This window comes from Garra rufa, chromosome 6 (assembly GCF_049309525.1).
Source record: "Garra rufa chromosome 6, GarRuf1.0, whole genome shotgun sequence".
Classification (NCBI taxonomy): Eukaryota; Metazoa; Chordata; class Actinopteri; order Cypriniformes; family Cyprinidae; genus Garra; species Garra rufa.
The window spans coordinates 19343699-19413993 of NC_133366.1; the positions used below are offsets into that span (position 1 = coordinate 19343699).

Here is a 70295-nt window from a genome sequence, read left to right on the forward strand (position 1 = left end):
CTACTGCACCTCAAACCTACTGTATTCCGCCAGAGAGGACTGTGGCTGCAGACACATCGTTATTTGGATTACTTTTTTGTACAGCTGTTGATTTTTGCAATAAATAAATGATTATGATTGCACTTTACTGTCTTTTATATTTTTATTACTGTACAGTCATAGTTAACGTTAGGTTTAGTGGTAGGAGTGAGATTAGCAACTTTAAAAAATACGTTTAGATATATTTGAGATATATTTTCAGATTGTGCGTATATGTATTGTAACTACTCTGTAACTTCTTTGAACAAGGGGGTAACAATCTCCACTTTAATTTACAGCCCGCAGATGTCTACTTACTCTGTAACTTCTTTGAACAAGAGCGGAACAATCGCCACTTTAATTTACAGCTCGCAGATGTCGCACTTACCCTGTAATTACATGCAACAAGAGTGTATTTTACCAGTAATTTAAAAAAGCTTACGTGTAGATACACCAAACGTACGATTTATGCCTGGCACAGTAATAAAGATACCTGTTAACACCGTAACTTAGGTTTGCTTACAGTTTTTTGCAGGTCGAATATCTGGTTGTTATTCCAATTATCAAAATGTAATATGTTCTCCCTACACGTACGTGCTTTAATAGGTACGCTATAATTACAGAAACATACACAGTAAGTTCAGTATACTTATGTAGTTCTTTGCAGGTTGCATATCTGGGTTGTTACCCCCTTATTTTTCCCAAAATTTATTACATTCTCCCCTTATGCAAGCCCCCAGTTATCAGCTAAAAAATGGCGGGCCCCACAACCACCAAAGCCTGTGGGTCCAGCTCGCCCTCCTCCTCCTCCTGTGAGAGCTCTCCGGCCACTGCCACAACGTCAGGGCCCAAACCCTCCTGCATCTGCTGTGAGTGAACCAAAAACAACTGATAACAGTTCTCAGTGATATGTGTCGGGTCCCCGCTATGATAACAGCAACACTCAGCAATGTTTACAGAACAAGCGGGAACCCAATGTGCATGTAGTTTTCCCTATTTCTGTTTTAATATGTGATAGAAAGTCTAAGGCCATCTCAAGCCGTACGGTTGACCCATCTAATCTGAGGCCCATTCTGCATCAAACTAAGATTGCTCTAGAGACAAAAAGTAATGCCATCAAGCTAGCATTTTTAAACATTCGCTCACTAAAAAATAAATCACTTCTGATCAATGATTTTATAACCACAAACAACCTGGATTTTATGTTTCTAAATGAAACATGGCTAGAAGACAGCGGTAGTGCAACAATCCTCAATGAAGCAGCGCCTCCAGACTTTACTTTCATGAGTGTCTGCAGAGCTGTTAGAAGAGGCGGTGGTGTAGCTGGTCTTTTTAAAGATGTTTATCAATGCAAGCAAGTGTCATTTGGTCAGTACATGTCTTTTGAATATCTAGGGATTATGCTGAAAGGGGCTCCACGCATTCTATTTATCATTATTTACAGGCCCCCAAAATACTCTCCAGCCTTTGTTGATGAGTTCACAGAACTGCTATCAATGATTTGTTCAGAGTTTGACTGTTTTGCTATTGCAGGGGATTTTAATGTTCACATAGAAAATGCAGAAAGCAAAACTACAAAAGAAATTATAACGGTTTTGAACACATTTGACCTGATTCAGCATGTGCATGGGCCTACACACAATCGTGGACACACTCTTGATTTACTCATCAGTAAGGGTCTAAACATTTCATCCACTGTTATCAAGGATGTAGCACTGTCTGATCACTTCTGTATTTTCTTTGATATATTGATCTCTGCTACCACTGAATCTAGATCAGTCTCTGTCAGAAAGAGATGCATTAATGATAACACTAGTGTGCTATTTATGAAGGCTATATCTTCAATGCCAAGCATTTCTGCAGACTCTGTTGATCTTCTCCTGGAGTCCTTTAACTCAAAAGTTAAGAATGTCATTGATGACATCGCACCTGTAAAAATCAGAATTTCTGGCAAACAGAAATCACCGTGGAGAAAATCAACAGCAGTACAGAGTATGAAAAGACAATGCAGAAAAGCTGAGCGGATGTGGCGGAAGACGAAACTCGAAATTCACTATAGCATCTATAAAGACAGCCTTCATGCTTTCAATGTTGAACTAGGTAAAGCTAGACAAATGTTCTTTTCAAACCTTATAAACAGGAACTTAAACAACACTCGCACTCTTTTTGCTACCGTTGAGAGACTAACAAACCCCCCTAGTCAGATCCCTAGTGAACTGCTCTCCGACAGCAAGTGCGATGAGTTTGCTTCCTTCTTTTCTGAGAAGATCAATAATATCAGAAAGACAATTAGCACACCCTCAAGTTATGCAGAGGTCAGACAGATTCGACCGCAATTTCAAAAAGAAGTCACTATGTCTACTTTTGAAGCAATCGATAGCAACAGTTTGGAAGAAACAGTACAGCACCTCAAATCGTCAACTTGCCACTTTGACACACTTCCCACATCTTTTTTCAAAAGTGTGCTAAACTGTTTAGAAGCAGATCTCTTAGAAGTGGTGAACACCTCACTTCTTTCTGGGACTTTTCCAAACTCCCTGAAAACTGCAGTTGTTAAGCCCCTTTTGAAAAAGAGAAATCTTGATAACACCATATTGAGCAACTATAGACCAATATCAAATCTTCCTTTCATAGGTAAGATTATTGAAAAGGTTGTTTTCAATCAGCTGAATCACTACTTAAACTCAAATGGATACCTGGACCATTTCCAATCTGGCTTCAGACAACATCATAGCACAGAGACAGCGCTCATAAAGATAATAAATGATATTCGCCTAAATTCAGATTCTGGCAAAATATCAGTGCTGGTATTACTAGATCTCAGTGCTGCGTTCGACACAGTCGATCATAACATTCTTTTAGATAGACTGGAAAACTGGGTCGGGCTTTCTGGGATGGTTCTCAAATGGTTCAGGTCATACTTAGAAGGGAGAAGCTATTATGTGAGTATAGGAGAACATAAGTCTAAGTGGACGTCCATGACATGCGGAGTCCCACAAGGCTCAATTCTAGCGCCTCTGTTGTTCAGCCTGTATATGCTCCCACTAAGTCAAATAATGAGAAAGAACCAAATAGCATATCACAGCTATGCAGATGATACCCAGATCTACCTAGCCTTATCGCCAAATGACTACAGCCCCATTGACTCTCTCTGCCAATGCATTGATGAAATTAACAGTTGGATGTGCCAAAACTTTTTACAGTTAAACAAGGAGAAAACAGAAGTCATTGCATTTGGAAACAAAGATGAAGTTCATAAGGTAAATGCGTACCTTGACGCTAGGGGTCAAAAAACAAAAAATCAAGTCAAGAATCTGGGTGTGATTCTGGAGTCAGACCTCAGTTTCAGTAGCCATGTCAAAGCAGTAACTAAATCAGCATACTATCATCTTAAAAACATTGCAAGAATTAGATGTTTTGTTTCCCGTCAAGATTTGGAGAAACTTGTTCATGCCTTTATCACCAGCAGGGTGGACTATTGTAATGGTCTCCTCACCGGCCTTCCCAAGAAGACCATTAGACAGCTGCAGCTCATACAGAACGCTGCTGCCAGGATTCTGACTAGAACCAAAAAATCAGAGCATATTACACCAGTCCTTAGGTCCCTACACTGGCTTCCAGTTATGTTTAGGATAGATTTTAAAGTACTTTTACTTGTTTATAAAGCACTCAATGGCCTAGGACCTACATACATTGCAGATATGCTCACTGTATACAAACCTAACAGACAACTCCGATCACTAGGATCGAGTCAGTTAGTAATATCAAGGGTTCACACAAAACAAGGGGAATCTGCTTTTAGCCATTATGCCGCCCGCAGTTGGAATCAGCTTCCAGAAGAGATCAGATGTGCTAATACATTAGTCACATTTAAATGCAGACTCAAAACTCATCTGTTCAGTTGTGCATTTATTGAATGAGCACTGTGCTACGACCGAACAGATTGCATTATTTTATATTTTAATCATTTCTGTATTAATTAATTTGAAATCATTTTCTTTTTTAAATCATCTTAAATGTTCTTAATTTTGTTTTTATTGTTGTGATTATTATTTTAAATTTTTATGATTTTTATGCTATTGTGATTTTAATTCCTTTTTATGTACAGCACTTTGAATTACCATTGTGTATGAAATGTGCTATATAAATAAACTTGCCTTGCCTTGCCTTGCCTTGCCTTATACATGTACGTTCTTTATAGGTACACTATAATTACAGAAACGTACACCGTAATTTCAGTATAGTTATGTAGTTCTTTGCATGTTGCATATCTGGTTTGTTACCCACTAATTACACAAAATTAACATATTCTTCCACTATACCTACATGTTCGTTATATAAAGGTACACTATAATTACAGAAACTTACACCGTAAATTCAGTTTACTTACATAGTTCTTTGCGGGCCGTAATCTAAAGCGTTACCAAAATGTAAAAGGTTATCTTATGTTATCAGACTATAAAGGTTTTGAGTTAAAACCGAAAGCTTTCCTTAATTCCTTAGAAGCAACTATATGCAGTATTGGCGCTTCTTATACTTGGGGTACACCAATGTGCACAGGGCATCAAATTATTAAGGTGAGGCTCTGCATAGAGCATTCATACAGCAGTGCCTATGAAACAATCTTATTTTATAAAAAATATGTAATATTTTAAGCATATAGACATGGCCATTAACTGGGACTAGAATGTATTCTGAAAGTTCCTCTAATGTGCCTCTCCTGCTGTCTGTCTCACTTAAGAACACTTTGTTGAACACTTCAATGTAATAAGACAAACTGCCTGTGATGTCAAATACAAAAGTCAGAAGTGAAGTCAGAGTCAGGTCCATCAACCTAAAGAGAGAGAGACAAACATAATAAACTTTATTGTCATTGAAGATTGTAAGATAAATTATTTACAACTCAACTTATATCTGTTTTTATATAATGGTTTCATATACTTGTAATAAACAAAAATAGCTTACATTAATAACTGTGATGGAACACATGCTTGTGGCCATTTTTTGGTAGGCTAACATTGTACAAATATTTTCTATGGTCAAATCTGGCTTAATATCTTTTCTTAGAGGAAGTGTGAAGTCTTTCCCCAGGGGAGTACGTCACAACACAATTCCGCCATCTTGTGGAGGAAAGCTGTCTCAGTGATTTGTTGATGGGTGAGGGATCCATCAGTAGGGATGATTTTGAATGCTGCAGCCAGAGAGGGCTGAAATAGAGATCCCTGGAGGAGAAATACAGCCACTTCAAACAGTGAAACATTACTGTTCACGATAACTGTCAAAAAATCATTATGGGAATTCATTTATTGTTTTTTTTTTTTAATTATTATTATTAAATATGTGACCCTGGACTACAAAACCAGTCATAAGGTTAAATTTTACAAAACTGAGATGTGTACATCATATGAAAGCTCAATAAATAAGCTTTATATCGATGTATGGTTTGTTAGGATAGGACAATATGCTCGAGCACCCGCCCCTTTTGCTCAGATGCCCAAAGTGCCCTTCTGTCAGAGGGCTCCTGCAGGTCCTAAAAACTCCTCAATTTAGTTGTATCAAATTTAAGGCCATAAAAAGTTTGAAATATGTTAAATAGTATAAGAAAATACTTAATTATAATTTAGGAGGTCGTACATTTGGGGACGGAAAGACGAGAATCGCTATAGGGCTGGATTAAACTTCAAAAGGCAATGATGTCATTGAATAAATTTGCACACTGTAGGTTTCAAAGTCAAAACGCGGCACTGATGTCTTTATATGCATGTATCTGAAGGGAACCGACTGTCCTCAGAAACATGTCGTTGTCATTTTCATTTATTGCCTGATAAACAGCGTTAATGCTGAAATTGTACAGTATACAGCCGTTACTAGGGAAACCGTAATATTTAAGCGCTCTTAAAGCGCCCCCTCGTGACAGAGAATGACTTTTTCTTTTCCACATTTTTTCAGCTCTTTATGGTCAAATTATTGCTATTATCGACCTACATTGTTATGCAGCAAACACAGAGTTGTAAATGTGAAAGAAGTTAATGTGCCTTCTAAGAATCTAAACAAATAAGAACGTAATATTTATGTTTTAAATAAATATAATAAATGATTTATCCCTTTTAATGGTATAAAGGTTGAAATTCCATTGTATAAGAATGTATATTTTGTTTTGTTTTGTGTGAAGCTGTATCTGAATTATAAATCATGCCATTTTATGCTTTAATTTTCTACCGTACATTGTCAAATCCTACTCATACTGTTCATTTTACTTCTGCGGCTCTTAAAAAGGGTCACAATTTGCCTTAAATTGATATTTAAAATATTTAAAATAGTGAAATAAAATTCCTTCCTTAATATGTTTGTTTTATTTCTATACTCTGCAGTAAAGCCTGTTGTCTACAATCTACAATCTTACAATACAATACAAATTGTACAATACAATACAAAACAAAGTGAAAAAATATTACTGATTCTGTTGTTTGAGTCCTGAAATGCAATTTAAACTTCAAATAATGCATAATTTGTCTTATTAATGACATTGTTACTTGTTACATAAGTAACTGGATGCCTACAATGAGGTGATGGACCCTAGGGGCTCTTTAATGCCTTGTTTCAGATTGCCCTTTTTATTCTTTGAGCACCTGCCCCTTTAAAGGTCTCTGCACGGCCCTGCTGCAGAGCAAAAGAGGTATTAAGAAAAACACAATGTAAATTCCACTAGATGTGGTTGTGACTGTATGAAAGGCTTTGCTGTGGTGATAGTTACAGAGGGGCTCTTTATAGAAGTGACACATTACCAGAAAAAATATTCACTCAATTCATTACTTTGACTTTTTCTTATCCATACAGAAAGGAAACTAGTAACCCTACTAGAGTAACACACATTGAGAAGGACACCGAATATGATGCACTGGAGCTAACAGTTGGAGAAGGGCTCTTTATAGAGGTGAAACATGTGCCCACATTTCCCACCCTGTCCACAGCTACCAGCTCTACTTCCTGAGAACAACAGGAAGCATTGTAGGATGCCACAGTCACATTTGTGCCATCTGTATTCATCACATAACTTAAGCTGAGAGAGCCATTGCCACGACTGAGAGACACTCCGGCTATGCCTGTACCATTTCCATCCGTCAAGTTGGCGGAGAGTTCCCATGATGCTCTGCTGCATTCTACAGGACAATTAGCTTTGATGCTGATTACCTGACAGACAGGGCTAGAGAAATCAGGGGCCTTCCAAAAAAAGAAAAAAAAAATGGTTAAACAGAGTCAACAAAGGGATAACATGCTTGCATGCAAAACAGACAGAGTGATATTCTTGTTTTACCTTAGTCAGGAACCGCACTGCCACATAATTTGAGTCACCAGACTCTGGATCTTCTGCTTCAATAGTGAGTGTGACATCTGTCCCTGACTCTTTGTCGGAGGGTGCAGTCAGTGTTACCTTTCCTTGAGCACTTCCCTCTGTCCCCGTGTTCAGAAAGCTAGGAAAAGACACACTGAAGCTGCGGTCTGTTCGGGCTCGGATAGTGTACTTGCCACCTGTAGCATTAGTGACCAATGTAAAGCTGTGAATGAAAGGGATTCCAGGCTCTATAGTGCTGCTTGGTTGGGCCTGAGAAGGGATATTAATATGGTTAGAGATATTGTCAGTTTATTTTGCATGTGTCATATATATATATTATTTTTAGGTTTTGTAAATTCCATACAAGTCATGTCAATGATGATAGAATTTTTTTTTTTATTTATTTATTTATTTTTTTGAGTGAACTGTCCATTCAAGCTCACCATGATGGTAACTCTAGAGCCTTGTTGCTGGGTGGGTGACTGTCTCTGAAATTGACTAGGCAAAGATCGAGTTGATTCATTTAAAAGCCCTTTCAGCTGCACCACAAACGCCCACTCTGGAATTCTGTCTATGTTGACCAGGAAGTCTGTCGCACCCAATGATTTAATGGTTCCATTAACAACAGCAGATCCTGAAGCTTCAACTAGAAGAACGTCAGTCACTGTGACTGAATCTTCTCCAGTAACAGAGACAAATAAAGTAACATTCCGACCTGAGCAATCAAAAAAAAAAAAAAAAAAAAAACATTATATCAGAATCATTAGATCAAAATTTACTGTAAACATATTCATAATAAACATTCTATTCATCAAAGAATCTTGAAACAGTGTTTTGAAAAAAAAAATTAACATAACATTCATAAAAAAAAGCATTTCTTCAGCTCCAACATGAAGATATGGAAGATGTGAAGACTTAAGGCTGATCAAAATTCATCAGAGTAATAAATACAATTTTAAATTAAAAGAGAAAATAGCTTTTTTAAATTGTTTTTATAGTTTATACTATATTATTGGTTAAATAATGCACTTTTTGGGAACATAAGGTGAACATTCTCCCAAAAATATTTACCAGTGAAAGGACGATTGACTATCGGTGTGAAGATACCATTTTCTAAGTGCTCCACAAAGTTAAAGAGAAAGTTCACAGAACTCTGACCTGTAATCAAGTAGTGAAAGTAGAACAACTATTGTGAGATCCAACAGGGATTGGTTAGTACAAAAATAAATTTTTACTGTGTTTTACCTATACACATGTGCAAACATAATAACATCTCATTGGTTTACAAACAAAACAAAGCATATACTGGCAGGCTAAAAACTCTTACCAGTGACTATAAGGCTGTAAAAGCGTGTGGAGCTGATGCTGATCTTCCATTCTCCTGTCTGGTTGTCAGAGTTGAGTTTTACTCTCTTCAGATTCCCTATAATCTGGATGCTGCCCAGAGGACCATCTGCCACTGAACCTGACTGAGACAAACCTGAAAGCCAAAGGAAACGTACTCGGTTACTAACGTAACCTCGGTTCTCTCAGAGAGGGAACGAGTACTGCGTAAGTATCTTACGCTTGGGGAAAATCCTTTCCGCAAGAGATATTGAAGCCAAAAAATTATCCTTAATTTTGTATTCATGTAAAACGCGTTGCCGCAGTGTGCAGACATAGGCGAGGCGGCTCGCGTGCCTATTGGCTGCTCTGCTGCAACTGCAGCACCTATCGAGTGAGGCTTGGCACGGTGCCAGCTCCAATGAGGGCATTTCGCGCCTAATACGTCATCTCCCGCCCAAAGTGGCGTGATCCAAGCCTATAAATATCGCTCGAAGGTAGCTACACACTGGTTTTTTCATCATAAAAGCGCCCAGAGCACGCGCTTGCACGGCAAGATACGCAGTACTCGTTCCCTCTCTGAGAGAACCGAGGTTACGTTAGTAACCGAGTACGTTCTCTTACGAGAGGTCTCTCGTACTGCGTAAGTATCTTACGCTTGGGGACCCCATGTAAAACGCCGTGCATGCCAGGATCTGATACCATAGACCCAAGGGCAATAGCCCGGGGTTCATATAGTGCTTGAACGTGCTTGAACGTATAAAGGGCTTAGGACCCTAGTAACACTGGCTCCTAGTGTATCCGGGCAGGTAAACGACCTGGATAAACTTGGAAAATGGGTCTAGATATCTGTTAATATCTAGACCGATAATAACTTGGCCTGTAGGGCGGGAACCTCCAAGTTGTAGAATCTTATGAATGTAGACAGAGAGGCCCAGCCCGCCGCCGTACAAATGTCTTGTAAGTTGATCCCACTCGACCAAGCCCACGACGAGGCCACGCCCCTCGTGGAATGTGCTCTGACACCCAGCGGGCATCGCATGCCCTTGGACTCGTATGCCAGTGCAATAGCATCCACTATCCATCTGGATAAACTCTGTTTTGACGCAGCCATTCCTTTAGAATGCCCGTAAAACGAGACAAACAGCTGTTCTGTCTGCCTAAAAGCAGACGTGCGAGACACATAGACTCTTAGCGCTCTAACTGGACATAAGAGTCTCGCGTCAGCCTCTTCATTCACAACCGGTAAAGCAGACAGGGCGATGACCTGTGCTCGAAACGGTGTGTTAATAGACTTTGGCACATATCCATGCTTGGGTTTGAGTATAACTTTAGAGTCATTAGGTCCAAAGTCCATACATGTCGCGCCCACAGAGAGTGCGTGCAAATCTCCCACGCGCTTCACTGAAGCGAACGCTAGGAGAAATATAGTCTTAAGAGACAAATATTTTAAATCAGCTGCCTGTAGTGGTTCGAATGGTCCGCTCTTCATAGCGTCCAGCACCACAGAAAGGTCCCACGTTGGGACTGAAGGCGGTCTGGGTGGATTTAATCTCTTAGCTCCTCTAAGGAAGTGGATGATTAAATCATTCCTCCCTATTGACTGACCTAGCGTTGTCCTTGAGAACGCTGCTATAGCCGCCACATAAACTTTGAGCATGGACGGGGACCTGCCCTTGTCCAGCAGCTCTTGTAGGAAGGAAAGTACATCTGTCACTCCACAGTCGGTGGACGAAGATCCGCGGGCTGCGCACCAGTCCGAAAATATCGACCATTTCGAGGAATAGAGCTCTAGCCTGTGTGATCGTTGATATCACTCCTGTGGGGAGTTCATCATATATTCCCTGGTGACCCATACATGAAGGGACCACAGCTCGGGGTGAGGGTGCCAAATCGAGCCGCCCGCCTGCGAGAGGAGGTCTCTCCTCACTGGTATTGGCCACGGTGCGATGCTCGTCATCTGCATCAGCGCTGGGAACCAGGGCTGGTTTTCCCAAAACGGCGCTATTAGCAGTATTGCACACCCCTCCTCCTTCACCCTCTCTATCACCTGAGGTAGGAGAGAGACGGGGGGAAAAGCGTAAAGAGGACGGCGGGGCCACGCATGGGCTAGCGCGTCCTTGGCTTTGGAAAAGAATTCTAGACAATGAGCGTTGTCCTGAGATGCAAATAGATCTATCTCCGCTCTGCCGAATACCCTCCATAATAGCTGCACCGTTTGAGGGTGCAGCGACCATTCGCCCGCCGGAACATTGTTCCTGGACAGTCTGTCTGGTCCCACATTTAGGGTCCCCCGCACGTGCGCTGCCCTCAGCGAGCGCAGGTTGCGATGAGCCCATACCAGAAGGCGTTCTGCAAGTGCATGTAGTTTTCTGGACCTGAGACCGCCCTGGCGATTTATGTAAGCCACTACCGATATGTTGTCGGAGCGGACTAATACATGACTTCCCTTCAATAAGGGAAGAAAATATGTCAGCGCATTCTCCACTGCCATCATTTCGAGGCAGTTGATATGCAGTGATTTCTCGCGTTCTGACCACTGGCCGAACGACGGTCTGCCGTCTAGCAGCGCTCCCCATCCTGAGGTGGACGCGTCCGTGGACACTACTTTCACCTTCGAGGGTCTCTCTAGAGTGACACCTGTTTGGTACCAGCCGGCTGCTCTCCACGGCATCAGGGCTGTAACGCATCTCTGATTGATCGTGAGACGGAGTCGACCGGACGCCCACGCTCGGCGCGGCACTCGCGCTCTCAGCCAGAACTGCAGTGGGCGCATGCAGAGCATCCCTAACTGTAGAACTGATGATGCTGAGGCCATAAGACCTAACACTCTTTGAAAGGTCTTGAGCGGGGCAGACGTGCTGCAGCAGAGCGTGCTCACTGCGCTCTGAATGTTCAGCGCGCGCTCTTGCGATAGCTTCGCTGTCATTGACTGCGAATCCAGTTCTATGCCCAGGAAGGAGATATTCTGGCTGGGGTTCAGCGAGCTTTTCTCACAATTGACTTTTAAACCCAAATTCTCGAGGTGATCGAGTAACATGGTCGTATGCTTCCTGGGCATTGAGCGAGATTGCGCTAAAATCAGCCAATCGTCCAAATAATTCAGTATTCGCACTCCCTTCAGTCTGAGCGGGGCGAGCGCTGCGCCCATGCACTTCGTAAACGTACGGGGTGCTAGGGACAAACCGAATGGCAGGACTGTGTACTGATAAGCTTGGCCCTCGAAGGCGAATCTCAAAAATCGCCTGTGACGCGACGCTATCTGTATTTGAAAATACGCGTCTTTCAGATCCACTGACACAAACCAGTCTCCTCGGCACACTTGCGCGAGGATTTTCTTGGTCGTGAGCATTCTGAACTTTCGCTTCACCAGCGCTTTGTTCAGTTGTCTTAGATCTAGTATGGGCCTGACTCCCCCGTCTTTTTTCGGTATCAGAAAGTATTTGCTGTATAGCCCTCTTTCGCTCTGACCTTGAGACAGGGGTTCTATGACTCCTTTGCTCAATAATGTGGTCACTTCGGCTCGTAGCAGGTGTGCTGCATCTGCCTGTATAGTGGTCTTGACGCGTGCCGTGTAACGGTGAGGGCGCCGTCGAAACTGGAGCGAATAGCCTCTTTTTATGATGTCCAGCACCCATTGTGAAACCCCCGGGAGCTTTTCCCATGCATTTGCATGTAATGCAAGGGGGTGGGTGCGAAGCGCGCTCCGATCTGTTAATAACGGGGCCGCTTCGGTGCGTTTTGACGCACAAGTGTCTGTGACATGCGAGGCTCGGGGTACGCTGACCGCGGGGACTGCTATCTTTGTGTGTATATGTGGTTGCGTGGTAACGGGCACATTTAACACACTCAATGCAGCTTTTAGCCGCGTAGACGGGGCGTCGTCCGGTTTCGTTTTTACAGAAACCGTAAGACCTGCCTCGCCCAGTCCTCGCTGCCTTTCGCTGCCAGCGAGCAAGAGTCCTCCTCCTCCTCCATCCCACTCTCCTCGACAGCGACGTCGGCGGGCGCAGCGGCTGACAGCGGCTGCTCCAAATCCGGCACTGAGAAGGTGAGTGTAGGTGAAGCTAGCAGGCGCACCGGCGAGCTTTGACGGCTGGAGGATGATTCCGGTAGCCTCTGGGCACGGCGCTTTTTACGGCGCGGTGCCGCAGCAGGCATAGGAGCGGGCTGCGAGAAGAAGGCCAAGCGAGTCCTCACAGTCGCCATGGCCAGTGACTCGCAATGAGGGCAACCTCCCTCGGCGAGCGCCATCGCAGCATGCTCCTCCCCCAGGCAGGAAACGCACACGGCGTGGCGGTCCCCGTCACTGAGTGCGACTCCGCACGAGTCGCAGGATGGCATCTTTAAAAAGACGCTAGCTCTTTTAGAGTAAATAGCTTAGTAAAGGATATAGTCGCCGGAAAGCGCAGCAGGAAGGCAGGAAGGCGGCGTAGCCAGCAGCTTCAGACTCGTCCCGCTGATGTACTTCCAGTCGACGGCGGCTTCTTCTCCAGCTACAGCGATGCGAAGGCGTCGCGTGAAGGATGAAAAAATCAGTGTGTAGCTACCTTCGAGCGATATTTATAGGCTTGGATCACGCCACTTTGGGCGGGAGATGACGTATTAGGAGCGAAATGGCCTCATTGGAGCTGGCACCGCGCCAAGCCTCACTCGATAGGTGCTGCAGTTGCAGCAGAGCAGCCAATAGGCACGCGAGCCGCCTCGCCTATGTCTGCACACTGCGGCAACGCGTTTTACATGAATACAAAATTAAGGATAATTTTTTGGCTTCAATATCTCTCGCGGAAAGGATTTTCCCCAAGCGTAAGATACTTACGCAGTACGAGAGACCTCTCGTAAGAGAACAGTTTATTTTTAACAATGATTTTGGAATCTTATTTTTCTATTGGACTAAATAAAACCCTCATAACAATGTTCAAGGTATGTTGGTTCACCGGTCGGGCTGTAGATGGTAAAAACTGGAGAGTCTCCAGTGACATACACAGTCACATTGGACAGAGATGGATCTAAGACAAAGAAAAAATTTTCTGCAATGGCTGGACTTCTCACCACCTGAAGCAGTGTCACCTTCAGGAAATACACAAATGTTTTCAGTATGTTGCAGTGTTTAACAGCAAAATCCCCAATCACCAAATTGTGGAAAAGAAATTGCAAATAATGGGATACATACTTCTCCTTCCTCAATTCTTTCCATATTAAATGTGTTATAGTGAGATTAAATAGAGAGTTGACACACCTTATTACACGGCTCTTTGGAATGCTTGATTCTGATTGGTCAGTTGAGACATTTGCAGGTTCGTTCTTTTCAAATAATCACCGCTCCAAAGTAATAACGCATAGCCGGTACTACTTGTATGTTTAAAATCCCTCCGTGCCAACAAAGATTACCGTTTGGCGCCATCTTGTGACAAACACTGGACAACCACAATTAACAATGGAAAATTTCAACATTAATCTATTTAAATTGTCTTACTAACGTACATAGTTTGAAGGTCAGTCACGTGGTACTATATCGTTTCGCGGAAGGATAAAAATGTTAATTTAAAACAAATATGCCAATAAAAGGTTTCAAATTCATATTCATGTCCAGTTTTTTTCCTTATGTGGCAAGTAGCCGTGTAATAAGCGGGATAATGTACAGGCAGCCGGTAGTTATCGCAGAAATAATCCCCGACAGTGTGATCAGGACCCGACGCGAAGCGGAGACTTACATAAAGTCTTCATGTTTTAGAACATACCTTGTCTGAGGTTAATGCATCTTTAATGACTGCAGTGGCTTGAGACAGTGTATATTTTGTGACCTCTATGGTCTGTCCACCAGAAACATGGGCCAGATCTCTGTACAGTTGTTTTTCTGATTCAAATATTGATCTTGATGTAAAACTTTGAGATTGTGAGACGTCCCTTCTTCTACGGAATGAGAAAGTGTTGGTTAACATAAAAGTGACCTGTATAGTGAGAAGAAACAACAGTCAGAAAAACAAAAAAATGTCATTACAGACAATTCAATAACATTTTAATTTTAGCAGCAGTTATATAACAGGCATTTACTGTTGACTTGGTGTGTTCAATCATGGCCTGAATGGTGCTTTTTAATTCTGAGTCTTTTGCTGCAGCATCAGTGAAAACAAAAATGTCTGAAGATGGAGGAGCTCCTGCTAGCGCCAACTGGAGAGCCATGAGACAAATAAAAACAAAACAACAGGACCTCAATATTATTATAATTTCTTAGTCTGGCTTTATTGTGATAACAAAGGAGGAGGAGATGCCCCATCTGTTGCACTGTTGAAGAGGGCAGGAGCGATTCCACTAGGCGTAACTATCTGCAGTGAGCTCTGCATGTGGCTAGAGTCCCACAACCACCTCTACGGCATCACGAACAACCCCTATGACTCTGAGAGAATTGCGGGCGGCACAGTTACTCTTATTTTAAAATGATACATTTGTTAGCTTGGTTGTTAAATTTTACGCACATTTTAGGAGTTGTGCATATGCTGTTTTGCATTTGTTAAAGGGGTCATCGGATGGTCATTTTCCACAAGTTCATATGAATCTTTAGGATCTTAATAAAATTTCTGTAATATACTTTGGTTAAAAATTCTCAATAGTAGTGTTAAAAACACCCTTTTACCTTGTCAAAATCAGCTCTGCAAAATATCAGCTCATTATATTGCATTGGCCCTTTAAATTCAAATGAGCTGTGCTCGCCCCGCCCCTTTCTGCTGTGGGATTACTAGGTGTAATGTTTACTTCAGCCACATTTAGTCTGCGTTTATTGGCTAAACTTGCCAACAAGCACATTATTAAGAAAGGCCATTTGCAAAGATGCATAAAAAACCCTTATACTCACTTCTGCTGTGGGTGAAGCTGCATCGCGAATGATTCAAACAAACAAACATAGATCGGGATCGACACTTTCCTTTTAAAATCGAAAGTAATGTTAATCCTCTGCGTCTTCAGCGGCTCAGATGTCGGGAGTAAATGACTAGTACACTGTTCATTATTACATGCAACAACAGAACACCTCAATCGCTCAATTAGAGTCTTCTCCTGTACCCGAGTCACACAATGGCGATCGTATTCGGACTGTGGGGCGGGTCTAAGGTAAGACGCTCATGTCAATCAACTGTGTTTCGTCACACCGACAAGAAGCTGAGAATGACCTGATTTTAAAAAGGGTATATTACTTTTAAAGATTAAAAAAATACCACTAGGTGGATTTTTATCATTGTAGGGTGGTTGTGTACACAAACTACCAACACACATTAATGTTCAAACAGCATGTAAAAGTTTTGCATCCAATGACCTCTTTAACCCAGCTGAGATATTCACAATAATTATATCAATAATGTAATCTTATACAGTAGCTCAGTTGGAAGACGAGTGATTTTCTCAGTTTAAAAAAGGTTTACAACACTCTCCAAAATACATGAATATAAAAAACACAGAAACACACACACCAGCAGTCCTGACAGACACATCTCTGGGGCGTCTCCTCCATCAAATGTCGAAAGAGAATTGATTCTTTGTTTGAAAATATCTGCATTGTCAGTCCTTGTCAGTGGTCCAAAATCTGTTTGAGACAAACATATCACAGAACGCAACAGCAGTAATATTGTACATACATTTAAAACTTTTTAAAAAATGTAAAATTGTTTAAAAAAATAATAAGAGTAAATTAAGTAACAATATTAATTTGCATATGACTACCTGGATCATTAAATGGGACTAGAATGTATTCTGAAGGTTCTTCTGGTGTTCCTCTCCTGCTGTCTATGATGCTGAAAGACACTCTCTTTGCCTCTTCAATATCATCAGACATGCTGCCTGTGGTGTCAATCACAAAAGCCAGAACTGAGGTCTGACTGAGTCCCACCAATCTGGAAAAAAAAAAAAAAAATTGGCTAAACCTGGACAACTATGTGAAAACTAATCATTTTAACTTTGTGTCTTCACAGCATCAGCCGAATCTTATTTCTACAAGTTTTTGCAACCAACAAAATTAACAATACTACACCATTTACAATTCAGTGTTAGTGATCGAATTTGAGAAATCACACTGGGCTATGTCATTTTATTTAACTTGACAAAACCTTTCATTACACCTTTCATTATACCTTTCATTACAGAAGAGTCCAAAACTATATGGGGTGTAAAAGGAAGATCTCATACCGAAGAAAGGCTTGGTTGCCTATGGCCAGTCGGATGTCTTGCAGCACTTCCACAGTAGCATTGATGGCCATTTCAGCAGCACGCTGGTGAAAGAAGCCATGATCTGAGCTGATGTCATCCTTATTGATGCCTCCAGTGGGTTCTCTTGAACTGGTCCTGTCAATAGAGCCACCATGGCTACACTTGCCTGAAAGAAAAGAAAATATGTGAGTATAGATTTGTGGTGTCTATTCCAGCTATCTTGTGATCTGTGATGATTCACAGAGGAGATAAACATTACACATGAGGTGCCAAACTACTCTACCTGCAGGTTTTGTGGAGGAGAAAATACTGAAATATCCTGAGGTTAATTTCTTATGCAACAGTATTTCTGGGAGAATGATATCACTGCAGTTTGACCCAGTGCAGTTTTTGCATGTTGGTGTGCTGGGGTCTGGATTTACAGACAAGATAAAGAAAAAAGTGTGAATGTCCATGCCATATTTAAATTGTAGCAAAACTAATTTCTATATAAACAGAGTCTTGTGGGGAAATAACAGAATATGCTGGTTAGGTAGGTTTTGAAGCATAGCTGCTGGTTTGAGCTGGTTTAAGATGGTCCTAAGTTGGTCACAAGCTGGTCCTAAGTGCGCTCAATACTGCACATGCGCACTGGCTGATCTAGCCTGGAAAATACGTGTTTTTTAACACTGTTGGAGCACAAGTAACCATACTGATGAGGCAGTTCTTGTCAGATTCCATTGGTGATTTCAAATTAAAATTACGATTAAATTAAAGTTTAATCGTAAGCTTGGTGAACAGATTTGGAGAATTTGATGTTTCCCCATTCAAAGAGATAGAAGCTGCACTTGCATGCCAGTGAAGTGTTTCAAAGATTGCCGCCGAATGACATGACTTGCCTTAAACTTAAAGAGACTTTGTGTGGGACCAGCTCATAACCATATTACAACCAGATCAATACCACTTTTAACCAGCTCATGACAAACTAAGGACCAGCTTAAACCAGCTGCCATTCTTTAAAGCATACCTATCCAGCACATGCTGTTTTTTTCTCAATACCTGCTATATTGTTGAGAGGAAGCTCAGGTTTGATCAGCGTGCTGAAAGGAGCAGTGTTTTCCAGTTCCACCCAGTTACTGTGGCTATAGAAATCCTGCACAAAAATCAACAACACAGTGTTCATGTAAATTAATGAAAATAATTATTTTACTTAATTTAATTAAATATGTTAGTCACCTTACATTTATTTATGAATGCATTTCTTGGACTAGTTTTATTGTTTTATTTTAATTTGGGATAAATATGATGGGCATATTCAGAAGTCTGTGCACAAAACTTTGTGAGAAATTGGCCACAAGGAGGCCCTGTAATAAGTGAGTTCTTGTTTTTGCTAACTGTATATCTCAGATCTAAAATCTTGCAATGTGCTACATACATAAGCAACACATCTTATGAGAAAAAACTAATTTATTACAAAATAATAATCCAAAATTTGTCTCATCCAAAATGTTAGCAATTCTTTTTGCTCCCTTCTGCCTTGCTCCATGATGGCTTCGTAGCATAACCTGCGTCTATGTTGCGTGATAGGCAGGAAATAACATATCAATGGGGGTTGTGCTTTCTGTATTACATTAGGATGGAAAAGGCATGAAATGAACCAAAGCAATAAGCCTGGTTTAAAAATGTAATAAGTAGAAAGTACAGATATTTTTGCAAAAAATTTAAGGAATTAAACTAAAAAGTATTTTCAGTAACTCTGTAAATAGTGCTAGCAATGGGAATAATACAGTTAAATGCAATATAAGTCCCTTGTAAATGTAATGTAAATGTCATGGCTCATAGCAAATATAAAATACAAACATAAATGCTGGTAAAATGCAAGCCGGAAAAAAAAAATTCTACCTGTAGAGTGTGACATAGATCCCCCAGTTTGATACGGGCAAAGATATAGCTCCCCTGCTGCACGCTGGCCTTTACTGCAGACACACCTTGAGTAATGAGATCCCGGCCCTCTTTGAAAGCCTCATTATCAATGTGATGTGCCTCACTCAGTGCAAAATCTACATCTACAGCTGCATTGCTTAGATAAATTTCTGTTATAGCTAAACAAAACCCGAGGGATGAGAGGCCAGAAGGTAAAGCAGAAGATGCTGAGCAGGCTTTTTGGACAGCAGATGGAGTCAGTCTGTTGTTTATCTGGAGGTTAAGCATTAAAATAGATCATTATTATTTATTTATTAAAAAAAAATCAACTAGAGTTTCTGGTTTTTCAGTTCAGTTTTCAATCCAAAATTATTTGTGTAGCATAACTTCAGGAGACTTAGCAACTAGAACTGTCCTTTCAAAATTAACAATTGTGGTATGATTGTAATTTGTTGTAACAAAATGTTATGAAGTGTCTTCATGAAATGTTAATCACAAATTTTTGTCATAATAACCCATTAATAGTTTGTGATGTCTTTTTCTTACAGGCAGTGTGAAGTTGTAGCCCTGGGCGATGGCTATGTCACGACACACTTCTGCTGTCTTGCGGAGGATGGCCAACTGAGTGATTTCTCGATGGGTGAGGGAGCCGCCCTGAAAGAGAGGTTTGAATCCTGCCACCTCGGGGGGTTGAAACAGGGTCCCACAGAGGAGAAATACCCCCATTGCAACCTGTGAAACCATGACTGTCTACAAGAATAGATCCTGTGGGAAAATTCCCAATTTAAAAATTCAATTACTTAGTCAAGAAAATGAAAACTCAATGAAGCCAAAATAAAGGTTTCAAAATCAAAAGTGCAGAGGGGATTTTGGACATCTCCTTTTATAGACACATCATATAGATACATCAGAAAATAATGTCAATAACCAGAAACAATAAATACCTACATACATGCATTCTCACAATTTTTAGGAATGAAATGTTATATAAAATCAGGTGAATTATTCATCAACAAAACCCCTCTGTAAAACATTTAAAATATAGACAGGAATAAACAAGTAAAGTTTAGCTTGTGTATATGGAAAAACCTCATTTATAGAAAATTGCTTTTAAAATATGTATCACAGCTGAAATCTACAGACAAAAAAGCAATTAAAAGTGTATTTAGTTTTCTTTCCACTGGTCTGAAACTTTCAAAAATTTCAAAACTGACAAATGCATGAAAAAAACTGCATTGCCTGTAGTAAATTGCCTTAAATGAAAAAAAAGAAAGAAATTATAAAACATTATTTTTCATTAGTTAACATTTTTAAACTTAAACTGGAAATCCTCATAAAATACTACATATTATACAATTACTTAGTTATAAACAATAAATGTTCAGTTAGACAATTATTTGATTACCTTTTCGGAGATTTTGTATGTGCATTCTGTAACTTATGCACAGCCTTTGTCAGTATTTATACACCTTTACACATGTGATGTCATGTCAGCATCACACATACTTTTAATTTAAATTAAGGACTGTATAAATGACAATCATTTGTGTGTGGCTGTAACAATGTCTGTAAGGAAATATTTACCTATTAACCACCATTGTTGAGTGTGCCCTTTTTAAAATAAGGTACACCTTGTGCTTGATCCAACCATAGCAAACATGCCTTGGTTTCCTTGACAACTCTTTATTACCCACACCAGTGTGTAACTTACTTTCCCTATAACAAACTTTCCCAGAACTTGATGCAATACACATTTTAATAATATTGGTGGTACATCAAAAAAATCACAATTGAACACATAATAATGTTCATGAATTCCTCCCAAACTGTCTAAAACATTATACCTTATCATCACTCATGTGATAGATGTTCAGTAAAGTCTCTGAGCTTAGTAATTCAATAGCTTCCACTGTCAAACTGAATAATAGTGGAGCTATTGTAAAAAGCAAAGTCAATACATGTGCATACACAATGCTGATACCTCTTATGTGTACTGTCTTTATTAAACATTCAAAAGATTAAGAGTATATACTGCATTATGAAATCACAACAACGTAGCCACATAAATAATCCCAAACACACCTGTTCACATACAAGAGAAAGTGAAAGTTAAATTTCAATAGTAAACCTTAAATCTTTAACATTACAGTTCAAGACAAGTAAAAAATTTAAAAATACACTGATACTTGCTGTGATGTTATTTGGTATCATGCAAAATGGCAAACAAAAAAATAGAACAAAGAAAGACATATGGAAAGTGAGAAACATCCATTGCAAATAGTATTTGATGTTGGAGGGTGCAGTCAGTGTAACACTTCCATGAGCACTTCCACCTGTTCCCAGGGTTATATAGCTGGGGAAAGACATGCTGAAGCCCTGGTCAGTCCGAGCTCGGATAGTGTAGTTGCTGTCTGTAGTATTAGTGGCCACTGTAAAGTTGAGACTCAATGGGACTCCTGGTTGTGTAGTGTTCTGTGATTAGGCATGTGAAAGAACAGATATGGTGAATGCATTTTATTTGTGTTAAACAGTGATGAGCTTTTCAAATTTAGCAATATTTTACTTTGTTTTGGCTAACTGAGAGTCATAATAATTTGTGATAACCAACAACATGACAATTTAAGTCATATTTTGCAGTTGTTGCCCAGAGTGTATCTTCATCTTTTTCACTGGGGAAGAACTCATACCAATGGTAGTCTAGGACTTAAGATGGGATTAAACAGGACACCTGTAGTGGCCTTGAGAGAATTGACATGTCTTTGCTTCCTGGCAGATTAAAGCTCTGGTGCTTTCAGTTCAGTCTCCTACCACATGGCCTTTGACCATCTATGAGATCCCAATCTAAAAAGAGGAAAAATCTGGAAAGGCTGATGAGCTGATTTGTTAAGAAGTGGTTGGGTCTCCCTAGGTGCATGAGCAACATGCTGTATGGAAATGCTGTCCTGGAGCTTCAAGTGTCCAGCCTGGTAGAGAAATACAAGTGCTCAAAAATAAGGCTGGATATGCCCCCACAAGGATAGAAATACCAGTAAATTTTGACCTTGTGGGGACATTTTAGGTTCCCATGAGGGAACAGGCTTATAAATCATGCAGAATGATTTTTTTGAGAAAGTAAAAGTGTGCACAGTCTCATGTGAGGGCTAGGTTTAGGTATAGGGCAATAGAAAATGTGGTTTGTACAGTATAAAAACCATTACGCCTATGGACTGTCCCAATAGCTGGGTTTCAGTCACGTGATTATGATGACGCGCGAAGGCGGGGCGATTTCAGATGGAGGGCAGGAAGTAAACATGGAGAATACGTCTATGGAGGAAACCATTGTGGAGAGTCCGTATTGTATGAATTTAGAACCAGTTTCAAGAAATTGAAACAAGGAGTTAGTAAACAGATATGTTGGACGTGACCCGTTCCTCATGAAGATGAGTGAGTTTTCGGTCGAACTTGAAGATTTGCCGACAGTTGAGTGCTTTTTTAGAAATGGTATACTTCTAGAAATACTGGGACAGCAAGTTACAAAGTTAGTCTCACATGTGTAATGAAAGAATCCAGGCACTCTTGAAAGTGGGCTGTGATATTGCTGTTATATCAATACTGTTGTATGAGACAAGATTACATTTTGACTACTGTTATGAGTGTGGTCTTTGTGAGTTCTGTCTGTTGTGTAATATAAATGAAAACATTAAATGCCATTGAGAAGACAGAATTATACATGGTGGTTTATTCACAAGATTAGATTTTTCAACAATTGTTATAATAAGAACATGGTGTGCAATAACAGATTAGCTCCTCCCGACCGCAGACGTACGTTAAAAATCCACTTTTTACGGCGTTGTTCTGTGAGCTTTTTATATTTCTCACCTTTATGAGTGACAATTTTTGGTACTCTGTAAAACCCCTTTCCCTTTTCTCGGTTTGAACGATTGGAGCAGCCGTAAACTACACAAAACATTAGCATTATTTCACTGGCAGATCCTCAGCAATTTCGCTTCCTGCCCTTCATCTGAATTTCGCGCTCTCACGATACAGCAGCGTGACGTCACGTGAAACCAACCTATAAAACATGGAAACACAACCGTACAGACGAGCTGAAGGCCAATATCAAAGCAACTGTACTTGGCCACACGTCATGTCCTTTCCTTCCTTTTCCTTTTATTTTAAGTATAAAGGCAAAGTTCTGCATTAGGGCACTCATTTGACCAGCAAAGTCTGTCTCCAGTCGGATGTCTTCCTGTAGTTCCATAGTAGCACTGATGGCTTTTTCAGCAGCATGGAGGAGAAGGAAGCCATGATCTGAACTGATGTCATGCGTATTGATGCCTCTGTAGATTCTTTTGAACTGGTCCAGTCAAAAAAGCCCCCATGGCTACATTTTCCCAAGTTCTGTTGAGTAGTACTTTTTTTTGTTCTAGTCAGTCAAATATCAAAACTCCTCTACTGAAGTATCATATTCTCAGTTTCGGGGACTTTCTGATTTTGGCTTAAGAACCAAAACACCTACCGGTGCTAATGCCAGTCCCTACCTTTAGGTTTGGTCGAGTACAAAATCAAGTGAATATATCCTGAAGTCAATATCTTCTGCTGCAGTCTGGGAGAATGTTGTCACTGCAATTTTCTCCAACACAGTTTCTGCATGTTTTTGAATTGGGACCAATAGATTATATTAGATTAGATTAGATTCAACTTTATTGTCATTACACATGTACATGTACATGTACAAGTACAAGGCAACGAAATGCAGTTTAGGTCTAACCAGGAGTGCAATAAGCAGCAAGTGCAGGATAAAGGTATAAGTTATAAGTGCACTTATAGGGAATATGTACAGGGAGAACTATGGATAATATTTACAGATGAAGTACTGTGAGCATAATTTACAGATGATAATTAACTACAATTAGAATATACAAATAGATGAACACAATATACAGGTTGCTATTAACTATAATATAAATTGCAGATAGATACGAACATAATATACAGGTTACTGTTTACTGAAGCAGGAATTTACAAATTGACATGTATAGATATAGATTTATCACAAATTTACAGTATGTATATGTGCAATGGAAATGTGCATTTACAAATGGGTATGTACAGCGTAGTGCAATGAATATTAAGTAGTGCAATGGTAGTGGAGAGTGTGTGGGGGTGGGGGCCAAGGGTCAGTGGGGGTCAGAGTTCAATAAGGAGACAGCTCTGGAAAAGACGCTGTTCCTCAGTCTGCTAGTTCTTGTCCTGTGGCATCTGAAACGCCTGCCAGAAGGCAGGAGAGAAAACAGTTTGTGGGCGGGATGAGAGGAATCCTTAAAAATACTGCGTGCTCGATGCAAACAGTGCTTCTTCTGGATGTCCTCAATGGATGGGAGTGGAGTCCCTATGATGCGTTGGGCAGTTTTTACCACCCGCTGCAGTGCCTTACGCTCTGCAACAGAGCAGCTTCCGTACAAGACTGTGACACAGTTCGTAAGGATGCTTTCTATCGTGCAGCGATAGAAGTTCACCAGGATAGCTGAGGACAGCTGGTTCTTCTTAAGTGTTCTCAAGAAGAACAGGCGCTGGTGAGCCTTCTTGACCAGGCTGGAGGTGTTGGTGGTCCAGGATAGATCCTCCGAAATGTGGGTCCCCAGGAACTTAAAAGGATGAAACAGGCTCAACAGCCATCCCGTTGATGTGGATGGGTTTGTGTGAACCTCTTCTTCCCTTCCTGAAGTCCACAATGAGCTCCTTGGTCTTGGTGGTGTTAAGGAGCAGATTATTGTCTGTGCACCACGTGGCCAGATGCTGGATCTCCTCCCTGTAGGCAGTCTCATCGTTGCTGCTGATGAGACCGATCACTGTAGTGTCGTCTGCAAACTTGATGATGGTGTTAGATCCATACACAGGCCTGCAGTCATGGGTGAAAAGGGAGTAGAGGAAGGGGCTCAGCACACAGCCCTGTGGTACACCAGTGTTCAGTATGATGGCTGTGGAGCAGATGTGGCCTGACCTAACATGCTGAGGTCTGTTGGTTAGAAAGTCCATAATCCAGTTATAGAGTGAAGTGTTAATGTCCAGGTCTCTAAGTTTAGTGATTAACTTAGAAGGTCTGACAGTGTTGAATGCTGAGCTGAAATCAACAAACAGCATTCGTGCATAAGTGTTTGTATTGTCCAGGTGTGTGAATACAGAGTGCAGCGCTATGGCGACTGCATCATCTGTGCTCCTATTGCCACGGTAGGCAAACTGGTGTGGGTCCAGTGTGGATTGGAGAGAGTTCTTGAGTTGTGAGAGGACCAGCCGCTCAAAGCACTTCATAATGATGGGTGTGAGTGCTACAGGGCGGTAGTCATTCAGGCATGTTGGGTTGGAGTGTTTCGGCACTGGCACAATGGAGGTGGATTTAAGACATGTGGGTACAGTTGCTTGGGCAAGGGACATGTTAAAAATGTCTGTGAATACCCCAGCAAGCTGCTCCGCACATGCCCTCAGTACGCGGCCAGGAATACCGTCTGGTCCAGCAGCCTTGCGCGCGTTGATCCGGCTCAGTGCAGTGTGTACGTCAGAGGAGTTTAGTGTGATGGGTGAGTGGTCGGTTGTCAAAGTGAACTTGGTGGCAGTCTCTTTATTGTCTTTCTCAAAGCGAGCATAAAAGTCATTAAGCTCATCCAGGAAGAAGACATTAGTGGCTGTGGGGGTGGAGTGGCTGGGTCTGTAATCGCTGATGGCCTGAATGCCCTGCCACATGCGTCGAGGGTCAGAGTTAGAAAAGTGCTCCTCTAGCTTAAGTTTGTAGCAGTGCTTGGCCTTTTTGATGCCCCTCTTCAGATTAGCCCTGGAAGTGCTGTAGGCCTGTGCATCACCTGACCTAAAGGCAGTGTTGCGTGCTTTCAACAGGAGACGCACCTCCTTGTTCATCCATGGCTTCTGATTTGGGTATGTGGTGATCTGTTTCTGGGTTGTAACACTGTCTATGGTGATGTTGATGTAATCCAGAACAGAGGAAGTGTATCTGTCAATGTCCGTGTGAGAGCCACAGGGGGCTGAGAAGCAAACATACTCCAGTCAGTGTGTAGAAACCTGTCCTGAAGTGTGAAGTCTGCCCCTGCTGGCAGGGACGGATTATGGGTTGTGTGGGCCCCTGGGCAAAACATTCGCGATGCCCCCCCTCCCTCTCCCCCTCCCTATGACATGTATAAATCTGACGATGCGGTCAAAATAATATGTGCAGTGAATTTCTTGCCAACTAGAGCCACGGCGGGCAAATGATAAATGAAACCTTTTGTCCTACCTTAAAAATTCGTAGCTACAGTTAATGTTGTCGTTAGCTGTGTGCAGAGGTGGGTAGTAACGAATTACATTTAACGTTACTTCGTTACATGTACTTGAGTAGATTTTTGGGGTAACTAGTAACGTTACGTTTAGAGTATATTTAAAGATAGGTACTTTTACTCTTACTCAAGTATATTGATAGTGAAAAAACTTTACTTTTACTTCGCTACATTTGATGGCGTCCCTCCGTTACTGTCCTCAGAAACGTGTCGTTGGAATCTTCATTTCATGTCTGATGAAACTGCGTTAATGCTGCTTTGTATTCAGCTGTTACTATGGAAACCGTAATATTTCAGCGCTCCTAAAGCGCCCCCTCGTGACCGAGAATTAATTTTTCATTTCCAATACATTTTTTGAGCTGTTTATGGTCAAATGATTGCAATTATCGACCCATGTTTTTATGCAGCAAACACAGAGTTGTAAATGTAAAAAGTTAAGGTGCCTTCTAAAAATCTGAACAAGTACAGTAATATTTTAAATAAATATAATAAATTATATACTCAATTTATCCCTTTTAATGTTATAAAGGATGAAATGCCATAGTGTAACATATTTTGTTTTTGTGTGAAACTGTATCTGAATTTTAAATCATGCCATTTTATGGCTTAATATTCCACTTCACATTGTCCAATCCCATTACTGTTTATTTTACTTGTGCAGATCTTAGAAAGGGGTATGAATTGCTTTAAATTAATATAAAAAAAATGTACAGATACACTAAATGAAATAAATATAATGAAATAAAATTACTTCCTTGATATTTGTTTACATTTGTGTATTACATTTTTTTTAATTAGACTCCTATCTGATTTTCACACCTTACTTCAGCCTATGTTTTCAAGGAGAGGTGTGTGGAAGCTTTCCAAACAGTTTGAAAGTCAGGGTTTTCACTTCATATCAATCAGATCAGAAGTAACTAGTAACTAGCTACTTGAGTACTTTTTCCATCGGATACTTTTTTACTCTTACTCAAGTAACTATTAAGATTGTTACTTTTACTCTTACTTGAGTAAATATTTCCATAAGTACTTGTACTTTTACTTGAGTACAGATTTTGGGTACTCTACCCACCTCTGGCTGTGTGATCCTTTTGTCTTCTTGCCGGCTCATGGAAGTCTTTATCAGTTTAAATTTGCGATTGTAGATCTAATTTTATTACATTAATTTTCGTTCTTTTACTTTATGCCATATAGATTTAGGAGGGCAAGCATACTATAAAACAGATTGAGAAAAAAAACAAAAAAAAAAACATGTTGCGCCACGACAAGAAAAACATATCCATGATTTCAATTTGGGAATGCCCACTAGAAATGTCTACCGCACACCCATATAATTCTTTTCTTTTTTCATTTAAATTGCTTAATTTTCTGTCAAATCCGTGTGCATTTGCTATTTCTGACCAATTGGGCTTAAATTAACAATACCCTTTTTTAAAAGCATGGCTTTTCTTCCCTTAATAACCGTTGGCATGGGTAAACAAAATAAACTAAGCAATATGATCTAGGTTATTTTGCTGATAAAATCGGCAATGTATTTGGTACAATAACGTGGATTAAAATTGCATTAAAACAATGTATTGTATGCAGAAATTCCTAGAGTAGAATAACACCCTAGAATCTTTGATCCGAATATTAGCAACATTCCATAACCTGTGCGAAGCAGCCATAGATTGTGTATTGGCAGCAGCTAAAGGGAGAAATAACATTTAATTTTACTGTTCCTACTCCAAGTCACCATTTTGTATAATATGGATAACATTTAGGTCTAATTATAGATATTTTGTGAAAAAGTAAAAAAAAAAAAAAACAATGCAAATGTTAAACTACCTGTCACTACTCTTCCTTCTTGCAAAGTCATCCACTAAACACTGTTATTAACACCAACTTTCTCAAATTAATTCAGATATTTATTATTTGGAGTGTCATTATTGATGTCACGTACATTCACATCAGAAGAGACCAGAGCGACAAAAGTCATTATTTCTCTATGGAGAGTCGGCGAATTGGCCGAACAAAGCAAATTCACTGGCAGCGAAGCGAATTGGGCGACCAGAGCGAAAAAGAGAAGTTAAAAGTCAGTTAACCTTATGTAATGAGTTATGACGTGGTTCGGTGAAAACCAATTCTAATATATAGATTTACCAACGCCCCACGGTAACAGGCTAAATCAAACATTCCAATGAGCGAACAAAGTGAATAAAGCAAATTCAACAACGAAGCTTCTTTAACGACCTTGGCGACGTGTTCGCTTTGGTCTCTCCTGGTGTGAACGTACAGTGAGAGCCATGTTGGGGCACGGTTAGTGATCATACTACATGTGTACCGTGTCCAGCTGAACCATGCCAGAATCCACCTGTGTACCATATCCCCGTACACAACCGAGTGATCAGGGGTGTAGTGGTAAAATAAGAGGTGGGTGAACTACGAATTCTGTGATCACATTTTGTGCATAAACTATACTATGATGTGCATTTAGATCAATTGAGAAGTGGGTAAACTCTAATTCTGAAATTTCAGAGGTGGGTAAACCATGTTTACTTGCATTTAGCCTATACAGCCCTGGGAGTGATTAAACTGGTCAAACTCTTACACTGGTCTGGGGGCCACTCAGAGGGCAGGTTAACCGCCTCCATCCCACCATGCTACCGCTCCCTAGTCAGAGGGCCTTCTGTAAGGCCCCCTCCCCTCCCGCCAGAAACCAGGAGCCCCATGGTAGGGGCCCTTGTAATCAGATGGCCCTCTAAAGGTACACTACACCCTCCTCCCTAGGGCCTCCTAGTAGGGCCCTCATAATCAGAGGGCCCTCTAAAAGCCCCCAAAACCCCATCCTCCCTAGGACCCCCTTGTAGCCAGAAGCCAGGACCATAATAGGAGGGCCTAAGAGGGCCTTCTAAAAGTAGGCTACCATGCACCCATTTCCCTATAAAGTTTCTATAGCAGGGCTGGGGGCCCCCTGAAAGCACCGACCCCCCACAACCACCACAATTCAAGGGCCCTTGGCAGCCAAACGCCCTCCCTATAGGGTCAGGGCAGGGGCCCTTGTAAGCAGAGGTTTAAAGAATGTAGGCCCTCTAAAATAGACAAACGAAAATACATTGTTGATAAGCGTTGCAAATTGTTTTGGGCTAGGGGCCCCGCGGGCCCCCTGCACCCCAAGGGCCCCTGGGCAGCGGCCCCGCTGGCCCGGTCCGTAATCCGTCCCTGCCTGCTGGCCACACTTTGATGGTCTTCACTGATGGCTTCACACGGTTGATGAGGGGTGAATATTTGGGGGTGAGGAACAAAGAAAGGTGGTCTGATTGTCCCAAGTGGGGGAGGGGGGTCAAAGTATAAGCTTCAGCCATGTTTGTGTATACATGGTCTAAAGTTTTGTTTCCTCTGGTGTGACAGAAAATGTTTTGGTGAAATTTGGGGAGTACTGTCTTTAAGTTTGAGTGATTAAAATCCCCCGCAACAATAAATGCAGCCTCCGGGTGGGCAGTTTGTTGTTTGCTGATGGCCGCATGAAGTTCATTCATAGCAAGCTTGGCATCAGCGTCAGGAGGAATGTAAGCAGCAGTTATTATGGTGGAGGTGAATTCCCGCGGCAGATAAAACGGTCTACACTTAACCATGAGAAACTCTAGGTTAGCTGAGCAGTGTCTCCCAATAACAACAGAGTTCGTGCACCAAGCTTTGTTAACATAAATGCACAATCCTCCGCCTCTGGTCTTACCGGAGTCATCTGCCGTTCTGTCTGCCCGGAATGTGTGGTGATCAGCTAGAGCAATAACACTGTCCGATACATCGCTGTTTAGCCATGTTTCAGTGAAGATCATGACATTGCAGTTCAAAAGTCTCTTGCTGTGTTTGATGCGGAGTCGAATCTCGTCCATTTTGTTCACCAGCGACCGTACATTAGCAAGGAAAATGCTGGGTAAAGAGAGCCGGTGTGGTGTTAGCTTTAGCTTAGCTCTTAGTCCTCCGCGCTTCCCCCGTCTTTGTTTACGGTCTCGACGCCGCCTACGAGCACTTCCGCCCGGCCAGGTAGAGTGCGCAGCTTCGGGTGTCCTAGCAATCTCAGGGACAAGTCAAATATTACTGATAAAACTGTCGGGAATGTACAAACCAATATCCAAAAGCTCCTGTCGGGTGTACGATGTAAAGGCACTACTGTTCGGTATGAACAGACCCGAGATGAGCAGGTAAAATACTGCAAATTTGCAGAAACTGGAGAGACACTGAGCCTCGCGATGTGTACGCGCCGCCATCTTGGTCTAGGCATTCATACGTAAGACATAAAGGGGATAACTTTGTATATTTCAGATAAATACTTTTTTTAAGTATATACAGCACATTAGCTACTAGGCTGTTGAGAGGAAGCTCAGGTTTCACCAGTGTGCTAAAAGGAGCAGTGATTCCCAGTTACTGTGGCTATAAAAATCCTACACTCAAAACACATTGATTATCTGTTGTTGTTCTTAACAGTGCTTGAAAAACAAAATCTGTTCAATTCAGGTAAGCTCAAGTTCTATAGAGTAGTACAGGGCAACCACACCTATAAAGCAGACAGCCCCCAGTTTGCAGTAGGCAGACAAATAATTTCCCTGTCTGATTTTGACACAGCAGTTATGCCCTCAGTGATGAGGGCCAGTCCATTTTTGAAATCTTCATTATCAAAATGATGAGCAGTACTGAACAGCTTTAAATCCACAGTTGCATTGCTGAGGGAAGTGTGAATAAAAGACTCAAACCTGTACAGACTAAGTTAAGTCTCCTTAATAGAATGTTTCATTCGTGGTGGTTAATTGTTTGCATAGGCTATTGTTTCTTCAGAACAATAAAGATTGAAAGTGGTAGTGGTGGCCCCAACTATACACATATTGGATTTTACATACTAACCAATTTTAGGTCATGCAGCAACTTGCTAATGAAGTAACGAGTTAATGAGTTCTGTTAGATTTGGTAGGAATTGAATAAGCTATTTGAGAGAAAGTGTTTAAAGTATTATTTAATTTACTTTCAAAATGTAATCAAGCAATTTCTCAGATAAACATAACATAACATATCTTTAGTAGATGTAACATTGAAAAACAGAAGAATCAATGTATTATTTCATTACCTTGTAATAGATTTAGTTTAATTATAATGTATTTGCAGACGCTGTTTGTATATTTACACTGATTAAATCACAAAATTAAATTAAATGACCAAATCTACAAAATAATTCAATCTAGATGGTTTATAATCTATAGGTACCCCAAACTAAATAGATGGTGCTGTGTGGGAATTCAGCAAAAAGAAAGCAAAAATGAAAATAACCCATGCTTTGCATAATGCTCGCCTTCTAAAAATAGATACAGTTTGGGCTGGAATGAAGACTGATTTCATTCCCCCACACACCTCTACTGTTTAAGAAGGCTCCTGGTCTTTTTAGACCAGAGTTAAGCTTAGTACTGAGTTAATGACTTTACACTTTAAAACTCCCTTTAGTTTAAATGTTAGGTTATAATTAGGTTTTGTGTTATAACATGACAGGATTGTTGTTCCAGGACCAACAAAACATGCTGACCTAGGAACATGTCTGCACAATCAGGATGTGAGGGTCGGTCCTTAGAAATCAAATCAAACGAAACGGTTTAAAGGTCAGATAAGATAAAAGAATGCAGCTTGGCCTGGAAAGAAGTTTGACTTCATTCCTCACAACATGCTTGTCTTTGGTCCATACAAACCGCATAGACAATGAAAACATTATAATGACACATAAGATAAATAATACACGCGGGTCTCAAATGCAGAGTAGTCTAGACACCACAGTATATGCCTGAAACCAAACATTACAGTTTAAAAACAATTGACAGTTGTGGGGTAAACTGAATGCTGGATACTACATTACAAAATTAAAACAAAGGCAAAAATTAAATAGTCAACATATTAGACAGGAAATGGTCTGAGGAACCCTTGAGATCACAATATTTCAATTTTGGGTAAACTGCAAAAAAAAATGTTTCTGCCATTTCATTTCAACATGCACCAAAACTGAGAAGGTTGGATCCACTTGTTTTGTGAAGAAATGAGGTTACATTTACTTTTTGAATCAAAAGGTTTATTCCAATTCGTTGGTAACCACAAAAACATTCACTGTGCTATCTTAGATATTCAGCTTGCCGGTGATTCCATTTTAGTCAAATAAATGCTATTTTGTTGTGGCAAAACAAATAAAATTGTACAGTACAGCTATGTTTCTCCCCTCTGGGATGTTTAAAGTTTAAGGCCCATTCAACAGGAAAAATCAAATATCAAAATTATAATTACAACTTAAGAGGCCCCTTATGTCCAATTTCTGACAAGGAAATTTATGATAACTCTGATAGTATGTGATGATAGCATAAATCTACATTAGACATTTATAAATGTTAATTAAAAATTGTTCTAATCTCTTAAATTAACCATTGTCTGTCTTTTTCACATAAATAAAATAATTAATTTGCAGAGCAAAGGAGGCATTGAGAAAAACAATGTAGACTCCACTAGATGTGGTTATGACTGTTGTACTCATAAAAGGTTTAGTTGTGGCGGTAGGAGGGGCTCTTTATAGAAATGACGAAAATTCTGTTAATTCTTAACTTTCAGTTTCTCTCATCCATACAGAAAGGAAACTAATAACTCTACTAGAGCAACACACATGGAGAAGGACAGAGAATATGATGCACTGGAGCTAACAGTTGGAGAAGGGCTCTTTATAGAGGTGAAACATGTGCCCACATTTCCCACGCTGTCCACAGCTACCAGCTCTACTTCCTGAGAACAACAGGAAGCATTGTAGGATGCCACAGTCACATTTGTGCCATCCGCACTCATCACATAACTTAAGCTGAGAGAGCCATTGCCACAACTGAGAGACACTCCGGCTATGCCTGTACCATTTCCATCCGTCAAGTTGGCAGAGAGTTCCCATGATGCTCTGCTGCATTCAATAGGACAGTCAGCTTTGATGCTCACTACCTGACAGACAGGGCTAGAGAAATCAGTGACCTTCCAAAAAAAGGGGGAAAAAAAAGGTTAAACAAAGTCAACAAAAGGATAAAATTCTAATATGTATATGTAGACTACATAAAGGCTACCTTAGTCATGACAGTGATCCGCACTGCCACATAATTCGAGTCACCAGATCCTGGATCTTCTGCTTCAATAGTGAGTGTGACATCCGTCCCTGACTCTGTGTCTGAGGGTGCAGTCAATGTTACCATTCCCTCAACACTGCCCTCTGACCCTGTGTCCAGAGAGCTAGGGAAAGACACGCTTAAGCTGCGGTCTGTTCGGGCTCGGATAGTGTAGTTGCCACCTGTAGCATTAGTGACCAATGTAAAGTTGAGATTAAATGGGATTCCAGGCTCTATAGTGCTGCTTGGTTGGGCCTGAGAAGGGATATGATATAGTTAGAGATATTGGCAGTTTATTTTGAATGTCTCATACATATCATTTTCAGAGATTTAAGAGAAGTTTAATTTATTTTAATTAATTTTAGGGTAACTGTCTCTTCAAGCTCACCGTGATAGTAACTCTAGAGCCTTGTTGCTGGGTAGGTGACTGTCTCTGGAATCGACTAGGCAAAGATCGAGTTGAGTCATTTAAAAGCCCTTTCAGCTGCACCACAAACGCCCACTCTGGGATTCTGTCTATGTTGACCAGGAAGTCTGTCGCACTCAATGATTTAATGGTTCCATTAACAACACCAGATCCTGAAGCTTCAACTAGAAGCACGTCAGTCACTGTGACTGAATCTCCTCCGGTCACAGAGACAAGCAAAGTAGCATTCCGACCTGAGCAATCAAAGAAGCATTTTTTTCAATCATACTGATGATGGCAAAATTAATAAATGAATATTCATGTATATTCCAAAAAAATTATCTTGAAGTTCTTGAATGGTAGTGTAACTGTCTAGTAATAATCAAAAAAAATGTCAAATGAAAAAGTATCATACCCATGAAAGGACGATTGGCTTTCGGTGTGAAGTCACCTCCTTCTAACTGTTCCACAAAGTTGAAGAGAAAGTTCACAGAACTCTGACCTGTAAACACAATTAAAACCATTGTTTAATTTCTACTACTTAAAAACTGGGATGATCCACACATTGTGCAATTAAGGGTTTGAATAAAAATAAATACCATAAAAAATCTCAATGGTTCACAAACAAAACGTATACTGGCAGATTAAAAAAATGTGTACCAGTGACTTTAAGGGTGTAAAAGTGTGTAGAGCTGATGCTGATCTTCCATTCCCCTGTCTGGTTTTCAGAGTTGAGTTTTACTCTCTTCAGATTCCCTACAGTCAGGATGCTGCCCAGATGACCATCTGCCACTGAACCTGACTGAGACACACCTGAAGGGCAAGGGAAACAGCTTATTTTTAACAATGACTTTGGAAATTTGTTTTTCTATTGGACTAAATAAAACCCTGATAATAATGTTCAAGGTGCACTGGCTCACCTGTCGGGCTGTAGATGGTGAAGACTGGAGAGTCTCCAGTGACATACACAGTCACATTGGATGTCCAATGGTTCTAGGACAAAAGAAAAGTTTTCTGCAACAGCTGGACTTCTCACCACCTGAAAAAGCATCACCTTCAGGAAAAACAAAGATGTTTTCAGTATGTTGCAGTGTTTGGGAGCAAAATTCCTAATCACCAAATTTGGGAAAAAAATACTGGAGTACATTTTTCTTCTTACATTTTTTCAAAATTGTATATGTTATAGTGAGATTAAATGGAGAGCTGACACAAAAAAAAGTCTTCATCTGTCCTAAAACATACCAGGGCTGAGGTGCATCTTTGATGATGGCAGTGGCCTGAGACAATGTAGCTTTTGTGACCTCTATTGTCTGTCCACCAGAAACATGGGCCAGATCTCTGTACAGCTGTATTTCTGATTCAGACATTGATCTTGATGTAAAACTTTGAGATTGTGAGACATCCCTTCTTCTGCGGGATGAGAGGGGGTTAGTCAACAGGAAAGTGACCTGGATGGTGAAGAATAAGCAAAACGCAGAAAAAATGTTGTTAGAGACAATTCAACAACACTTAATTTTTATATATATTTTTATATAGCAGGCATTTACTGTTGACTTGGTGCGTTCAACCATAGCCCGAATGGTGCTTTGTAATTCTGAGTCCTTTGCTGCAGCATCAGTGAAAACAAAAATGTCTGAAGATGGAGGAGCTCCTGCTAGTGCCAACTGGAAAACCATGAGACAAATAAAAACGAGAGTATTATAATTTCTCAGTCCGGCTTTATTGCAATATCATAGCTTAACCAGCTGATATATTCACTAAAATTATACAAATAATGTAATCTTACACAGTATATCAGTTGGAAGAGGAGTGATTTTCTCAGTTTACAATAGTTTTACATAAATATAAAAAAAACACACCAGCAGCCCTGACAGACACATCTCTGGTAAGTCTCCTCCACCAGATGCTGAAAGGGAATTGATTCTGTCTTTGAAAATATCTGCCTCATTAGTCCTTGTCAGCGGTCCAAAATCTGATTGAGACAAACATATCACAGATCGCTACAGCAACAATAATGTACATTATTTAAAAGTAAAAAAAAAAAAAGTCAGAATGTTTTTAAAAATAACTACAGTAAATAAAGTAACAATATTATTTTGTATATCTTCATATCATTCATTTCTGCTAACTGTTGTCCAGCTATCATTCAGACACTCTGTAAACACGTGATGAAAGGTATATACATGTTTTTTTATTCCATAAAAGCTTATTGAGATTATTAAAAAGATTTTTTTAATGTTAAGTTAGAATTTGTCTAATTATTACTATTACATTACATTATTATAATAGAATTAGTCTATTACTTTAAAATTAGTCCATCAATTTATATAAAAACTTAATAGGCACTAATTCACAACAGGACTGTTTATTAGCTACATAATACAAATTTGTACTCAATAGAATATTACATTTCATATTTCACAACATTTGTTTTATTTTCACACTGTTGTCACTGTTTTTGAGGAGGCACTGCTTCCTTTGCTTTTGTTAGGAAAAAAAACTATGTTTAGAACTAAATATATATTTATTGTATGACTATCATTAAATGGGACTAGAATGTATTCTGAGGGTTCCTCTGCTGTCCCTCTCCTGCTGTCTATGATGCTGAAAGACACTCTCTTTGCCTCTGTAATATCATTAGACATGCTGCCCGTGGTGTCAATCACAAAAGCCAGAACTGAGGTCTGACTGAGGCCCATCAATCTGTAAGCAAGAAACAAAACTGGCTAAACCTGGACAACAGTATCAGTTTCTAATTCTAGGGGGCATTATGTCTTAAGAAAAAACTAATCCTTTGAACTTTTTTTGTCTCCACAGTGCCATCCAAGTTATAAAAACTGGTGAAAGTAGACGGCGACAACCGTGGCCGTAAAGAAACCATCAATAGAAATCCCGCTGGACCAAGCCCAAGAGGAGGCTATCCCTCTAGTGGAGTGGACATTGTAAGCCCGCTAAGGTGTAGACCTTCTGTGTCTACATCCTATATAATTCAGTGTTAGTCTTAATGATCAGGAATTTGAGAAATCACACTGGACTGTCATTTTAATTTAACTGGACAAAACCATAGTAATTTCTTTCATTACAGAATTGTTCAAAACTATGTGTGGTGTGAACAGAAGATCTCATACTGAAGAAAGGCTTGGTCACCTGTGGCCAGTCGGATGTCTTGCAGCACTTCCATAGTAGCATCGATGGCCATTTCAGCTGCACGAAGGTGAAGGAAGCCATGATCTGAACTGATATCATCCTTATTGATACCTCCAGTGGGTTCTCTTGAACTGGTCCTGTTTGCAAAGCCACCATGGCTACACTTGCCTGAAAGAAAAGAAAAAAAAATGTATATGGGTATAGATTTTTGATGCTAGTTCCAGCCATCCTGTGATGTCATAAAGAAGAGATCAACACTATGGGATGCTAGGCTTCCATACCTGCAGGTTTTTTGGAGGAGAAAATACTGAAATATCCTGAGGTTAGTTTCTTTTGCAGCAGTATTTCTGGGAGAATGTTATCAGCACAGTTTGGCCCAGTGCAGTTTCTGCATGTTGGGTCTAGATATACGCAGAGATTTAACAAGATTTAAAAAGTGTGAATGTTTATGCCATTTTCATATTGTGGCAAAACTAATTGTAATTGTAATATGTTTTACCTGCTATGTTGTTGAGAGGAAGCTCAGGTTTGATCAGTGTGGTGAATGGAGCATTGTTTCCCAGTTCCACCCAGTTACTGTGGCTATAGAAATCCTGCTCACAAACCAACAACACAGTGTTCATGTAAATTAATGAAAATAATGATTTACTTACTGAAATTAAATTTATTAGTCACCTTAGATCTTTTTATTCAATCTCCAGTAAAATCCCTGATATCCCAATTTGTAACGTACCTGTAGAGTGTGACAAAGAGCCCCCAGTGTGATACGGGCGGAGATATAGCTCCCCTGCTGCACACTGGCCTTTACTGCAGCCACACCACGGATTATGACATCCCGGCCCTCATTGAAAGCCTCATTATCTATGTGATGTGCCTCACTCATTGCAAAAACTAGATCTATAGCTGCGTTGCTTAGATAAGTTTCTGTTATAGCTGAATAAAATCCAAGAGAAGCGAGGGCAGAAGATGAAGATGCTGAGCAGGCTTTTTGAACAGCATATGGAGTCAGTCTGTTGTTTATCTAGAGGTGAGGCATGGAAAGAGGAGAATATTATTATTATCATTAGTTTCTAACTTGAGTTCCCTCTGTTTTTCAGTTCAGTTTTCAATACAAATTAGGTGTGTAGCATAACTTGAGAGACTTGGCAACTAAAAATTGCCGCTCAAAATTCTCATGAGGTATGACTGTAATTTGTTGTAACAAAATGTTGAAGTCTCTTCATCTTTTGACCTTTTGTTACTTATAATAACCCATTCATTTTTTGTATGATTAAAAAAAATGCTAATTCTGTTGGTTTACTCCCATGTGTTTTTCTTACAGGCAGTGTGAAGTCACGGCCCTGGGCGATGGCTATGTCACGACACACTTCTGCTGTCTTGCGGAGGATGGCCAACTGAGTGATTTCTCGATGAGTGAGGGAGCCACCCTGAAAGAGAGGTTTGAACGCTGCTACCCGGCGGTGTTGAAACAGGGTCACAGAGGAGAAACACAGCCACTATAACCTGTGAAACCATGACTGTCCACAAGAATACGTGCTGTGGGTAAATTCATTGTTTGAAAATTCAGTCCCTTACAAGTAAAAAAAAAATTAACAAATAAAAACCGCCATACAGTTTACTGATTACATTTTGACTGATTACACATTTTCTGGAATGTTATTGTATCTAACTAAATATGAGATCTGAACACTGGATAAAGCAAAAATAAAGATGAAAATTAAGTTTTATTTTGTTGACATTCCCACTATAATCACAAATACAGAGGGGATTTTGGATATCTCTTTTTATCGCTGCATATATCGGAAATTACTGTCAAAAGTCAAAAAAGAACTTAAAAGTACAAGTCATTTGAACTAATTTTATTGTCGTGAGTTGAAATGACTTGTAGTTTTAAGTTGATTTAACTTAAAATTTTAAGGCAGCTGCTGAGCTTAAGTTTTTAAGTTGAAACCAGTTAAATCTTTTTACAGTGTAGGAATAAAATGTTGTATAAAATCAGGTGAATTATAAAGTATATCAAGAAAACCCCTCTGTAAAAATCTTCAGAATATAACAAGAAAAATGTGGAAAAAAAACTCTCCCAAAAAAGTTTTGAGAAAACGCTTTTAAAACATGCATTATTATGCCAAGATGCAAATAGAAAAGGTGCAGTAAAATAAACACTTAAAATTGTATTTTGAATGTTGTCTTTTTAAAAGCCTAAAAGCACTTTATGAAAAGCCAAGTAGCTCAAAATCTCAAAATTAACCAATGCATGAAAAACTGTTTGCCTAGTGTTTTACATTTTTAATAATTTAAAACATTATTTTCAGCAGATAGCATTTTTTATTTTTAACTTGAAAATTCTTACAAAATATAACGTTATACAATTAGACAAATGTTAAAAACAAAAAATGTTCAATTAGACAATTGTAGGATTACCTTTTCTAACTAAATATGAGATCTGAACAGTGGATAAAGCAAAAATAAAGATTAAAATTAAGTTTTATTTTGTTGATATTCTATAATCAAAAATACAGAGGGGATTTTGGATATCTCTTTTTATCGCTGCATAAATCAGAAAATACTGTCAAGAGCCACAAAAAAGTTTCTTTTACTTAACAATTCACCTGATTTTATACAACATTTTATTCATAAATTGTTGTATAATATCAGGTGAATTATTAAGTATATAAACAAAACCCCTCTGTAAAAATCTTCAGAATATAACAGGAAAAATGTGGGAAAAAACTCTCCCAAAAACGTTTTGAGAAAACACTTTAAAACATGTATTATAATGCAAAGATGCAAATAGAAAAGGTGTAGTAAAATAAACACTTAAAATTGTATTTTGAATGTTTTCTTTTTGAAAGCCTAAAAGCACTTTATGAAAAGCCAAGTAGCCCAAAATCTCAAAATTAACCAATGCATGAAAAACTGTTTGCCTAGTGTTTTGCCTTACATTTTTAATCATTTAAAACATTATTTTCAGCAGATAACATTTTTTATTTTTATCTTGAAAATTCTCACAAAATATAACGTTATACAATTAGACAAATGTTAACAACAAAAAATGTTCAATTAGACAATTGTTGGATTACCTTTCCGCAGATTTTGCTTGTGTATACTGTAATTTAAGCAGCCTCTGTCAGTGTATTTAAACACCTTCACACATGTCAGCGTCACACATACTTTTAATGTAAATTAGAGATTATATAAATGATAATCCTTTCTGTAAATGTGTGTGGCTGTAAGAATGTCAGTAAGGAAACACATTTACTTCCTTATTAATCACTATTGTTGATTGTATGCCCTTTTCAAATCGTGTACACCTTGTGCTTGATCTAACAATTGTAATTGTGCCTTGGTTCCTTGACAGCTGTTAATAACCCATACCAATGTGTAACTTACTTTCTGCATAACAAACTTTCAAAGAACTTGGTATAATATGTATTTCAATAATATTAGTGGTAGATCAAAAATCACAATCGTACACATAATTTTATTCATTTAATCCTCCCAAACTGTCTGAAACCTTACAACTTATAATCACATAAATGAGACGGAAGTTCAGTGCAGCCCTTGAGTGAAACAGAAACTGAATGAGAATGGAAGCTATTATAAAAAGCAAAATCAATACATAAGCTTACACAATGCTAATGCCCCTTATGTGAACTTTGTCTTTAATAAACATTCAAAAAGTTCAAGAGTATATACTGCACTACTCTTGAAATCACAGCTTAGCCACAAAAACTAGTCCCAAACACACCTGTTCACATACAACAGAAAGTGAGAGTGAAATTTCAATAGCAAACCTTAACCTTGATTCTTTAATATTTACAATGGGTCTTTTACCCAAGACAAGTAAAGATTTTGAAATACAGTGCTACTTGCTCTGCTAAATGTCATTTAGAAACATACAAAATGGCAAATGAAAAAACAGACGAAAGAAAGGCACATGGAAAGCAAGTAACAGCCACTAAAAATAGTGTTTGCTGTGGAAACAGTAAATCTCAGAGTGATATAATTCAGGTCAGTGGATCCCGGAGCTTCTGCCTCAATAGTGAGTGTGACATCTGTCCCTGACTCTGTGTCAGAGGGTGCAGTTAATGTGACACTTCCTTGAGCACTTCCCCCTGGTCCCAGGGTCAGAGAGCTGGGGAAAGACATGCTGAAGCCCTGGTCAGTCCGGGCTCTGATAGTGTAATTGCCGTCTGTAGTATTAGTGGCCACTGTAAAATTGACACTCATTGGGACTCCAGGCTGTGTAATGTTTTGTGACTGTGCCTGTGGAAAAACAGATACAGTGAATGCATGCTATTTGTCTGTCTTTAACACCAAACTTTTATTTAAAGTTAAGTGTATTTTGTTTAATATTGTAAATTACAGTTTTTTACACAGTGTCTGTGTACTCAACTGATAGTTCTTACCGTGACAGTTATTCTAGATCCTTTATGTTGGACAGGTGACTGCCTCTGGAATTGACTAACCAATGACGAGTCATTCAACAGCCCTTTCAGCTGCACCACAAATGCCCAATCTGGGATTCTGTCTATGTTGACCAGGAAGTCTGTCGCACCAACAGATTTGATAGTTCCATTAACAGCACCAGATCCTGAAGCTTCAACTAGAAGCACGTCAGTCACTGTGACTGAATCTCTTCCAGTCACAGAGACATAGAAAGTAGCATTTCGACCTGATCAGCAAACAGAGAAAAGACAGTGAAGACAATATAGTATTAAGTATAAAACCAAGCAGCATTCTACTGGTCAACTGCATGAAAAACCTCAACAGAAAGATCTGCATGGAAAAAGGTTTCACGCAGATTCTTATTGAAATGATTAGGTTTTGCCCATGGAAATTCATAACACAATAGTAATTGTGACTGCATCTTAAAGGAGAACTCCGGTGTGATATTGACCTAAAGTGTATTGAATCATGATACCGAGTGTGAACGTACCTTGCATATCTCATCTCGGTTTGTGTCCAGCTGTCCGAAATCTGGGGTCAGTTAGCCGATGCTCACAACAGCTTGTCAATGAGAGTCAATGGGGCATCGAAGCAGTCATGTAAATAAATCACTGTTTTACGCCATTTACGAGGCACAAAGTAGCGCCACACTTCATCTTGCAGTTACTGTCTGCATAAATCTTCTCGTAAATAAACTACCGGTGCTTTTTCTGAGTTCTCAATGTCTCGTTTTAAATGTCGGGGCCCTTGGAAGTCTACCGATGAAGTGTGGCGCTACTTTGTGCCTCGTAAATGGCGTAAAACAGTGATTTATTTACATGACTGCCTCGATGCCCCATTGACTCTCATTGACAAGCTGTTGTGAGCATCGGCTAACTGACCCCAGATTTCGGACAGCAGTGGACAAGACGAGATGAGATATGCAAGGTACGTTCACACTCGGTATCATGATTCAATACACTTTAGGTCAATATCACACCGGAGTTCTCCTTTAAAGTAAAATTTTGTGTGAATGTTTTTTATTTTGAATACTAATTATATGATGCATGTTGCCCGCAATTAACAGAAGACAATTTATTTGGAGAATGGATGGATGAATGATGCATGATGTACCAATAAAAGGGCGAGTGAAACTCTGTCCCCATGAGTCTCCATGACCTCCCTCAACTATCTCCACAAAGTAAAAGAGGACGTCCACAGAACTCTGACCTGTATTCACAATTGAAGGAATTTTGAATTATGGACTGGCATGTGTAGCTTTAGAAAGCATTAGAGATTAGTATTTTACTCCCATTTTCTATATAAAAACTTTACCAATAACTTTCAGGCTGTAGGAGCTTGTTGTGTCAATGCTGATCTTCCATTCTCCTGTCTGGTTGTCAGAATTGAGTTTTACTCTCTTTAGATTCCCTATAGTCTGGATACTGCCCAGAGGACCATCTGCCACTGAACCTGACTGAGACACACCTGAAGAAGTGGACAAGAAAATGTATAATTAAATTAAGAGTGGCATCCATAAATCAGATGTAATTTGCATAATTATTATTACATTATCCTAACTGCAGGTCCCAAATATTCTATGGAGCCTTAAAGGTACAGTGAAGAAAAGATGATTTGATCCCCTGCTGATTTTGTACATTTGTCCACTGACAAAGAAATTATCAATCTATAATTTGAAAAAAGTTATAAATTGATTTGCATTTTAATAAGTGAAATAAGTATTTGATCCCCTAATCAGCAAGTTTTCTGGATCCTATGTGTCTTTTATACAGGTAACAAGCTGAGATTAGGAGCACTCTCTTAAAGGGAGTGCTCCTAATCTCAGCTTGTTACCTGTATAAAAGACACCTGTCCACAGAATCAACCATTCAATCAGATTCCAAACTCTCCACCACGGCCATGACCAAAGAGCTGTCCAAAGGATGTCAGGGACATGATTGTAGACCTACACAAGGCTGAAATGGGCTACAAGACCATCATCAAGCAACTTGGTGTGAAGGTGACAACAGTTGGAATGGAAGAAACACAAAATAACTGTCGAGTGGTCCCTTGGTCTGGGGCTCCATGCAACATCTCACCTAGTGGAGTTTCAATGATTATGACAAAGGTGTGGAATCAGCCCAGAACTACATGGGAGGATCTTGTCAATGATCTCAAGGCAGCTGGGACCATAGTGACCAAGAAAACAATTGGTAACACACTACGCCGTGAAGGACTGAAACCCTCAGCACCCGCAGGATCCCTCTGCTTAAAAAAGCACATGTACATGCCCATCTGAAGTGTGCCAATGAACAACTGAATGATTCAGAGGAAAACTGAGTGAAAGTGTTGTGGTCAGATGAGACCAAAATCAAGCTTTTTGGCCTTGTTTGGAGGAAGAGGAATGCTGCCTATGACCCCAAGAACACCATCACCACCATCAAACATGGAGATGGAAATATTATGCTCTGTGGGTGTTTACCTGCTAAGGGGACAGAACAACTGCAATTAGCTTCAGAACACACAGATTCATCAAATATGGAGTGTAATCCAAAATATGGATTACCGTTATGTTCATTTTGGGTTTTTGAAGTGTCCACTTGATAATATGGCATGAGGGCAAGTAAATGTGAACATTTTAATTTATGGGAGAATGATCTATTTAAACACTATGAAACTAATTGAGTACATGCTGTGCAGTACAGTGTTGATGTACCTGTAGGGCTGTAGAGGTTAAAGACTGGAGAGTCTCCTGTGATATACACAGTCACATTGGACAGAGTTGGATCCAGCACAAATGAAAAGTTTTCTGCCTTGGATGAAATTCTCTCTACTTGAAGAACAGTCACCTTCAAGAAACAGGTTTTACCACATTAGAGAGTTTTAGAGTTACTGCCACAATTACATTTACATTATAAACTGCATGTCATTGTGACATTGTGATCTCATTGTTGGAACGTACCAAGTCAGTGGTGATTACATCTGTAATGACTGTAGTGGCCTGAGATAATGTAGAGTTTGTGACCTCTATAGTTTGACCACCAGAAACATGTGCCAGGTCTCTGTAAAACTGTATGTCTGACTGAGACAATGATCTTGATAATGAGACATTCTGTTGACTACGTGTTGAAATAGAGTTTGACAGCAGGAAACTGACCTGGAGTGTGGGAAGAAAAAAATGTTAAGACAAGGTATCTCTGATCCTAACTGAAGAAACAAATCAGGTACTCACTTTTGACTGGGTGATTTGCATCATGGCCACAACTGCAATTTTTAATTCGATGTCTTTTGCTGAAGAATCAGTGAAAACAAAAATATCTGATGATGGAGGAGCTCTTGTCAAAGTCAACTGTAGAATCATGAAACAATGAAACAAACAAGACAAAAAGTTTTAGTATTATTATGACTCTCAGTATTGTGGATATTAAAGCTTACCACAAAGATTTGTTCTAAATCGAAAATTTCAAAATAAACACTATTTGAGTGTAGTGGTTTCTGTGTGAACTTTTCACAGGCTGAATGAAGCTTTATATAACATACACACCAGCAGTCCTGACAAGCACAGCCCTGGGTTTGAACTATCAGATGTTGACAGCGAATTGATTTGCTCTTTGAATTTATCTGCATCCCCAGTTCTTATCAGAGGTCCAAAATCTGTGTATTGAACAATATAAATATGGTGAAGGTTTAGTTTTATTTTATTTTAAAGCACTAGTACATAAATGGCTTCGTAAATTTTATGAAACAAAATATTTCATTCATATTACCACAGCATGTTTATATAAAAACTTTACAATTTTACAGATTTTCTACCCTGGTCACTAAATGGAACTAGAATGTATTCTGAAGGCTCCTCTGATGTTCCTCTCCTGCTGTCTATGATACTGAGGAACACTTTCTTGGCCTCTGCAATGTAATAAGACAAAGTGCTTGTGGTGTCAAGTACAAAAACCAGAACTGAGGTCTGACTGAGGCCCATCAATCTGAGAGAGAAAAACAGATAAAAGGGAAACACAAACTTAAGCAATTGTTCTACCAATGCCCTAATGTGTGCATTAGAAGCTAGAGATTTGAATGTGAAGAAATGTTAAGATAACATGGATAAAAATGCTACGTTAGCAGCATAAAAGAAGGAAGAAGAAAAAGGTCTCATACTTAAGAAAGGCTTGGTCCCCTATTGCCAGTTGGATGTCTTCCAGCAGTTCCATAGTAGCGTTGATGGCCATTTCAGCAGCACGGAGGTGAAGGAAGCCATGGTTTGAACTGATGTCATCCTTATTGATTCCTCCAGTGGGTTCTTTATAACTGCTACCGTCAAAAGTGCCACCATGGCTACACTTGCCTGAAAGAGTTTAATATATTTTTTGTTTGTGAGTGTAGCAAGGAATTCTGGGCAGCCAATGCTAATGAAAGAAAAGCTAAGCTTCCCTACCTGCAGGTTTGATTGGGAGAATAAATTTGAAATATCCTGAAGTTAATAACTTCTGCTGCAGTACCTCTGTGAGAATGTTGTCAGTGCAGTTATCTCCAACACAGCTTTTGCATGTTTTTGTACTGGGACCTAGACATTTATCCATTCAGAATACAAATTACTTGACATATCAAGGTCATTTGATACAGCTGATTGAGATATTAAATTTTGAGATAAATACATAGACTACTTCAGAAACAAATATACAGCACAGTACTTGCTAAATTTTCAAGAGGACGCTCAGGTTTGATCAGCGTGCTGAAAGGAGCAGTGCTTCCCAGTTCCACCCAGTTACTGTGGCTATAGAAATCCTGCACACAAAAAAAACATTCTTGATTTTGATTCAAAATACTTAACAGCATAAAAATAAAATTAATTTAACACACATATTTTCAGGGACTAACCAGGAATACCATACCTGTAAAGTATGACATACAGCCCCAAGACTGATGCGGGCAGACAAATAGTTCCCCTTTTTGATGCTAACTTTCACAGCAGCTACACCCAGAGTGATGAGGTCTCGTCCATTTTTAAAATCTTCATTATCAAAATGATGAGCAGTACTGGACACCTTTTTATCAACAGCTGCATTGCTAAGGGAAGTCTGAAGAACAGCAAGATTGAAAGTTGCTAGTTGTAATAAGGTGGAATATGAATTTGAGCAGGCTCTCTGGACGGCAGTTGGAGTCAGTTTGTTGTTGATCTGGGGTGGGAAGTAGAGGGGGGAAATGAGCATTGGGAAAATGCTGGGGGGAAAAGTATTATGAATTTTGCAACCTTATTGGCACTTAATGGAGGGTTATAATTTGCAATAAGAAAGAAAATCTTGCTAGACATGGCATCTAAAGCATTAAACTCATTAAAGCAATTTTTAAATATTTTCTTTAAACTTTTAAAACAAAATTCTGATTGTTTAATGCATGAGATTTTAACCAGCAATCCAGGTTTAATCCTAAACTTGGACCAAAAAATGTATAAAAGGGGGCCTCTTAAAAGCATAAATACAGCTGTATGTTTTCTCCTGTTGCCTGTCTGTTTCACATCATAGCTCAGAAAAGTTAGTATATATTCTTGAATGACATTTTAGTATGATAAATTTGCAGAAATAATCTGTTTCGATAAATTTTTAAACAAAATGCATAGCTCTCAAAGTAGTTGACGCTTATTATTCTTTTCTTACAGGTAGTGTGAAGTCTTTTCCCCGGGCAATGGCTACATTACGACACACTTCCGCCATCTTGCGGAGGAAAGCTGCCTCAGTGATTTGATGATGGGTGAGGGAGCCATCGCTAGTGAAGATTTTGAATGCTGCAGCCTGAGGGGGCTGAAATAGAGCCCCCTGGAGGAGAAATACAGCCACTACAAGCAGCGGAACCATGACTGTTCACAACTGTGGAAAAAAATATTTGGAAATTAATTAATTTCTTACAAATGCGATAGGGGGGTGAGCGGGGCACAACCTAACGCGGGGTTAATTGTAACACACGTGGTTTAAATATTTACACACACACTAGCATAACTAAATTTACGGTATTTACTAGTTGCCATAGCAACACTATGCAGAGAAAAAAGAGCGCCAAAATTCAAAAGCCTTTTCAAGATATCGCTGAATATTTATTTTACCATAGTAAAAGTACATTTCTGGCTGAAGTAAACTTTTCATTTCAGTTTTTAGTATTCATTTAAAATTAGACAAAACTGCTCTTATTTTAATCTCCAATTTGCTATTTATCAGTTTAGATAGTTTATTAATGCTTCGCAAACCAGCAGAAGACACTAATCTGTATTAAACTCCGGTCGCGCAGATGGGGAACGTTGTAACACTGTGTTACAATACGCCCCGCTGTTATTAAACTATGCTATTCTATGACATTAGCGGTGCAATTTACACTATTTACTTCTAAGGATTTTGACAAGAAACCACAAGAAACAGGTGAATATAGGCTGACAATCAATGTTTAATGTTCAGAAGTTATTATTTCAAGAAATGTAAAGCATTTTGGCTGGTTTATGTGTGTCGTGTTCTATGAGAGCTGTGTGTGGAGGGAGGGGTGTGTTTTTCTCAATGTCTAAATGTGTTTCATCTATCTGTCCACCTTGTTTTGAACTACTGTGCAGCTGTGTGTTGCGATTAGGGCCGTTCCAAGCATTGTTGCAATGTGTTCATTTTCAAACTCCAAAATTAGATCATTTTTATTTTTTAAAAAAACGTCATTACTTCATTTGAAAAAGTTAACTCATGTATTTTACTGACAAAATATTTTAGTTTGTTGTGTATATTTTTTTCATTCGATCAGATAACATTTTAAGCTGTCATATGGTCGTGTTACAACGTGCCCCTCAGATGTTACAATGTACTCCACCTACGGGGCATGTTGTCACGTTTCACTTCCTTTCTTTTGAGGCAAATAACGAAAAACGTATACACTGTAAATATGAAACAAAGCCATATATTTGTACTAGACAAGTGTGAAAATAACGTGGATAAAAAAATTGTACTCTGAACCCCACGTGGATTTACATAAACCGCGAAATTCCAAAAGTGTTAGGTTGGGCCCCGCTCTCCCCTACATTTTTAGAAAATATGGCATATTTTCCTTTTCCTTCCTGTGTCTTTACCCTGGTGAGTGGAATAATGTCCCAAACCTCCAAATAAATGCTACGTTAGACAGCAGTTTGGATGTGAGAACATTCAAGTTGAAATGTCCTACTTCCAACCTCAACGATTTCTGGTCATTCAGATGTCACGTTCACATGTTGACCACATGATGTGGCCTTGACAGAATGAGAGTGTTTTGTGTCAATTATGGCAAAAAACAGAAAACAATTAACATAAACCCAGATAGCACACATACTTCTGCAAGATGTCTGTTAATGATCACTTGATGTAGAAAGCATATGCTGTGTACAAACATCCGACAGACGTCTGTAAGGTCCCTGGAAGCACACATACATCACGGAGACGTCTATTTGACGTCTGCATTTACATCTGCAAGACGTATTTTTTAGATTGTTTGCTCATCTGCAATACATCTATAGGACATTTCCTATCAGATGTAAAATAGACATTTATTAGATTGTCTTTGAGATGTTTAGGATTTAAAATGTATGTAAAGCTGCCATCTTAAAGACATCTATCAGATGTTCGTACACAGATGCTTTCCAGTTCAGGCGATCTTTAATGTGCAGTGCTGAAGGGTCTCTAGAACAATGTTAGGAAACACTTCTCTAATCAAACTCAGATCTAACACATTTGAACTTCCAAATAAAAATGTTTAATTTAACAGAAAATTCACCACAAATCTGAACAACTATTATTTTTTACTGGAAGAAAGTATTTTTCATTTTTAAAGAGCATATTTTCTTTCTTCTTGGTATAATGAAGTTGTATGAAGACCGGGACTATTTAAATTTCTCCTTTTGTGTTTTACAGAAGAAAATCATACAGATTTGGAATTATGAGGGTGAGTAAATGGTAACAGAAGTTTATTTAAAGGGTTTTAAGGGCTTCTAAGCTAATAAGTGAGAGAGAACACCTGAGAGAAAAACTGAGTATATATTAAGTTTTATTTTAAATTATTTTCTACTTTATCAATTGTGTTTCAGTAGTATGTTTCTAATATAACCAGGAATGTCTTCAGTAAATTTAAGATTACTCAATTACAAAAGAAAGGGGGGGGGGGAAGAAAAAAATTATATTACCTTGCTTAGGAACAATGCACTTGAAGGCTCCGATTGTATATTTATATCCTGTTACATATGATGTGAACGTCAATCTTGTAAGGCAACAAGCAAATATATAACAGCATAAATTATCAAATTTGAGGATGATAACTTATTTCCATTTTAACCATAATTATATGCTTTTCATAAATAAGTAAATACTGTACCATATCAGCAAAATATATCCACCTAGAATGTTTATGATTTATCGAATCCCCTAAATATAGAAGAGAATGAGAATGGAAGCAAAAGAAAGTAACACACGTTTAATCAGGTTTTGCAATGTTACCTGCCTTTTATAAACAGATGGGGTTTGGGCTGGAATGAAGAATGTTTTCATTCCCCCACACCTTGTTGGACTTAAGAAGGATCTACTGGGTCCTTGTTGGTCAAGGAGCAATATTTATGACAATCAATCAGGTGTGAGGACTAATGTAAAGTTTTTTTTTTGTTGTTTTTTTTTAGTACCAGGTTTGAGACTTGTACATTATTGTTATTAAATAAATTCCCATTAGTTGAAGGATTAGGTAAATTGTTGTTCCAGGACCAACAAAACTAGAAACATGACTGCAAAATCAGGATGTACCGGTTGGTCCTTAAGATTCAAATCAACCAAAACTGTTTAAAAGTCAGAGAAGAAAAAGAAAGCATCTTGACTTAAAAAAAAAATAGTCTGCATATTAGACAGGAAATGAGAGCATTTAATTGCCTGATGAATACAATCTAAGCATTTGTGCTGACTGAATCAGAAACGTTTCTGCCATTTTATCTCAACATGCCCCAAATAGGAGTGAGTTGGAATTTCTTAATTTATGAATTGATAATAGTACTTTACAATACTATGCAATGTAATTAGCTAGGGTGACCATATTTTAGTTTTTTAAAAAGAGGACATAGAACGGGGGTCCTAGTTTTAGTATCAAAATATGTACCAAAGCTACATATTTTACAGTCATCCTTATGCAGATTGATCATAAACACAGCCAAAAAGCTTCCTACCACAGTGGCCATCCTTCACAAAACTAATACCACAGTTTTATCACAGGTAGAATGCAAAATGTTTTAATACAAGCATTTCAGTCAAATGGAATTTATGCAATATTTCAAACTTTCAACCCCCAGGAGAAAACCAACCCGCCACAGCAGTTTAACATCAGCCCAAAAAAAAAAAAAAAAAAAAAAATGCGGATTTAGCAACCCTACATTCCAACACGAGCTGCATCCAAAAGCGATTTAAATACTCGCATATTGATGGAGACTCCGTGATGCGTGAAAATTAAAGAAAAAAGTTGTGACGTATTGTTAAGTATGGTGACCCATACTCGAAATTGGCCCTCTGCATTTAACCCATCCAAGTGTACGCACACACACACACACACACACACACACACACACACACACACACACACAAGCAGTGCCTGGGGAGCAACTGGGGGTTTAGTTCCTTGCTCAAGGGCACTTCAGTCATGGATTTGAAGGTGGAAAGAGCACTGTTCATTCACAATCCCTACCTTCAATTCCTGCCGGTGTGGGAATCGACCTGGCAACCTTTGGGTTACAAGCCCAACTCTCTCACCATTAGGCCACGGCTTCCCCTTTTTTTTTTATGAGATCAATTCATTATTAGCGACCTCCCAGCGGCGTTTGACGCGCGTAACGTGTGATTCACGCCAAACGCGCAAATTGAAAAATCTGAACTTTGGTGAAATTTTTGCGCCGCGTTAACCAGTCAGGAGCTTGCTCTAGTAGTGACGGAGGCAGAAATCCGAAAAAAAAGAATGGAGGACAAAATAAGCGGCAACCTCCCGCTCTCTCTATTGAAAACAACACGGAAGTGACTTAAACTGCAATTCATCGACTGGCCGCTAGAAACTGGCTGCAGAAGAGAGTCAATCCCATTGACTCAACATGTTAAAATGACCAACTTTACAGCAGAAAAAAGTATGTTTACAGCCTGGTACAAAAAGTGGTTTTAGTCTATATAGCTAGTTTTGCCCTTCATGTCAACTGTGAGGGGGGGTGAATTTATTTATAACTCATTCGTTTAAGTTATATTAAGCCTTAAAGTTCTGCATAATTAAGGGCGAGGCCACTTGAGTGACAGGGGGATTGCCGCTGCTGTCACTACTGTTGTGCTAGGTGGGCGTGGTTTCAGAAACCAGCTCCACCCACGTCCCGCCTTTTTGCCCATTTTCGATTATCCGGGAGTGACGCGCAGTGACGCGATTCCAAAATGGCGACGACCGACTCCCGCTTCAAAATCGCTCTTCAGAATCCTACGGGTGACGTCAAGGACACTACGTCCATATTTTTTACAGTCTATGGGACAAAATCATCTTCAATTTATGTGGATACTCGGAGCTGTACGATACATCTTCATACTTTAAAATAAAAAGGATTTTAGAAGAAAGTGAGTGAGGAGGTTGGACAATCTGGTAAGTTGTAAAAAATGCTCGTTACTCAATGAGCTATATATATACATATTGAGACTACAACCTAAAAGTTAGCTAAAGCCAGCAAATTGAGCTTATTTGCAGTATTTTACAACTACTTTCCAGCTGACGCGTGGCAGAAGCCCCTCACAAGCCCCATTTCAGTTGAATTTCATGTGAAAAGTTAATTTCATGCACGAATGAAAATGTTCATTGTCATTCAACGATTTATTCGCTCAAGTCGCGTCTGGTGTGAAGGCACCAAGGCATTCAGGCATTTTATAATGAAAGATCTTAAAATGGTTGTTATTTTATATGTAGTAGATAGGTAGCAGTTTTTATTGGCATTTTAGGTATAAGAACAAAACTCCCATTTGTCTGTGACTGGTGGTACTAAGTGATGCTTAAATATACATATTTGCATTAGGAATAATTTGAAAAACTTAATGTGGTAGAGGTCCAGTGACCAAAAACTAGTCCTAAAATCATCTGTTCACATACTAAAGAGAGAGTGAAATTGTAATAATTAACTCTAAAGTCACCATGTAATTAAAATAAACAATTCTTACTTTCTGGAATACTACAGCATTTCTTATACATTACTTTTCCATGCAAATCATTATTTTTATAAATAGATATTTCATAATATCTATTTAAAATAACTTTTGCTACCCTTGAAACGACATCTTCTCGGATGACAAGTTCAAAAGTAAAGATATGAATATAGCAGTGTAATACCCTGTGCTAAATGTTATTTAGAAACATACAAAATGGGAAATAAAAAGCAAATGAAAGGAAGACACATGGAAAGCGCCAAACATCCACTGAAAATAGCATCTGCTGTGGAGACGGTGAGCTGCAGTGTGACATAATTCAGATCAGTTGAACCCGGAGCTTCTGCCTCAATAGTGAGTGTGACATCCGTCCCTGACTCTGTGTCAGAGGGTGCAGTCAGTGTGATGCTTCCTTGAGCACTTCCCCATGGTCCCAGGGTCAAAGAGCTGGGGAAAGACATGCTGAAGCCCTGGTCAGTCCGAGCTCTGATAGTGTACTTGCCGCCTGTAGTATCAGTGGCTACTGTAAAGTTAAGACTGAATGGGACTCCAGGCTGTATAATGTTTGGTGATTGGGCCTGTGAAGGAACAGTTATGGTTAATATATGTTACAGTGATGAGTTTTTAAAACTCTTTTTTGTTGTTGTACAAAACTGTGATGTAAAATTAGGTGCATTTAGTTGAATAATTGTTGTAAATTACAGTTATTTGTGTTTGCACACCCAGCTTTTTGTCATATATTCCTCACCGTGACTGTTATTCTAGATCCTTTATGGTAGACAGGTGACTGTCTCTGGAATTGACTAGCCGCCGACGAGTCATTTAACTGCCCTTTGAGCTGCACCACAAACGCCCAATCTGGGATTCTGTCTATGTTGACCAGGAAGTCTGTCGCACCAACAGATTTGATGGTTCCTCTAACAACATCAGATCCTGAAGCTTCAACTAGAAGCACGTCAGTCACTGTGACTGAATCTCCTCCGATCACAGAGACAAAGAACGTAACATTCCGACCTGATCAGCAATTATTTGAAATATTATAGCAGTTTTGGGGTCAAAAAATAAATAAGTACAAATTTGAATTTTGTGTAGCTTTAATCTAGTAAAAAAAAAAACATTTGAGAAAGATAGCAACGTTTTACCAATGAAAGGACGGGTGAAACGCTGTCCACATGAGTCTTCGTGACTTCCCTTAAATATCTCCACAAAGTAAAAGAGGACGTCCAGAGAATTCTGACCTGTATTCACAATTGAAAGAATATACAGACGCATATACAGCATGCACTGACTTGGCGAAAAGTCAACACTAAGTGAAAATAGCATATTTTCTTAGTGAAAGATGTTATTTGCACTGTGAAAATAGAATTATTTCTAGCAAGATGCTATTTACACTAAGTGAAAAAATATTTACTACTAATACTACTTAATGCAAATAGTGGAAAATATCTGCACCTCAGTATGGAGTGTAAATAATTTTTTTTAATATATATATATATATATATATATATATTAAATGGATGCTGCTTTGGGACAACAAAGCCCTACCTACACCTAACCCTAACTGATAAACACCCGTGAGGCATTTTATTTTCGACTTTTTAATTATTTCCTTCATTTTTTATTGAAAATAAATGCCTTTCTGATGTGATATGTAATGTAAAAAGGGAGAAGAACAAGTTTGGCAAAAGGCGGATTCGAATTCGGGTCAATTGTGTCAAAAATAATAGCTATGCACTTTACCACCTACACCACCAGAGCTGCTATTTAACAGACATCTTTTGCAATGTTGTCTAACTTTACCACATGTTGATTGGTGGAGTTAGTGTACATAGCCTCTGCCAACAAGGCGGGCTATTTGCACTTAGTGTAAATAGACTCTGTGTAATAATAATAGCAAGTCACATGCAGAAATAAAATGTTTACCTATGACTTTAATGGTGTAGGTGTCAGCAACACATCCGGACAGTCAGGTTCCATCACCACGCCCACTCGTTCCCAATCACCAGTCTACTGATCTCCTGCACCTGCCGCTCCTCATCAACTCACCTCCATAAATACTCAGCACTTTCACCAACACACTGTCAGATCTACTTGTTAGACACTGGACTCAAACCTTTCTCCTGCCAACCGACCATTTACCTGCCTGTCTTCCTGCCATTTTATCTGTCTTCAAGTTAAGTTATATTCTGTCTTTGGTTTGCTTTTGCCTTCTTTTTATCATGATGTGATTTGTGTTCTGAATTAAGCCTTTCTGTTTTTGAGTTTGTTATTAAAGGATCTTTAAGTTAACTTACCTCTCTCTCTCCTACGAGCCTGACAGTAGGAGCTTGTGGAGTTGACAGTAATCGTCCATACCCCTGTCTGTTTGGCAGAGTTGAGATTTATTCTTCTTAAATTTCCAACAGTCAAGATGCTGCCCAGAGGACCATCTGCCACTGAACCTGACTGAGATACACCTGAAGGTGTGGGGACAAAACATTGCAATAACATTACACATTACACAATAATTAAATTACAACATAATCAGTAACCATAGAAACAAATTAGAACATAATCAGAAACCAAGGCAAGTAAAGAAACAGGAACTCAATACAGGACATGTGAACAAACAACTAAAAAATTGAAAAACAAAACTTGACAGACAAAAACTGAATCGCACTAATCTATTATTTACCTGTTACACAAGTATTCTCTACCTGAGTGATTTATTATTAAGCATTCTGATCGAAGATATGTTGGCTCACCTGTAGGGCTGTAAAGGGTAAAGTCTAGAGAATCTCCAGTGACATGTTTTCACATTGGACAGAGCTGAATCCAGCACAAAAGTAAAGTTTTCTGGCTTAGATGAACTTCTCTTTATCTGAAGAACAGTCACCTTAAAAAAACACACATTTGGGAAACAGTTACTTTTAAGAACAGCATAAACGAATTTAAGTTAGAATAAGATCGGTTGCATAATGCAATTTTATACTTGATAAACAGAGTTTATATAGTGCAGGGGTGCCCAAACCTGTTCCTGGAGATCTACCATCCTACAGAGTTCAGCTCCAACCCTGATCAAACACACCTGAACCAGCTGATTAATCTCTTAGGTGGCACTTGATAATTACAGACAGCTGTGTTGGAGCAGGGCTGGAACTTAAGTCTGCAGGTAGGTAGATCTGCAGGAACAAGGTTGGGCACCCCTGATTTTCAGTGCGTTCCAAACAGGAATCTATCGGCCTCCAAAGGGCACTCCGGAGTTTAAACAATCATAGCCGCTATATTGAAGTATCGTTCCAAACCGAAGTGCTAAAATCTAGCCACTTCAAAGGGCCCTTCGAAATGAAGAATTGACAGAATATGATCCTTTGCACAGATTCTGTCCATGATGACGCAGAAGGGCACTTCAAGAAACAGTTGTTTGGTCCCCTACACCCTTCAACCCTTCGAAGCTCTCACTCCGGAGGGTAAACCTTTTGATGGGATTAGGGCATAGGGATGAGCCCTTCCGAATTGAATGCAGGGATAGTGAATTCAAAGCATTGTTAGAACTTACCAGGTCAGAGGTGAATACATCCTTAATGACTGCAGTGACCTTAGAGACTGTAGTGTTTGTGATCTCTATGGTCTGTCCACCAGAAACATGGGCCAGGTCTCTGTACAACTGTATGTCTGACAGAGACACTAAACTTGTTGACGAGGTATTCTTTTCACTACGTAATGAAAAGGAGCTTGCAAGCAGGAAGTTGACCTGGATGGTGGGAATAAGAGAGAACATAGTTAAAATGTACACTTTACAATAAAATTCAATTTGCTAATATTAGTTAATGCCTTTCATGAACTAACAATAAAGCAATTTTACAGCTTTTTTTTAAATCTTGAATCATGCCTGTTTTATGTATTATTGTTCATTGTGGATTCATTATACGTAATACATTAACTAATGTTGACTATAACATATTGAATCTTTCATTAGATATTAAGTCATAGCTGAAGTAACAAATCAAGCAGTTCAAGAAGGCACTCACTGTAGACTTGGTGCTTTCTATCATGACTTCAACTGCACTTTTTAATTTTGAGTCCTTTGCTGAAGCATCAGTGAAAACAAATATGTCTGAAGATGAAGGAACTTGTGTCAGTGTCAACTGCATATCCATGAAACAACAAAACAAAACAAAAAGGAATTTGTAAGATTATAATCACTCTGTAACTAAAGGGCAACCTAATTGTTCACAATATATATATTTTTTTCTTTACCTAAAGCTTCAAGACATTTGATATTTTATGTTTTTGTGCATACTAATTTCAGTGTGAACACACACACACACACACACACACACACACACACACACACACACACACACACACACACACACACATGTTGGGTTTACATGTTTTATGGGGACATTCCATAGGCACACCAGGAGTCCTGACAGGCACATATCTGAGAAGTTTCCATGAACTGATGCTGAAAGGGAATTAATATATTCTTTGAATGTATCTGCATTCTCAGTCCTTACAATAGGTCCAGAACCTGTTATCAGAAAAGTACACACATTACAGAGACCAAGAACAATGCAATTTCAACATAAAATGTACCTGATCCATGTATCTAGCATGTATCAAATTTTAACGTACTATCTAAATGTCACAACAGAAATCTAGACTCATCAGAACAGAGCAGATCCTTTTGAATACAGTGCCTTGCGAAATTATTCATACCCCTTATTTTTTTTCACATTTTGTTATATTGCTGCCTTATGTTAAACTACTTAAAATTACTTTTTTCCCAGATCTTTAACATTTTTTTTTAACATTTGTGCAAATTTATTAAAAATAAGAAACTGAAAAAAGATCCTGTTGCATAAGTATTCTTACCATTTTCTGGGACACTCGAAATTTAGCTCAGGAGCATTCATATTGCTTCTAGATGTTACTACACTTTGAGTGGAGTTACAGTTTTTTCTGATTGCTTAAGCACATTTTTTGTAACTATTGGCTATTTTTGCAAAACTCTACACACAAATAAGAAAACCTTTCACCCAGTTATCAAAACATTGCAGTTCTCTTGCAAAAGCGAACACAGGTAGATTAACTCTTCACACCTTCGTAAAAATGGTGTTTTCGTATCACACAGTAAACACAAGCCATCATCTACTAAGCACACAATGTGCCAACTGCACACTGATGGTATGAATACAAAACACATCTGGCTTTTTCTTTCTCTGTGTACAGATGTCAATTTGAGGTCAGACTTTTGTCATAGTGTCATGTAAACATACAAGGATCCAAACATCAAGTATTGGTGTTTATTCACACTCATCAAAACCAAGACAAAGTCAGAACACAAAATAGTGTTAATGATAGCCATACATGTGTATAATTTTGCTAGGAGTGTGTTGGAAATTTGGTAATTGAGTGTAAGCAGTGAGTTGTGTTTAAAGTTCTGCAAAGTGTGTGTTACAAAATTGCAAACTGAGTGCAAAGCAGTGTTTGTGCTTTTAGTTTTGCAAACTCAGTGAGTGGTTTTGCTGTACTTATTAATAGTTTTAGAAATTGTGCTACAAGAATCACGATTAGTGCTTAAGCATTCAGAAAAAACTGTAAACTGTGGCAAATTCATTTGAATGAGTATGATTTAGAAAGGCACACACCTCTCAGAAAAGGTCTGCTTGCAGCTGAAACAGCTGAAAATGCATATCAGAGCAAAAACCAAGTCCTGAGGTCAAGATAACTGCCTGCAGAGCTCAGTGACAGACTTGTGTAAAGGCAATGATATAGGGAAGAGTTCAGAAAAAAATCTGCTGCATTGAAGGTTCACAGAAGCATGTAGCCTCCATTATCCATAATGGAAGACGATTGGAACAACTAGGACTCTAGAAAATGTCTGCCAGCCCCCATCCAAGCTGACAGAGCTTGAGGTGTGAAAAGGTGAGGCAAAGAATGGCAGATAACTGTCAAATGCAGATGTGCAAAGCTTGTCACATCATACCCAGAAAGACTTGAGGCTGTAAAGGTGCTTCAACTATGTACTGAGTTAAGGGTATGAATACATATGCAATGTAGGCCTACTTATTTCAGTGTTTTATTTTATTTTTTTAATTTTAAAATTTGCAAATCTGGTTTTTGCTTTCTCATTATTATGGTGTATGGAGTGTAAATTGATGTGGGGAAAAACTAATTTAAAGCAGTTTAACATAATGCAGCAACAAAACAAAATGTGAAAAAAAATGAAGGGGTATGTCTACATGCAGCTGGTGATGTAAACATGTTGTATATTGTGCATTGGTTTCATGTATCATCCAAATTATCCAACAGAGAAGAACCAAAGGCTTCAGGAAGCAGCAGTACATATGAGTAGATAAAGGTTTACAGCAGATATGGGTAACTTCAGTCCTGGAGGACCACTAGCTCCAACCCTAATCAAACACACCTAAACAAGCTAATCAAGGTCCTCAAGATCGCTACAGGCAGGTCTGTTTGATTAGGGTTGGAGCTAAACTCTGCAGGACAGTCGCCTTCCAGGAGCGAAGTTGCCCATCCCTGGCCTACAGGTTAAAAAAGGTGCTCCTATAGGATGGGATTATAGGAACTCAAAATGTTCTCATATGCCATCAGGCTATAAAGTCTTTTAGTTGAATCTTTCCTTATCTTTACATCTACATAAATCAAAGGTTTCCAACTGTCCTGCAGAGTTTTGCTCTAACCCTAATTAAACACACCTGAACCAATCAAGGTCTTACTAGGCATACTAGATATTTCCAGGCAGTTGTGTTGAGACCAGTTCAGAGCTAAATTCTGTAGGACAGTGGCCCTCCAGGACCAAATCTGGACACCCCTGTTTTAAGTACAATAGGCCTACCCTGGTCATTAAATGGGACTAGAATGTATTGTGAAGGTTCCTCTGATGTTCCTCTCCTGCTGTCTATGATACTGAAGCACACTCTCTTGAATGTTTCAGTGTAATTTGACAAACTGCCTGTGATATCGAACACAAAAGCCAGAACTGAGCTCTGACTGAGACCCATCAATCTAAAGAAATAAAGAGAGAGGGGATGGAAGATTAAGAGATAGTTCACTCTATTCCCTTTTATTAAATGAAAAATGTACAGTCTGGACATTCTTCTAAAAGAGTCATTTGTATTCCTTGGATGAATATAAATCATACAGCAGTTATCTCCAACCCTGTTCCTGGAGAGCTACTGTCCTGAAAACTTGTCCAACCCTGCTTCAATACACCTGGCTGTAATTATCAAGTAACCCTAAATCGTGAATAGCTGGTTCAGGTATGTTTAACTGGTGTTGGTGTTAAAATCTGCAGGACAGGAGCTCTCCAGGAGCAGGGTTGGAAATCCCTGTCATACAGATTTAAAAAAATAATATACCGAAGAAAGGTTTGGTCGTCTGTGTCCAGTCGGATGTTTTCCAGTAGTTCCATAGTAGCTTTGATTGCCATTTCAGCCGCACGTTTATGAAGGAAGCCATGATCTGAACTAATGACATCCTTACTGATGCCTCCTGTGGGTTCTCTTAAACTGGTCCTGCCAAAAAAGCCCCCATGGCTACACTTGCCTGACAGACACAATTGTGACCCTGGACCACAAAACCAGTCATAAGGTAAAATTTTACAAAACTGAGATATATACATCATATGAAAGCTCAATAAATAAGTTTTCTATTGATGTATGGTTTGTGAGGATAGGACACTATTTGGCCGAGATACATCTATTTGAAAATCTGAAATCTAAGGGTGCAAAAAAATCAAAATACTGAGAAAAGCACCTTTAAAGTTGTCCAAATTAAGTTCTTAACAATGCATATTACTAGGGATGTCACAATACTCAATATAATATCGAACCGTTCGGTACGACATCCACAGTTCAATAGAGTCCGGGAACGTGACGTCAGCAACGCAATGCATGTTGGGAATTTAGGTAACGGAGCTGCGGTGAACACTGTGTTTGATTGTGATCGTGAAGTTTTAGTCTACTTTATTCTGCATAAATAATAATTTTTGGTGAACTATTGTTGTGTTGTTAATTGCCACAGTCTCACCGATTACCAGCATGTACGCCGACTGTCAAATGTTTGATTTTCCAGCTTTCCAGCTTGGACAATCACCTTGGATCCCAAGTGTCCGAGTTAACAAAACGGCGTTGCATGGCGTGGGTACAAGCAGTTAGACGGAAAAGCATTAGTTGACTAATATGTGCCCCAGCGTTGTTATGAAACCATGAATTAAGAAATTAATGCTGTCAAATCAGTTGCTCTCAAGGAATGTCATCCAACATAAATGTGTAAATATGTTCATGTATTGCGTGTATTTATATGTATATACACATGTACATATATAAAATTTAAATTATTTATATATACATTAGTTAACATTTGAAGTGGATCGAAAGCTTTCATCAAAGTTGTCATAATAAAATCATGTCTTAGGACTTTAACTTTTTTGATCCACTTCGAATGTTGACTACTAATAAATGTATATAGATATAATAGGTATAAAATATACACATGTATGTGTACTTATACATAGACAATGTTTTACAGCCTTCAGTTATGCCGCGTTTCAGACAACCCGTTACCCGTGTTTTTCCAGCCTTCTACCGGTGAAAGTGCACTGGAGCGGCAGTCAAACCTGTCATTTCCCATCTGTGAACTCGTACTAACGTTAGATCAACGTACTCCCAGTTCCGAGCTCTGATATACGGTGCGTTGTTTATGCAAGTGGTACATGGTGGAAAAATAGTCTTTAGGACAATATAACGTTGCATTCAAATTAATAATAATAAATGCGCTCAGACAGTTTGGCACGACTTGCCTGGAACGCGTGACTGGTGGTTTGAAGTCGTGATTTAACGCTACGGGCTTTAAAATCTGCCTGGAACGCAGCATTAAACATGCATTATCTGTTTTGCATATTGCATACCACGTTGCAGCAATAAATTGAAAAAACACGAACATTTCTATATCCCTTTATTTATGGATAACACACTGAGGTAAATGTGCACAGTTCACAGTAACATAAGAATCAACTAAATTGAAAAGTTCAGTTCCACTACTACTATAGTGCAAACACAACAGGTGTAAGATGTAACAGTGCTGTAAACTTTAAGTCTCAAGAACACAGTTAACAATGCAGTAGGTAAAACGGCAAATAACACTACAAACAAAGTAGGAAAACACCATCTGGGAATGTTACGTGCGGTAAGGCGGTAACTCATTTAGATCGTCCACCACTCTTTATGCTCGTAAGGATCGAGCCGTTGATTATTTTTAGTTTTTCTAAATATCTCAGCTTTGACACTTCATTAAGCTTTTCTCGGTATGGAAGATTTAGCTTTTCCTCGGATCTGTGCATTGTTTTTTTTTCTTTTTAATAGTAGCCTACTATCTTGTAATACTGACGGCTGACGACGTTACATAAAACATGGCGGCAACTACCCATAATTCTACGCGCAGTGACGTAGTTGGCCAAGCTCTATACGCGCTTGTGAATTGCGGTTTTTCGGTTTTGCATTTAAATATCTTCCTTCCTTTTATTTCTCTTGGAATTTGCTGTCTGTTTGCCCACGATTTCATGTGTTGAAATGAGAAAACGCTTCCCCTCTTATATTTGAAAAAAAAATACGCAACACGCAGAGCATCTTCCATTCTAATGACATGCAATGATAAGCCTTTCTAAACTTGTTGCCCAAAAGTTATAGAGCTTGGCCAACTACGTCACTGCGCGTAGAATTATGGGTAGTTGCCGCCATGTTTTATGTAACGTCGTCAGCCGTCAGTATTACAAGATAGTAGGCTACTATTAAAAAGAAGAAAAAAAACAATGCACAGATCCGAGGAAAAGCTAAATCTTCCATACCGAGAAAAGCTTAATGAAGTGTCAAAGCTGAGGTATTTAGAAAAACTAAAAATAATCAACGGCTCGATCCTTACGAGCATAAAGAGTGGTGGACGATCTAAATGAGTTACCGCCTTAACGCACGTAACATTCCCAGATGGGGTTTTCCTACTTTGTTTGTAGTGTTATTTGCCGTTTTACCTACTGCATTGTTACCTGTGTTCTTGAGACTTCAAGTTTACAGCACTGTTACATCTTACATCTGTTGTGTTTGCACTATAGTAGTAGTGGAACTGAACTTTTCAATTTAGTTGATTCTTATGTTACTGTGAACTGTGCACATTTACATCAGTGTGTTAACCACAAATAAAGGGATATAGAAATGTTCGTGTTTTTTCAATTTATTGCTGCAACGTGGTATGCAATATGCAAAACAGATAATGCATGTTTAATGCTGCGTTCCAGGCAGATTTTAAAGCCCATAAATCACGACTTCAAACCACCAGTCACGCGTTCCAGGCAAGTCGTGCCAAACTGTCTGAGCGCATTTATTATTATTAATTTGAATGCAACGTTATATTGTCCTAAAGTCTATTTTTCCACCATGTACCACTTGCATAAACAACGCACCGTATATCACAGCTCGGAGCTGGGAGTACGTTGATCTAACGTTAGTAACGTTACGAGTTCACAGATGGGAAATCACAGGTTTGACAGTGCACTTTCACCGGTAGAAGGCTGGAAAAACACGGGTAACGGGTTGCCTGAAACGCGGCATAACTGAAGGCTGTAAAACATTGTTTGTCTATGTATAAGTACACATACATGTGTATATTTTATACCTGTTATATCTATATATATTAGTAGTCAACATTCGAAGTGGATCAAAAAAGTTAAAGTCCTAAGACATGATTTTATTATGACAACTTTGATGAAAGCTTTCGATCCACTTCAAATGTTAACTAGTGTATATATAAATAATTTAAATTTTATATATGTACATGTGTATATACATATAAATACACGCAATACATGAACATATTTACACAGAAAAGTTTATGTTGGATGACATTCCTTGAGAGCAACTGATTTGACAGCATTAATTTCTTAATTCATGGTTTCATAACAACGCTGGGGCACATATTAGTCAACTAATGCTTTTCCGTCTAACTGCTTGTACCCACGCCATGCAACGCCGTTTTGTTAACTCGGACACTTGGGATCCAAGGTGATTGTCCAAGCTGGAAAGCTGGAAAATCAAACATTTGACAGTCGGCGTACATGCTGGTAATCGGTGAGACTGTGGCAATTAACAACACAACAATAGTTCACCAAAAATTATTATTTATGCAGAATAAAGTAGACTAAAACTTCACGATCACAATCAAACACAGTGTTCACCGCAGCTCTGTTACCTAAACTCCCAACATGCATTGCGTTGCTGACGTCACGTTCCCGGACTCTATAAAAACAAGTTACAAAAACATTATAACTTGTTTTTAATTCACAACATCAGTCGAGTGTTTGAAATAACTTCCTTAATGTTGTGATCTGATGTGGATTCTCATCACAGAATGAGGCAGACGATAAATTCTATACTCATATTCAATGTATGTCGATTAGCAATGGCTTAGGAAAATACCCGAGATGGCTTGAAGAACACAGATAAACCATATATTATTGCAGACGAGTGTTTATTGTCCTTAGATTTCATCATTCAAAACGTTTACCGTTATATCTTGTTTTTAATAACTTACAGCAATAGCGATGCTTTCATCCTTATTAGAGAAGATGGAACGGAACGTTACTAGAGCTACTTCTTTGATGCATATGTGTTTTGTTTTGTTTTTGCACAAGGGCGCCCTCTGGCATCCAGTATGAATGAAACCCATTCTATTTTGCGTAAAAATCTAAAAAATTATACCTCTCTCAAAAGAAAAATTAAGCAGACACATACAACCACACTTTATCTAGTGTGCAGAGGTTTACAGGAGTATTTTGTTAACTTATTTCAAAAAAACCCACACTGAAGTGGCAAGATATCAGAACCGAACCGAACCGAAAACCGTGGTTAAAAACCGAGGTACGTATTGAACCGTGGACTAACTGTATTGTTGCATCCCTACATATTACTAATCAAAAATTACATTTTGATAGGTTTACAGTAGAAATTTTACAAAAAATCTTAATGTAATATGATCTTTACTTAATTTCCTAATGATTTTTGACATAAAGGAAAAATCAATAATTTTGACCCATACAATGTATTTTTGGCTATTGCTACAAATATACCCCAGCGACTTAAGACTGGTTTTGTGGTCCAGGGTCACAATTTTCATGGAAATTTTATTGAGAAAAAAGTGTCAGAGCTTCTCTCCACTCGCAATATCAAACAAATCCAGTTAGAAAAAAAAGTCATCCTTGAGTAAGTAAATTAAGATAATGTATCATGTTCTCATGGCCTAAAAAAATTATTTCTTCAGACCAACCTACTTTATTTTGGTGCATTTTTAAATGAAATATGAGAAATGTTTTTTGCAGTTTACCCAAATGTAGAGATTGTGATCTCAAGGGTCCCACAGACCATTAAAAGCTCTTAATTTCCCGTCTAATATGATGACTATTTAATTTTTGCCATTGTTTTGATTGCGTAATGTAGTATCCAGGATTGAAAGTTTACCCCACAACTGTCAATTGTATATAAACACACTTAACCACCATGAATGTAAGCATTCTATTAGAAAGAGACCTGACTTAATCTGCAGGTTTGAGAGCACAAAACAACCCCCTTAGGGACTGTGTAATTTTTGTGTGTGTCCAGAATAGTTAGCATAGGTTTAGTGACAATGACATAAATTGTAAACCAAGTATGAAAAATGTCTAATGTTTTTATGTTATTAGATTTTTAACAAAAATTTAATTTGTACCAAAGAGGCGTTGCCCCCATGGATGGGGTAAAATGCCCCCAGTCTGACAAAGCATTTTGATTTGCACATTTACAGCAAACTCAAAGTAAAGGCAGTTTTAGCTTAAAATGAAAAATAATATAGTCAATAATTATGAATTACAAAATTTGAATAGCCTACTTAAAAAAATATTGTTATATTTGATGCTAACTGGCTAGTTAACTAGCTACCTGATTATAACTTGAGGTAATTTAAAAAAATAAAGTCCAAATATTTTTATTGAACCAACTAGTTAGAATACATTTGATGGAAACAGAATTATTAGGTAATATGATCGAATTTTGTCTGTCTAATCATGAATATTAACCTTGCATTTAGTGTTTAATATGCTGCAAAATGTTAACATTATTTTTTTTCTCTATCTTCCACTCCTCACCTCCAGATCAACAGCAAACTGACAACTACTGTCCAGAGAGCCTGCTCAAATGCATATTCTTCCCTCTTAAATATATCCACTTTCAAGCCTTTCTTCAGTATGAGACCTTTCAAAACCTGTATGGTTTTTCCATTTTTTTTCCCCCTAGGGAGTCAAAAGAAGCATTTTAGAAAAATGTACAGACTGTCCGTTTTTCATGCAGTTAAAGGGAATAGGGTGAACTATCTTTATATTCATTTTTATATCTCTCTCTCTTTAGGTTGATGGACCTGACTCAGACTTCAGCTCTGGCTTTTGTATTTGACATCACAGTTTGTCTTATTACATTGAAGTGTTCATGTAGACAACAGGAGAGGAACATCAGTGGAACTTTCAGAATACATTCTAGTCCCAGTTAATGGCCAGGTCTATTATGCTTTAAAAATAAAATATTTTTATTAAATAAGATTGTTTCATAGACACTGCTGTATAAATGCTCTATGCAGAGCCTCACCTTCATATTTGATGCACTGTGCAAATTGGTGTAAACCCATCTATAAGAACCGTTAATACTGCATATACATGCTTAGATAAGGAATTAAACATATTGAATGGCTTCAGAAGACTTGGAATGCGACACAACTTTTATACTGCTTTTTTATGGTCAGGTTTTGCAATGAATACCTGTGGGTGTACTTTTACTGTTCAGAAGTGGATAGGTTTAGGGTAGGGGTGGGGTTGTGTGCTCCAATGAAAATATAAATTTATAATGTGACGAGTTAGGAGCGAGAACATTTTGAGAAATGACTGTTTAATGACAGTTCTGGGGTAAACTGTCAATTATACAACAATACATAATCTAAACAACAACAAATATTCAGTGGTCAGCATATTAGACAGGATCATTAATAATCATCATCCTGATTATTATGAATTGTCTTCGCTTTGAATTGTCCCTACCAGCCGTTTGTTGAAGGCCATAAAAAGCGAGTTCTGTAAAAGTCAATTTCTCCCTTTGCATTGAACTTTGAGCGTTGTAACGTTGCAGATGTCATTTATGACCAAACAGCCACATTACACACTAACTAAAGTTAAAAAGGTGAATTTCTAGTTTCAGGCGGATACTGTGGTGTCAAAGAGTACTGTAGGAATGTGGATCTACTTTCCAGCCCCAATTATTCTTTGTCTTATTTGGTATTAAAAGTGTTTTGTGGTTTGTTTGTAAGAACCATGCAGAATCTTTCTAAGACCATGCAGAAAGTTAAACTTTCCAGGCCAAGCTTCTTTCTTTTATCGACACAGTGTCATTTTATTTGAGGTCTAAGGGCCGACCAACATGTCCTAATTTTGGAGGCATGTTCCTGGGTCAGCATGTCTTATTGGTCCTGGAACAACAATCCTGTCAATTTATAAGCCGAACTCTAATCAACCTAACCATTAAACTAGGGGGCAGTTGAAAAATAATAGCAATGGTAAGCCTAAGTCTAACATTAGTCCTTACACCTGATTGGTTGTCAGAAATGTTATTACAGGACTAACAAGGACCTGGAGTTTTTGATCTTACACTAATATTGTTCAAAATATCAATTGAAACAAGTTCTGGTGAAGTTTGGTACAGGGAAAGTAAGCTACATTTTGTTACAGGTGATTGTAGTTGTCAAAGAAACTGAGGTGAGTTTGCTAAGGATAGATCAAACACAAGGTGAATATAATTTAACAACTGCTACGCAAGGAAGTAAATTTTCTTCCTTACTGACATTTTTACAGCCATACACATTTACAGAAAGGCATATGGTTTATGCAGTCTCTCATTCATATTAAACGTATGTGACATAAGGCAGTGTCCAAACTCAAAATCTGCGAAAAGGTAATTGTCTACTTGAACACTTTTTTATTTATAATCTTTCTCTAATTGTATATGTAATATTTTGTGAGTAATTTTTAGTCGAAGATTAACAAAGGTAACTGCTTAATTTTTTTCACTGTAGACAAAACCGTTTTTTTGTTTGTTTATTTATTTATTGGAAAAAAATTTAGATTTTGGACCATTTGACGTCTGTTAAATACATTAAAATGTGATTTATTCCCGTGATCAAAGCTAAATTTTCAGCATTATTATACTCCAGTATACTTAGTGTCACATGATACCTTAGAAACTTTATTATTATTATTATTACTATTATCATCATCATCAGTTTTGAAATCAAAGGAATAAATTACATTTTAAAATATATTCATTTAATTCACATTTCATTAACATTCATTCACATTTAAAAATTTTACTGTTTTTGCTGTATTTTGGATCAAATAAATGCAGGCTGGGTAAGAGACTTCTTAAAAAAACATTAAAATCTTACTGTTTAAAAACGTTTCACTGGTAGTGTATTTAAAAAATACATATAATTTAGTTTTCTCAAAAATATATATATTTTTTAAGTGAAAACTTTACTGGCACATACATACACACATCAAAATTTACAGTTTTACTCCTATCTGTATTCTAAAGGTTTTCACAGAGGGCTTTGTTAATATATTATTCACCTTATTTTATTTTTAAAAACCTAATTAATTTTTGTTATTGTTGTTTGCTTTTGTTTGTTTCTGGTTTTTTGACAGTTTTTCCAGATTTACAGGTGCATCTCAATAAATTAGAATGTCATGGAAAATTCATTTATTTAAGTAATTCAATTCAAATTGTGAAACTTGTGTATTAAATTCAATGCACACAGACTGAAGTAGTTTAAGTCTTTGTTTTTTTTTAATTGTGATGATTTGTCTCACATTTCACAAAAACCCACCAATTCACTCAACAAATTAGAATACTTCATAAGACCAATAAAATAAAATAAAAAACATTTTTAGTGAATTGTTGGCCTTCTGGAAAGTTTGTTCATTTACTTTATGTGTACTTAATACTTGGTAGGGGCTCCTTTTGCTTTAATTGCTGCCTCAATTCGGCGTGGCATGGAGGTGATCAATCTGTGGCACTGCTGAGGTGGTATGGAAGCCCAGGTTTCTTTGACAGTGACCTTCAGCTCATCTGCATTTTTTGGTCTCTTGTTTCTCGTTTTCTTCTGGACAATACCCCATAGATTGCGCTCTAAAATTTCTTGTTAAACGGGTGCACAGTGGACCAACACCAGCAGATGACATTGCACCCCAAATCATCACAGACTGTGGAAACTTAACACTGGACTTCAAGCAACTTGGGCTATTAGCTTCTCCACCCGTCCTCCAGACTCTAGGACCTTGGTTTCCAAATAAAATACAAAACTTGCTCTCATCTGAAAAGAGGACTTTGGACCACTGGGCAACAGTCCATTTCTTGTTCTCCTTAGTCCAGGTAAGATGCCTCTGACTTTGTCTATGGTTCAGAAATGGCTTAACAAGAGGAATACGACAACTGTAGCCAAATTCCTTGATACATCTGTGTGTGGTGGCTCTTGATGCTTTGATCCCTAGCTGTCTCAGTCCATTCCTTGTGAAGTTCACCCAAATTCTTGAATTTTGCTTGACAAGCCTCTCAAGGCTGCGGTTCTCACAGTAGGTTGTGCATATTTTTCTTCCACACTTTTTCCTTCAACTCAACTTTCTGTTAACATGCTTGGATACAGCACTCTGTGAACAGCCAGCTTATTTGGCAATGAATGTTTGTGGCTTACCCTCCTTGTGAAGGATGTCAATGATTGCCAACTTTCAGATCAGCAGTCTTTCCCATGATTGTGTAGCCTAGTGCAGTGGTTCTCAATCCTGGTCCTGGGGGACCCCTGCTCTGCACATTTTGCATGTCTCCCTTATTTAACACACCTGATTGAGATCATCAGCTCATTAGTAGAGATCCATGAACTGAACTAACAAGCTGAAGATCTCAATCAGGTGTGTTAAATAATGCAGAGTTCAGACTGCATGATTTTAGCCCCGATTTTGACTCGCTGACAGGTTTTGAGAAATCGCCGACAAATGCCCGAAATCACAGGCAAATCGGTGCTCGTTTACGCGAGTGACAATCACACAGTGTGAACTATCAAAGACGCGATCTGAGAGAATCGCCGACGTGTCGCCGACACCCGTGAGATATTTGGCGTGCTAAATATCTGGACCTGTCGGTGATTCAAAATCATGCCGTGTGAAAGGTGATCTGACTGAAAATCACATCAGCGATTACCTACAGCCAATGAGACAGCAACATCCAGGCCAGCGGGAAGTTGGGGGAGGAGTTACGAGGTATAGACCACAATATCAACAAGCATAGTTTCGGCTTATTTTCTTTTCTTTTCGCTGCAAATGAGTGCACATGCAATTTGTATGACAAGCTTCTTGCGGGCTGCCATTTTTTTTAATAATAATCCCAGTCTCACGTGAGAACTTGCATGCCTGACCTCGCGTTGTTTCCATGTCACTTCTCGCGTGTGTTTGGTTGTGAGTCGTAGTTTGCGGACCGGGACAAAGTTGTAAAGTCATGCAGTGTGAAACCCCCTGTCGCCGATCCATTGTGCAGTGTGAACACAGCAGCGACAGAATGCTACCCCAGATAGTCATTCAGTGTGAAAACATTTGTTACGCGATTGCTTTGAAAATCGTGCAGTCTGAACTCGGCATAAGAGAGACATGCAAATGACCATGATTGAGAACCACTGCCCTAGTGAACCAAACTGGAAGACCATTTTGAAGGCTCAGGAAACATTTGTTTTGAGTTGATTAGCTAATTGGTATGTCATCATATTCTAATTTGTTGAGATAGTGAATTGGTGGGTTCTTGTTAA

General features: G+C 38.8%; 2 protein-coding genes and 2 pseudogenes across 2 annotated transcripts; all 4 read right to left on the reverse strand.

Annotated features, from left to right (window-relative positions):
* Positions 1-6608: 6608 nt before the first annotated feature.
* Positions 6609-19516, reverse strand: LOC141337422 (von Willebrand factor A domain-containing protein 7-like). The gene is made up of 15 exons (XM_073843237.1): positions 19319-19516; positions 18752-19045; positions 17909-18002; positions 17154-17282; positions 16850-17036; positions 16388-16557; positions 16138-16250; positions 14729-14845; positions 14416-14625; positions 13612-13744; positions 8679-8831; positions 8423-8509; positions 7795-8066; positions 7334-7621; positions 6609-7239 (listed from the first exon to the last, which is right to left on the reverse strand). The coding sequence occupies exons 1-15, from the start codon at positions 19514-19516 to the stop codon at positions 6844-6846; spliced, it is 2841 nt and encodes a 946-aa protein (XP_073699338.1). The 3' UTR covers positions 6609-6843.
* A 13178-nt stretch (positions 19517-32694) lies between these two features.
* LOC141337455 (von Willebrand factor A domain-containing protein 7-like) lies at positions 32695-38286 on the reverse strand (annotated as a pseudogene).
* A 2197-nt stretch (positions 38287-40483) lies between these two features.
* On the reverse strand, positions 40484-47048 carry LOC141336861 (von Willebrand factor A domain-containing protein 7-like). Its single transcript, XM_073842587.1, has 15 exons — positions 46851-47048; positions 46089-46373; positions 45888-45981; positions 45632-45760; positions 45355-45541; positions 45013-45182; positions 44744-44853; positions 44432-44548; positions 44162-44356; positions 43916-44048; positions 42535-42687; positions 42334-42429; positions 41181-41446; positions 40672-41037; positions 40484-40519 (listed from the first exon to the last, which is right to left on the reverse strand). The coding sequence occupies exons 1-15, from the start codon at positions 47046-47048 to the stop codon at positions 40484-40486; spliced, it is 2535 nt and encodes an 844-aa protein (XP_073698688.1).
* Positions 47049-52576: 5528 nt separating this feature from the next.
* Positions 52577-66086, reverse strand: LOC141336862 (von Willebrand factor A domain-containing protein 7-like; annotated as a pseudogene).
* Between the last annotated feature and the right edge of the window lie 4209 nt (positions 66087-70295).

Bases quoted from the DNA above. Each gene is read 5' to 3' on its own strand.
- LOC141337422 (XM_073843237.1), bottom strand. From the start codon at position 19,516: ATGGTTTCACAGGTTGCAATGGGGGTATTTCTCCTCTGTGGGACCCTG. The intron at 8,067-8,422 runs GTAAATATTTTT...TTGATTGCTCAG, and splicing joins AGTCAATCGTCCTTTCACTG to GTCGGAATGTTACTTTATTT. The intron at 7,622-7,794 runs GTGAGCTTGAAT...ATCCCTTCTCAG, and splicing joins GCTCTAGAGTTACCATCATG to GCCCAACCAAGCAGCACTAT.
- LOC141336861 (XM_073842587.1), bottom strand. From the start codon at position 47,048: ATGGTTCCGCTGCTTGTAGTGGCTGTATTTCTCCTCCAGGGGGCTCTA. The intron at 45,761-45,887 runs GTACTGTGCTGT...ATAAATGTCTAG, and splicing joins TCCTCTTGAAAATTTAGCAA to GTCCCAGTACAAAAACATGC. The intron at 41,038-41,180 runs GTAAGAACTATC...GTTTTTCCACAG, and splicing joins GATCTAGAATAACTGTCACG to GCACAGTCACAAAACATTAC.